The sequence below is a fragment of the Ips typographus genome, unplaced genomic scaffold (genome assembly GCF_016097725.1).
Source record: "Ips typographus isolate SLU unplaced genomic scaffold, UJ_Ityp_2.0 IpsContig44, whole genome shotgun sequence".
Classification (NCBI taxonomy): domain Eukaryota; kingdom Metazoa; phylum Arthropoda; class Insecta; order Coleoptera; family Curculionidae; genus Ips; species Ips typographus.
In genome coordinates, this window is record NW_028098575.1 from 91,328 (window position 1) to 161,247 (window position 69,920).

At 37.0% G+C, this 69,920-nt stretch overlaps 1 protein-coding gene and 1 long non-coding RNA gene across 2 annotated transcripts; one reads left to right on the forward strand and one right to left on the reverse strand.

The window, feature by feature from the left end:
* The first annotated feature begins 38,255 nt into the window (after window positions 1-38,255).
* On the forward strand, window positions 38,256-45,414 carry LOC145739785 (uncharacterized). Its single transcript, XR_014181212.1, has 2 exons — window positions 38,256-39,918; window positions 45,162-45,414. It is a non-coding gene; the product is annotated as an uncharacterized LOC145739785 (long non-coding RNA).
* A 14,335-nt stretch (window positions 45,415-59,749) lies between these two features.
* LOC145739779 (uncharacterized) lies at window positions 59,750-60,553 on the reverse strand. Its single transcript, XM_081995153.1, has 2 exons — window positions 60,246-60,553; window positions 59,750-60,128 (listed from the first exon to the last, which is right to left on the reverse strand). The coding sequence occupies exon 2, from the start codon at window positions 60,126-60,128 to the stop codon at window positions 59,787-59,789; it is 342 nt and encodes a 113-aa protein (XP_081851279.1). The 5' UTR covers window positions 60,246-60,553; the 3' UTR covers window positions 59,750-59,786.
* Window positions 60,554-69,920: the final 9,367 nt, after the last annotated feature.

Sequence of the window (69,920 nt, forward strand, 5' to 3'; positions counted from 1 at the left end):
ATTAGAAAATAGTATTGACAACCCATATGCCAGCTTTACCAAGAAGAGTTCCAAACATATTCTTTAGCTGAACTTGTCAGTATTGGGTTTTCCCTCAATATTTCCATTGCCGAAGATGATTGTCTTAAAATGCAAGAAGCCACAGTTAGTCAGTCATTATGTGAGAGTTGGTTTCAACAACGAATAGGACGAATAACAGCCTCAAATTTCAAAAAAGTCACCAGAACATCTTTGGATAAGCCATCTCTTTTTTTAATAAAACAGATATGCTATCCACTCAATTCCATTTTTAAAACAGCAGCCACTGAATGGGGAAAAAAACATGAAAAAGATGGGATATAAGCTTATGAAAATGAGCAAAAAATGTTTCATGATAACTTTGTAATCAAACCAGTTGGGTTCTGCATAAATTCAGAATATCCATATTTTGGAGCATCCCCAGATGCCATGGTTTGGAAGTCAAGTGTCCATTTCTGTTAAAAAACAATTATTGAAGACATGTGTAAAAAATCATCATTTTTTTTTAAAACAAAGTGAAAATGGAATTTTTTTAGATAAATCACATTCATGTTTTTATTAAATCCAACAACAGATGGCAATTACCAGAACACAATTTTGTGATTTTGTTGTTTGGAGTCCCTCAAATGCACTATTTGTGGAAAGAATTGACTTTGATCAAGAGTTTTGGTATTATAATTCTGAAAAAGTACTTTCATCTAAAAATAATTTTACCAGAACTTTTAGGGAAATTTTTTACTACAAATTCTAACAAGTCAATGTTGTATTGTTTTTGCAAATCTGCAGATGATGGTTCACCAATGATTTGTTGTGATAACGAAAACTGTGACATTAAATGGTTCCCTTTTAAACGTGTTAATTTAAAAGAAACTCCTGATGATTTATGGTTGTGCCCAAATTGTATTAGGATTTAAGGTCAGATCAATATATTACTATTGTTTGACTAATAAATAAAGTTGTAAACCTTTGTTTTTTTCACTATACAATTTATTTTATTATTAGATTTAGTATTACTAGTACTTATATGTACTAGTTTTTCATATAATAAATCACACTGTTTAAGAGTTAAGTTTCTATAATGTTCTAAATTTGTTACAAACATATTATGTAATATTATAAATAAGAAGATTTAACATTTACATAATAATATTGTCACACCCGTGTTAGTAGTTACGGTGCACACCCAGTAACCACCATAGTCAGCAAGGTTAGCGTAATGAGGTCGCTGACGAGTATAAAAGATGCACCGTAGCTCGGCTAAGGCACCGAACTCTGGGGCATCTCCAGAGGGAGGTCACTGGTCTCTAGGTCGGTCTTCGAGCATCAGTCCGAACTTTCTAGTACCTGGACGGCTCGATACCTTCTTGGAAGCCCATGCTGAAAAGACAAGTTCTTACGCATACCAAGAGGTGACCGTCCGAACTCTTGACCCTATCAGTACCTGAAGTAAGTCATTTGGGCGTGTCGGTCATAGGGGCTCCCTGCTCGTATCGAGCGGGTTTCGGTTGGCGACACTTCAAGAGGGCTTGCAGTGCCTTAAGTAAATCCTTTGGGCGTGTCGGACATAGGGGCACCCTGCTCGTATCGAGCGGGTTCCGCTTGGAGGCACATCAGAAGGCCTTACGCACATACACCCACACCCACACACTTACACACCCCCTCTTGGACAGTGTTCCATGTGCGTCCCGCCAGCGGCGGTGCTAGCGGCCATCTGGGGGTAAGAGCTAGCTCAATGTTAACAGAGTATTAAATAAAGACGACATACTTAAGCTACGATCTTGTTTCTCTTCCTACGCTACCCCCTAAACGTGACATGGTGGAGGCGCTCCGTTCAATCCCCGTCTATTAATCCTCACATTGATAGACACACCCTCGCAAATTGAAGCCAATTAAGTCACAAAAAAAAGATGAAGGAATAACAGAGAAGAAAGAAGAGAGGGAAAGACCAGAAGAAAGAAGAGAGACAAAGAGAGAGAAAGAAAGAGAGATCAGGAAGACGACTCAACCATGCCCACCCCCACAAGTTCAAGCACACCCCAGAAGAATCAAGACGAGTTTTGAAGGACCAGCCTGCAGGTCCGCAGTTGCTTGAACTGAGTAGGGCAATATCAAGAGCGGCCTGCAGGTTGCCCTAAACATTTTAGTGCATAGGAGCACATATTAGTTTTGTATTTTATTGGGTAAGATAAAACTAAATTTTTTGATGACTAGGTTTTATAAAATAAGTGTATGTATAGTTAATGCAATAACAATATCTCGATTTCTAGGCCAGTAACACCATTCCAGACCTAGACACTTTGCTGAGGTAGCAAAATCGCGCAAGTATCAGGTGTTTTGTTTATAATAAGGTCAGATGCGAATACATGTTATGTCTGTTTATGTTATTGGAGTCGGGCTTGTTTGCTAATTAATTGTTGACTTTAGGGGCCACCTAATTACCTCGTTGCGTCTATCGACAAATTGACCTGAAGCGAGAAGAAGAGGAGCAAGCCTAGGAGAAACCAGCATCTTCGGATGGGTTCCGCACCGTCGGTTCTACACCAGCGTGCACCCAGAGTCCTTCAGATGACGGGCTGAAGAAGGTTCTCCACATGGGCTTAGAAATGACGATGTATAGTAGTCCAAAGCAACGTGTGCCAAAAAGAGAGCACGCAATGGACCAAAGATGTCGAAGCTAAGCGATGGATTTCCGCTTAGACAATGTAGTGCCGAGAGAAGGTACTAGAAGATGGTGCCCGATGCAGGGGACAATTTACGCTTAAATGAGAAGGCAAGAAGATGGACGCAACAACAAGGTTGAAAGGTGACCCAATGAAAGGAATAATTGGTTTTTGAAGTAGAAGTAGTTAAGATATTTTTTCAATAAAGCTTTCCCCACACTTTTTTTAGCAAATAAGTAACATGTGTTAGTTTGAAGAAGTAATAATTGTTGGTTTGAATAAAGAACATTCCCACCTGCTTTATAAAGTAAGATTCGAGAATAAGTAAGTTGCTCTAGTAAACATAAGCTTTTAGTGTTCGGGGCGAACACTTGTTGGAAGGGGGAGATGTCACACCCGTGTTAGTAGTTACGGTGCACACCCAGTAACCACCATATTTATTTTTATTTATTTGATTTATTAATTCCAATCAATGTTTACAACAGAACAATGTAACATTATGGGATCGTCAATTTATAGGTATACTTATCTAACATGTATAATAATTAGAATAAACGACACCAACACAAAGTCCGTCACAAAAAAAACACTTAAAAATATCACAATATTAAAAACCATGTTTTTTTATCGGGCACAGGGCACAGGTATTGATAAAACCAGTTTCTCGATCTGGAAGCGGCCACTCACAGTTCATCGCTATCAAAAAATTCTGCTACTGTATAGTAGCACCTATTTATAAGGAAATCCTTCAACTTATTTTTAAAGTTTTTATTTACTGAGAAACCATCAAATAAACAGGTTATTTTCTGCAATTTATTCAAACATTTAATGCCCATATAGTTCGGATCAGTTTGCGAAATTGCCAATCTACATTTAGGAAGAATAAACTCACTCTTTGTCCTAGTGTTATGTCTGTGTATAGAACTTTTTTGCTGTAAATTATTGTTCTTTTCTATTATAAAGATAATCAACAAATATATACAGGGTGTCTCAGTTTTAAGTGCCCAAACTTTAATGTCGGATAGTACGTCGAAAAATAACAACACTTTGCTATATAAACCTATATCCAATAGGGCGTCGTTACTGATATACAGGGTGTTGACTGAGACAAAGAGCCATAAGAATTGTCACAGTCAAAACTTAACGTAAGCTTTCCCTAAAGTATCTCTGTCCAAAAGGCACTAAATAACTTTTAATTTGTTAAGTTTTATTTAATTTGTTTCCTAATTTAAGTTATGTGATAATAATAAATTTTTATACCATTATAACCTTTCCTTTTTTTACTCTGAAATGGTGCGTCAATCCGAAAAAACACAAGAGGACTTTTGTCTCCCAAATTAAACAGTCATCTCAAAAACAAATTTTAATTTCCAAAAAGGCAGTGGCGTAACATTTTTTTTATCCAAAGTACCTAGGCGTACGTCGGTAAGTACGACACTGGTTGCGTCACAGTTCAATTTTTTATTTCATTGAAGACGTTTTGAACAGGAGATATTCACACAAAAATTTCATTACAATATCTCCAACGGTTTTCGAGAAATTCTCAAATAAGCAATTTTTTTAAAAAACTTTAACACCCTGTATATCAGTAACGACGCCCTATTGGATATAGGTTTATATAGCAAAGTGTTGTTATTTTTCGACGTACTATCCGACATTAAAGTTTGGGCACTTAAAACTGAGACACCCTGTATACAAACAAGACAACGTCATTATTCTCAGGGTTCTGAATGCATTCCTACAAGATTCCATGGGACGCAGACCAACCATAGCTCTGATTATTCTTTTTTGTAAAATAAACACCGACCCGGCAGCACGAGAGTGACCCCAATATATCAAACCGTAAGATAAGCGAGACTGCACCAAGCCAAAATACAGCAATTTCAACACCTCCAGAGACACCGTTGTTTTAATATTTCTGATCATATAGCAGTATGAACTTAATTTAGAGTTAATCATGTCGCCATGCAATCCCCATGCAAGTTTCTGATCTACAGTGATGCCCAGAAATCTGACGCCATCGACGCTCTGTATCGACCTACCCTCTGTCCAGATTAAAGGGCTACAGTTTATCGATTTGTTCTTTGTGGTAAACTGAATTGCGTATGTTTTATCTGTGTTCAGCTTCAAACCATTCTTTTGACACCACGTCGCCATGGTAGAAGTCGCTAACTGACATTTTTCTATAAGATTTTGAAAACTATTAGCTGTTATTATGACACTACAGTCATCTGCATATATTATGGGAAAGCCAATTTCTCTTAATGAATCCGCCAAATCGTTTATATAGACGTTAAATAAAGTAGGAGATAATATAGAGGACCCCTGCGGTGTACCAACAGCCACCTCACAACTATCTGATCTCGAGCCGCAGACGTCCACCACCTGACTTCTCCGGGACAAATACGAATGCACCCATGAGCCAGCAGGACCCCTCACGCCCGCACATGCAAGCTTTCGAATGAGTAAGTCTCTGTCGAGAGTGTCAAAGGCACGCGACATGTCGAAAAATAATCCAGCAACTTCGTTTTTATTATTTAGTGCTTCATACACATTGCTCAAAGCCATGTCTATAGCCGTTTGAGTAGAATAGCCCGGGCGAAAACCATTTTGATGCCTAGAAATAATATTATACTTTTCTAAATACTTGGATAAACGAACATTAAAACAATACTCAAAAATTTTACTAAACTGACTTGCTAGTGCAACCGGTCTAAAATTTCTCACATCGCTATGGTCACCTTTGCCTTTATATATGGGTATCACCTTAGACGTTTTTAAGGCGTCAGGATAAATTCCCTGATCAAAGTTGAGGTTTATTAAACTCGATATTGGTTCAGCTAAAATGTCAGCAACTGCTATAATTACCGTCCCAGAGATGCCGTCAACTCCGCAAGACTTTTTTTTACATATTTTATTTATTGTCGTGTATATTTCTAATGGTGTAGTAGGAAAGAGGAAAAAGGAGCGCATACTTGATTTTAAAGAGCATTTTGTGATATCCGGCTTATTAGGAGCCATTGGTAAATTTACAAAAAAGTTGTTAAATGCTTCACTGACAGCCCGATGATCATTCAATATTTTTCCTGTCGTAGAGAATGGATCAATAATGCTTATAGCAGCTGTACTACTATATTTACCACGACTTTCGTTGATGATGTCCCAAGAGGTTTTGTTAATATTTTTTGAAGCTAATAATCGTCTGTTATTAAACGACCTTTTTTCTTCTCGCAGTCGCGCCCGATATATTTTTTTCAAAGCTAAGTATTTGTTGTTGTATGCTTGATTAGCTATTCGTTTGTTAATAGCTGCCATTTCTTTCACTAATTTTGAGAGCTCGATAGTCTCTCTGAAAAATCGCAGACTGATAAACCGTTAACAAAATGACCGAAAGTGATTTACAAACTGAAGACTGACAGACTGTCAAGTGATGCTGTCGTCTGCCAACGATGTCACTGTAGCGGGATAAGAGAGGAAATCAAACAAAGTAAACAAACGACTTTAATTAGTTGATTAAATTAACTTGAAGGTTTAAGCAAAATTAGAATGGATTATAATTGAAAGACTTGCTTTTTACATGCGCGACGAAGGGGAGCCTGAAGGGAAGAAAGTCACAAGGGGGAGGCTTCACAAGTTAAAAAAGGGAGAAACAGGGAAGAAAAGGGGCAGACGTGGTGGCAGGGTTAAAAATTCAGAGAACTGAAGAACGCAATGGCCGGGTGAAGAAGTTGGTCATTCAAGCAGATGTGTTGACTGTCAATGGAAGCATTATTAATTTCCAGAACCTCCAGAAGATTTCGAAGATTGCTCTTTTCACATAGATGTAATGCTTTGAACCCCTGTTCAATGTTAAAGGAGTGATTAGTAAGGGTGAGGTGTCGAGCAAAATTGGATTTGATAGTAGTGTTATCTAAGTTCGGGTTCTGCTGGAATTTATTAGCCTCTCTAGTGTGTTCATGGACTCTGGTTGAAAACTTTCTACTTGTTTGATCGATGTAGAGAGCTGTACACTGTGGGGTACAGCAAGACAACCGGTAAACTCCAGATCTCCGAAGTAAGGGAGTGGGATCTTTTAAATTGGAAAGGAACCGCCTGGAATTATGTTGAACTTTAAAACAAATTTTGATGTTGTGTGATTTAAAAATGTTTTTTAATTGTAATGAAAAAGTGCCATAAAAGGGTATGGAGAAAAAAGTGGTTTATTTATTTACGTCAGGTATAATTAGATCTTTGTTAATGTATTTGTTAAAATGGTTGTAATAAAGTTTGTTTATTAAAAAGGATGGAAAGTTATTATTCAAGGCTATTGTTTTATCCATGAAAGTTCAGTGTTAAAGTTATGTTGGGACATTGGAATGCTGAAAAGGCGATGGAAAAATGGGTTTAAGGATGCAATTTTCTGGTTGAAGGTGAAAAAAATTTCCGCCAATAGAGGGGAAAGGCATGATCCCATTGCGAGGCCTTTGGTTTGTGCATAAAACTTGTTATCAAACTGAAAGAAATTCTGATCAAGAACCAAAGCTACTAGAGACACCAAATCCTCCACCTGGAAAGGGTCAGTGTTCTCACAGCTGGACAGTAATCCCTGTACTAGGAAAATGCAGGAGGGATGCTTGGAAAAAGGTTCGACACATAGAAAGATACCATCATAGCGGTTGGAGGTATGAATAGATTTTTCAATTCACAACATAGTTCAGTGGAATTTTTAATTGAGTATCTGTTGTTGAAGTTGGTGATTTGAAGAATTGTGTCGAGCAACCAGTAGGAAAGACGGTGGCAGGGGGAACCACAAAAGGATAAGTACAGGTCTGATGGGGATGTTTTGTTTATGAATCTTAGGAAGACCTATACCTATACCCTGTGACGCTACAGGGACACCCCTAGAAATGACATTTTTGACGTGAGCAGAAAGAATTTGTAAATTTTTGACATTAGGTTGGAAGTTGAAATTATATTTGAGACCCTTATTTAATATGTCAAGGTCTGACAAGGTCAAATTGCAGTTAGAAAGGTTGAGTGTTCGGGGGTGGAAGTTGAACGTTGAATTTAAGTTGCGCTGAACCCCGAAAGCGCCGCAAAAAACGTTATTGTCAAAAATGGGGGGGAGGAGAAGAAGCGACGAAACCCCTGTCTTTTGACGGAGGGGAGAGGGAAGTATATATATGGAGTTGTATTTAAGGTAGGGGGGGTGGTGGTTCTTTTAATAATACACTTGTGCCTGCACTATTAATTAACTATTAAAAGAACTCAGACGTGTGAGCTTATCGTGAAGGGTTTTAAACTTCTTCTGTTCTTAGTCTTGTAAGGCTATCTACATTTGCATTCATTTTTCCTGGTCTATATTGAGCAGTAAAACTGTATTCCATTAGGAACATCCTCCATTTGGCCAGTCTGGAACTTGGATCCTTAATATTCAATAAATATTTCAGTGTCCGATGGTCTGTCATAATTGTAAAATAAGTTCCTGTTAAGTAGATTCGGTATTTCTTAACAGCGTACACTATAGCCAGGCATTCTTTTTCAATTGTCGAATACCGCTGTTCAGCAGTATTCAGCGTAGGGCTGGCGTAACATACAGGATGTTCAATTCCGTCATATTTTTGCGCTAAAATGGCGACGATTGCAGTTGCACTTGCGTCTATGTTCAAAATAAATTCAAGATTCATATCTTGGTACTTTAGAATAGGCGGCTTAATCAAAGCTTGTTTCAGAGCCATTTTTAATTTTTCTTGGTCAACTGGGTCAATGGGTGAATAACCTTGGCAAAATTTAGAACACGTACCTCTTTAACTGTCTTTGGCACAGGATAATTTTCAAAAATTCCAGTTTTCTCAGGCTGGGTAGTGTACCCACCGGCTTTTATAATGTGTCCCAAGTATTCGGCTTCCCGTTGTAAAAATCTACATTTAGTTGGTTGCCTCCTAGAATCGAGATTCTAAGAGCCTTGGCAAGAAAGTCCCTTAGAAATGGTAGTGCCAAAGCCTACCTCATCCCGCCCCACAGATTTATTACAAGGTTATAATAATCCTTGCCCACCCCCTGTAATTCGAGAGAGAAACAGTGTGATACGCCCTAACAATACTGCAGCAATGGCTAACATGACTTTACAGGTAGCTTTGGCTGAGCCAAAAAGTCCAGCCACCCCAAAGTTTACATCAATCAATCAGCCCTCGACGTCCACTGCTGAACATAGGCCTCCCTCATGGCTCTCCACCCCTGTCTGTCCTGGCTCGCTTGGATCCAGTTGTTTGCCATTCTCCTTAGGTCGTCGGTCCAACGTGTAGGCGGTCTTCCTCTGTTGCGCTTATCGGTACGTGGTCTCCATTCTAGCAACCTTTTTGTCCATCTGTCATTTCCCTGTCTGCCCACGTGTCCAGCCCAGCTCCACTTCAGTGAGGCTATACGCTGAATAATGTCCGACACTCCGGATCTTCTGCGCAGTTCTTGGTTTGTGATATGGTCCTTCAGGCTCAGCCCAAGCATTGCTCTTTCCATTTTGCGTTGTGTGACTCTGAGTTTCCTCGCCGATACTGTTGTTAAAGTCAGGGTCTCTGCGCCATAAGTGAGCACCGGCAGAACACACTGGTCGAATACTTTTCTTTTCTGGCAAGTAGGAATGTCACCCGTAAGGATATCTTTCAGCCTCCCATAGGCCGCCCATCCAAAGCCAATCCGTCTATGCAGTTCACATGTCTGGTTGTCCCTTGATATTCGGATTTCGTGACCTAAATATATGTATTTGTCAACTTGCTCAATTTCATTATTTCCGATGTTTATTGTCTCGCTCATGACAAGGTTTGTCATGATCTTGGTCTTAGTGAAATTCATTTTTAGACCAACTTCAGAACATGCTTCCTCTAACTCTCTTAGCATCTGTTTCGCCTCTCTTAGACAGTCTGTTGTTAGGACTATGTCATCTGCAAAGCGGAGATGGTTAAGTTTTTCACCATCGATGTTTATTCCTTTATTATCCCAGTTAAGTTTTTTAAAAGCATGTTCTAAGACAGTTATGAATAGTTTAGGAGACATGGTATCCCCCTGTCTCACCCCTCTGCCGATTTTTATGCGATTGGTGGCTTCGTGTAGTTTAATAGTCATGGTAGCATTTTTGTATATATTGTTACGATTTTCCCGTGGGTTCACACAAAGTCAGTTTAACTGAACAATTAATAAATTTATTAACACTTCAAAACACTCCGTACAATAATTAACACAGCTACTAAAAACACTTCCACAATTATTCCACTATTTAAACTTTACCGCGTTCCCAAATTCACTACTACTGCGGTCGAGACCGCGTCTTTTATATTCGCAAACCACGTTCTAGAAAGACCGCGAAACGCTTCGCGGGTTGCCTTGATCATTCAAGAATCTTCCAGGTAGCGTTTCCTAACTGTGGCCTACTTTAATACGCGCCCGGCCAGATATTACGGCGCACCGGTTTCATCCCGAAGCGAGAGCTCGTTAAGAAGTATCGAGCATAGTAGGCCCAGACCGTAACACTGCCCCCCTCTTAAAGCTGATCGTCCCGATCCGCTTCATCTAATCCCTGGTATTTCTTGAGTCTGTCCAGATGGACAATTTTCATCTTGCCTTTGGGGCTGCGTTGGACTCTGTACACGACGTCGTTCAACCTTTTTACCACATTGTAAGGTCCCTCCCAAACAGGTGTTAATTTCGGTGATTTGCCTTTCTTCCTCTGAGGGTTAAACAACCAAACTTTATCATCCTTCTGGAACCCTCCCGAATTGGCCCTCAGATCATAACGAGCTTTCATCTTGTCGCTAGTTAGATTCAAACTTTCCCTGACCAGATCATGGATGTTCAGTAATCTGTCTTGCAACTCGTCAACGTAGTTCTCAATGTTCGTGCTTTGGCCTGTTGGAGATCCGAACACCACATCACATGGAAGTCGCAGTTCTCGACCAAACAGAACTTTAGATGGTGACTGTCCCGTTGAGTTGTGGACTGCTGCTCTATAAGCCATCCAGAAGAGCGGAATATGCTGGTCCCAATCTTTCTGATGCTGATCAACAACCTTTGAGAGATGTTGCTCTATGGTCTTATTAAATCTCTCGACCATGCCATCCGACTGAGGATGAAGCGGCGTTGTTCGGGTCTTCCTAATGCCTAGCAGGTCACAGAGCCTCTGAAAGAGCTTGGACTCAAAGTTTCGTCCCTGATCAGAGTGTAACTCCAACGGCACACCAAATCTACTGAAGACATTTTCGACGAGAATATCAGCGACTGTGCTGGCTTCTTGATTTGGAATCGCAAACACCTCAGGCCATTTGCTAAAGTAATCCATGGCAACAAGAATGTACTTGTTGCCTCTGTTGGTCTCAGGAAAAGGCCCAGCAACGTCTATGGCTAAACGTTCGAACGGCAATCCTACGTTGTACTGCTTCATAGGTCCCCGGGATTTCGTCTGTGGTCCGTGGCTAGCTGCACAAATGGAACATTGTCGACACCATGATTTCACGTCTTGGCAGTAGTTCACCCAGTAAAAACGTTGCCGGATTTTGTCCAAAGTCTTATTTACTCCCAAATGAGCACCAGTCTTTCCATTGTGCATTTCTTCCAGTACGTGGTCGACCCTTCCTCTGGGAACTACCAGCTGCTTCCTTATCTCTTTTCCATCGGCACTCTCCCAAGCTCTTTTTAGCAAGCCGCCTTCAACCACAAGCGAGTCCCACTGAGCCCAAAGTGCTTTGAACGTCAGGCCTTTGCTAGAGATTTCTTGCCATGTTGGTCTTGGCTCGCTTTGTTCCTTTCTCAACAACAATGGGCCTATGTCGCTGTCTTCTAGTTGATCCTTCCTGATCTCATCGGGACTCCATTCATCATCGGTCTTCAGCTGAACCATTCTGATGGACACAACTCCCTCACGTTGTTCCGCTTTCTGGCAATGTTTGCATTCTTCGGCGCAAGGTCTTCTTGATAGAGCATCTGCGTTATTATGCAGCTTTCCGGGTCGATGCTTGATGTTGAAATTATACTGCTGGAGTTTTTCAAGCCATCTTGCTACTTGTCCTTCCGGTTGTTTCATTCCGAGGAGCCACTTGAGTGCCGCATGGTCAGTCCTTATCAAAAATTCCTGTCCGTACAAGTACTTGTGAAAGTGATCGACTGATTTTACTATTGCCAGTAGCTCTTTTCTCGTTACACAGTAGTTCCGTTCTGCTTTGGTAAGTTTCCTACTGAAGTATTCTATGACATGTTCTTCTCCGTTTTGGACTTGAGACAATACAGCTCCAATACCAGAATTACTGGCATCTGTGTCTAAAATGAACTTTCCTTTTGGTTGTGGATAACTGAGGATGGGACTGGAGCAAAGTGATGCCTTTAATCTTCTGAACGCCTGATCACATTGGGTATTCCAACAGTAGGGTGTTTTGTCCTCAGTAAGTTGATGTAGCGGAGCTGCGATGTTGGCAAATCCTTCCACAAACCGTCTGTAGTAGGTGGCAAGTCCTAGAAAGCTTCTGAGTTCGTGTTTATCCTTTGGTACTGGCCATTCTCTAATTGCTTGGATCTTCTTGTCGTCCGTCTGGATTCCGTCGACCGTCACCACATGCCCAAGGAATTCGACTTGCTTTTGGAAGAACCAACACTTTTTGGCGTTCAATCGAAGATGGGCACCACCTATTCTAGCAAATACTTCTTGCAAGTTGTCCAGATGTTCTTCAAAAGTTTTTCCCATCACCATGATATCGTCCAGATAAACCAAGCAAGTCTTCCAGTTAAGGCCACGAAGCACAATTTCCATTAGTCTTTCAAACGTAGCAGGAGCATTACAAAGTCCGAAGGGCATCACATTGAATTGGTACAGCCCATTTCCAGCAGAAAAAGCAGTCTTCTCCTTATCTTGCTCCTCAATGCCAACTTGCCAGTACCCACTCTTCAAATCTAAAGTAGAAAACCAACAGGATCCTGCCAAAGTCGTCAGTGTGTCGTCGATACGGGGAAGTGGATAGCTGTCCTTTTTGGTCACGTCATTCAGTTTTCGGTAATCTACACAAAATCTGCTTGATCCATCTTTCTTAGTGACCAGAACAACAGGTGATGACCAAGGGCTGCAGGATTCTTCTATAACTCCGTCGTCAAGCATCCTGTCCACTAATTCCTGCACTTCCTGTTGTTTGGCTATTGGTAGTCTCCTAGGTGGTTGTCGAATCGGTTGTGCATTGCCGGTGTTAATTCGATGTTTTACAATGGTAGTTTTTCCCATATTGTTCGGTGTTCCAAATATGCTACCATGGTCCAAAATCAGTTTCCGAGCCTTCTTCAGTTGTGGTGTTGACAGATGTTTCCAGGTCTTTTCAAGTTCATTTAAGAGCTTGTTTTCCCCCAACTGCTCCTCCTGTTCTGGTAACCCATCGCAATTGGTTATTTTGACTACAGGCTCGAATACCGCAATAATTTCGCCTTTGTTGATTTTTACGTCGTCTGAAAAAATGTTTGCAACTCTTATTGGGACTTCACTTCCTCCATTTACAAGTGATTTCCCAATGAGGCATCTTCCTGGTCGGTCCGGGTTTCGTACAAGTCCAACACAGCTCCCAGAATTCTGCTCCAAATGTCCAATGATTATTTGCTCGGAATTGCCGCTTATTTTTACTGTCTGAGATGCCAAAACATTAATGGGTGACTCGTAGCGGTGATTGGTTGACAGGATGAACTCTTCACTTCCAAACCTTAGGATATTTTGCTCGGGATTAAAAGAAAATCCATGTTGACGAATCAGGTCCATTCCCAGAATAAATTCATCTTCAATATCTGCTACTAGCACAGTGTGGTAAAACGTAATCCTTCCAAGGCAAATCTTGACTGTTATTTCTCCTAAAACTTTAGCCGATTCTCCAGTCACAGTGCGCAGGAGAATACTTCTTCGTAAAGGCTTCTTGACTTTTATCCACAAGGTTTGACCGGATTAAATATACTGCCGCACCGGTATCCAAAGTAAAAGTAACGTTCATCGCATCCACCTTTCCATCTACGTTCAGGCTTCCCATTGATCTACCCAGGCTTCTGATGGAGATAATTCTGGGGGCTTTGTTTTCGCTAGTCAACATTCGCCCCGTAATGTTGACTAGTGGGAGTTTTCCTGGTCCCTTCTGGATGGTTGTACGTCCCTCGTTGGAGAGCGGGACGGTATCCTTACTCGACAATCTCGTTTCATGTGTCCCGTACGTCCGCATCGATAACACTCCACTCTCGTGATCGGGCGTGATCGTTCTAACTGTGTGGAAAGACCATTTCCTAATGCTGCCACTTGTTGCACTATTTGGCCGAACATTGATTTAATTTCATTCATTGGTGTAGCAGCATGATCGGCTGGCGGTTCCCTCTCCTCTTGAATAGTCACGGCCCTGATCCTTGGCTTTAAGTCATTGCACGCAGCTTCAACTTCCAGCGCTCGAACTAGTAATTCGCTGCTGTTGCTTCCTTTGAACATCTTCAGCATTTTCTTTACTTCCAGATCTCGAATCCCATCTACAAAACACTGTGCCACAAGTTCTTCTTGGATTTCATCCGGGACGGCTGGGTAAGCCAGATGCACAAGGCGACGAATTTCGGCCTCAAACTCTTGTAAATTTTCACCAGTTTTCTGCAGTCTTGCCTTTAATTGTGTTTGGTACACTCCTTTCCTATGCTGATCCCCATAACGTCGTTCTAATGCAGCTACTAATGCGTCATAGTTGCTTTGTTGGGCGATAGGCAGAGTCTGTAACAGCTCCAATGCAGGTCCTCGTAATGCCACCACCAGTGCTACAGCCTTTTCCTCGTTACTCCATCTATTTGCATTTGCAGCGGCCTCAAATTGGAGTTGGTACGTTGCCCATGAAGTTTGACCGTCGTATGTGGGAGGCTTGATCTTGTTGAGCCCGTTTCCGGTGATCACTGTAGAGCTGGCTCCTCTGCTGTCAATTTTCTGCTCTAAGTCGCGTAGCTTTATCTCAACATCATTCTGAATTTTATTAATGTCGTCCAGAACATCATTAATGTCTTCCCGAACATCCTTTAATTTTTCCTCAACATCACACTCCATCTTTTTAAGACTATGGGTTACATACTCTTGGATTTCTGTTTTGGTCCCCGCTAGACCGTTCAATATTTCTACGTTACGTTTTTCTTGCATTTCTATATCTTGTTGTCTCATTCTTTCTTTTTCTTCTTTGTCTTGTTGTCGAATTCTTTCTTGTTCTTCCTTTTCTTGTTGTCGAATCCTTTCTTGTTCTTCCTTCTCTTGTTGTCGAATCCTTTCTTGTTCTTCCTTTTCTTGTTGTCGAATCCTTTCTTGTTCTTCCTTCTCTTGTTGTCGAATCCTTTCTTGTTCTTGTCGAATCCTTTCTTGTTCTTCCTTGTCTTGTTGTCGAATCCTTTCTTGTTCTTGTCGAATCCTTTCTTGTTCTTGTCGAATCCTTTCTTGTTCTTCTTTGTCTTGCTGTCGAATCTCTTCTTGTTTTCCAAGCATTGCCATAATAGCTGCAAATTGGGCCTCCATGTTTGCACTTTGACGTCTTGTTATTGGCATAAAATAAATTTAACACACCACTGTTCCGAAAATCTCTAGTCCGGTTCTGAACACAAGTCTCTAACCCGAAGTTTAGTTCCAATTCACGTCGCACTAACGTCTGATCGCACTTCTGACACCAATTGTTACGATTTTCCCGTGGGTTCACACAAAGTCAGTTTAACTGAACAATTAATAAATTTATTAACACTTCAAAACACTCCGTACAATAATTAACACAGCTACTAAAAACACTTCCACAATTATTCCACTATTTAAACTTTACCGCGTTCCCAAATTCACTACTACTGCGGTCGAGACCGCGTCTTTTATATTCGCAAACCACGTTCTAGAAAGACCGCGAAACGCTTCGCGGGTTGCCTTGATCATTCAAGAATCTTCCAGGTAGCGTTTCCTAACTGTGGCCTACTTTAATACGCGCCCGGCCAGATATTACGGCGCACCGGTTTCATCCCGAAGCGAGAGCTCGTTAAGAAGTATCGAGCATAGTAGGCCCAGACCGTAACACTGCCCCCCTCTTAAAGCTGATCGTCCCGATCCGCTTCATCTAATCCCTGGTATTTCTTGAGTCTGTCCAGATGGACAATTTTCATCTTGCCTTTGGGGCTGCGTTGGACTCTGTACACGACGTCGTTCAACATTTTTACCACATTGTAAGGTCCCTCCCAAACAGGTGTTAGTTTCGGTGATTTGCCTTTCTTCCTCTGAGGGCCAATTCGGGAGGGTTCCAGAAGGATGATAAAGTTTGGTTGTTTAACCCTCAGAGGAAGAAAGGCAAATCACCGAAATTAACACCTGTTTGGGAGGGACCTTACAATGTGGTAAAAAGGTTGAACGACGTCGTGTACAGAGTCCAACGCAGCCCCAAAGGCAAGATGAAAATTGTCCATCTGGACAGACTCAAGAAATACCAGGGATTAGATGAAGCGGATCGGGACGATCAGCTTTAAGAGGGGGGCAGTGTTACGGTCTGGGCCTACTATGCTCGATACTTCTTAACGAGCTCTCGCTTCGGGATGAAACCGGTGCGCCGTAATATCTGGCCGGGCGCGTATTAAAGTAGGCCACAGTTAGGAAACGCTACCTGGAAGATTCTTGAATGATCAAGGCAACCCGCGAAGCGTTTCGCGGTCTTTCTAGAACGTGGTTTGCGAATATAAAAGACGCGGTCTCGACCGCAGTAGTAGTGAATTTGGGAACGCGGTAAAGTTTAAATAGTGGAATAATTGTGGATTTGTAGTAGTGTTTTTAGTAGCTGTGTTAATTATTGTACGGAGTGTTTTGAAGTGTTAATAAATTTATTAATTGTTCAGTTAAACTGACTTTGTGTGAACCCACGGGAAAATCGTAACAATATTGTGAATAAGTGTTGCGTATCTATAGTCTATACGACAACTTGTTAGGGCGTCCATTATAGCTTTCAGTTCAATGGTGTCAAAAGCTTTATGGAAGTCTATAAACAGGAGGATTAGTGGTCTGTTGTATTCCACTGTTTACATGTCCACCTACATTTAACCCATCTATAGACTCTCCCATTATTTTTGTGAATAAATATGAAAAAGCAGCGATTGCAAACAGCTGGTCGGAAAACCACAAAATTTCCTACTTAGCAAATTTCTTGGAAGGCCCGGCTTAGACTTGGTTTGATGGTTATATTAACGAACCGGCGAACCAGGCAAAAACATGGACGAATATAAAAACAGACTTTTTAATAGAATTTTCTGGTGAACAGCCACTAAGAAATTAAAGTTTCGATTAAATACACGAAAACATCAAGACAATGAGGATGTTAAAAATATTATTTCGATTTACTTGCGTTGGCAACAGAAATTGACCCGACCATGTCTTTTGACACTTTTAGGGACCATTTTGAAAATGGTTTACATCCATCCTACTATGAAATGTATTACTTGCTGAGTTCAGGTAATAAAAATTTAAATGACTTAAAACAGCTAGTGTTAAAGCTGAGTGACATTAAAGAGAGAACCCTTGTGAATCAGATGACACGTGATACGGCACTGCTTTCCGTGTCCGATGCGTTAAATAATGAGAATCAAATAGTCAGGAGCGGACTAGGAATACAACAAATTTTCCACGCAGAGATGGCAATCCAAATAGAAATCGAGTCTATTTTCACGTTAAGGGTTGGTTGAGGGGGAAGAATAAACAGGATTCCACAAGTAACCCAGTTTTATTAAGTTATAGGGCAGAAGGAACACGGGGGGCGACGCTTTAACGGGGATGAATGAACCCTAGACTTAGGTCCGAGGGCATTCACCGAGCCGGTAAAGACGTGAAGAACCTAGCAAAGGGAGGTAAGTAGGAACGGCAACTTAAGCTGCTCGCCCACACTATTTCCTTTGCTAGGGCTGATCTAGGGTGTGGCACTTGGTCACCTACTGCTCCACGTTAAGTTTCACCATAGGCATACCCAGACTAACCCAGAGATCAGTCAGTGACTTCCCTCTGGGGAAGACCCCAGAGTTCGGTAATCTGTACGTGCTTTTGGTGCAGTATTTATACCCACATCATGACCCCAATTCGCCAATCTTGCTGAGACAAACATTGTACTGGGGGAGACCGGGGCAACTTAGGGTAACGGCACCTAGTGTAATCTTTATGTTACACGCCCCTCCCCTAGAAAGGGTTCGCCTCGAACACTAAAAGCGAAACTTATACATAAAGTCTACATATACTAATGTTAATCTTAAATGCTATAGGGTGTATAAAGGTGGTGGAACAAGTCCTTTATTTCTTCACCAGATTACAATATAATAGCTTAATATAGTCGTATTCTTAATGCTTGCGAGAGATAGGGGTGTACTTTAAAATATCACAAATATTACATTGGGTCACCTTTCAACCTTGCTGTTGCGTCTATCTTATTGCCTTCCTTTTAAGCAAAATTCCGTAAATTGCTCATTGTACCCTTCTTTGGCACCATCGTCTAAGTGGAAACGCTTCACCTAGGCTTCATCTCATCGTAGTGCCTTCTTTTGGCACTGTATTCTCTAAGCGGCAAACTTCATCGCTTAGCTTCATTTCTTCATATTCTGTACTTTTGCGTGCTCCTTTAGCACACCTATCCTTGGACATGTATATTTCTTCCTAATTAACGTGAGCCCATCTGGAGATGCTTCTTCAGCTCGACTTATTAAAGACTTCGGGTGCACACGGGTGTAAGTAGAACCGTCGTGGCGGGACCCATCTGAAGATGTCGGCTTCTCCAAGACATAAGGCTAGTTCGCTTTTCAACAAGGCTGTAGCAGTTTATCGATAGACGCAACAAGATTGCCAGGTTGACCCTAAAAAAAAATAAAACAAGATTCCAATCATTACTTTGTTTGCCATACATAAATAAAATCATTATGTAAACCAGTACACTTTGTTGTTGTAACCTAGAACTTCATAATTGCACGAATTTGCTAGGTCATCACATACCTACACTTAGGTCAGGGATCGCGACACTGGCCTAGAAATCAAGATATTGTAAATAAATAATTGCGCTAACTATACACCTATTCTATGAAACCTAATTAAGAAAATTTGCCTTTTACCATACCCAATATAATACCAAAATAATGTGCTGCTAATGCTGCTATAAAAATGTTGCCTTCTTAGAGCGTCCTACAGGCCCCTCTTGACATTGCCCTACTCAGTTCAAGCAACTGTGGACCTGCAGGCTAGCCCTTTTTCTTCCACAACCTATCATTGTGTTTTCGCTATGTTTCTTCCTTACCCTTCTGGCCCTTGTCTTATCTTATCTTCTTCCACTTGAGCTCCTGTACCTTATTCGAAGCGGGCTGCCAGATTTTGTGGACCTAGAAGTGTACCGTCTTCAATCATTCCCTTTTTCTTTGTGCCCTTGTTTAGCGTCTGCGAGGGTGTGTCTGCTAATGTGAGGATTAACAGACGGGGATCCAACGAGGCGCCTCCACCATGTCACGTTAAGGGTTGGTTGAGGGGGAAGAATACACAGGATTCCACAAGTAACCCACTTTTATTAAGTTATAGGGCAGAAGGAACACGGGGGGGCGACGCTTTAACGGGGATGAATGAACCCTAGACTTAGGTCCGAGGGCATTCACCGAGCCGGTAAAGACGTGAAGAACCTAGCAAAGGGAGGTAAGTAGGAACGGCAACTTAAGCTGCTCGCCCACACTATTTCCTTTGCTAGGGCTGATCTAGGGTGTGGCACTTGGTCACCTACTGCTCCACGTTAAGTTCCACAATAGGCATACCCAGACTAACCCAGAGATCAGTCAGTGACTTCCCTCTGGGGAAGACCCCAGAGTTCGGTAATCTATACGTGCTTTTGGTGCAGTATTTATACCCACATCATGACCCCAATTCGCCAATCTTGCTGACACAAACATTGTACTGGGGGAGACCGGGGCAACTTAGGGTAACGGCACCTAGTGTAATCTTTATGTTACACTATTATAATAGTAATAACACAAGGAGAAATTTCGTAGATAACAGGAATGTCGCCAGTAACGGTCCGAACAGGAATTTTGTCAATTATCGTGGAAATTTTACAAGAAATATGCCACCAAGGAACAATGCCGTTAATAATGATTCAAATAATGGCGGTCAACGGCCATATTACCAAAATCGGGATATACAAAGGAATAGAAATAATGAGTACAGAGGTCCAAACCATGGAAACAGAGCACCTTACCGAAATCAAGGTAATAGCTATTTACCTAATATAAGAACACACGATGGACGCATTAAATGCATTAATTTTATTTATTTATTTATTTATTTGATTTATTAATTCCACTCAATGTTTACAACAGAACAATGTTACATTATGGGATCGTCAATTTATAGGTATACTTATCTAACATGTATAATAATTAGAATAAACGACACCAACACAAAGTCCGTCACAAAAAAAAACACTTAAAAATATCACAATATTAAAAACCAGGTTTTTTTATCGGGCACAGGGCACAGGTATTGATAAAACCAGTTTCTCGATCTGGAAGCGGCCACTCACAGATCATCGCTATCAAAAATTCTGCTACTGTATAGTAGCACCTATTTATAAGGAAATCCTTCAACTTATTTTTAAAGTTTTTATTTACTGAGAAACCATCAAATAAACAGGTTATTTTCTGCAATTTATTCAAACATTTAATGCCCATATAGTTCGGATCAGTTTGCGAAATTGCCAATCTACATTTAGGAAGAATAAACTCACTCTTTGTCCTAGTGTTATGTCTGTGTATAGAACTTTTTTGCTGTAAATTATTGTTCTTTTCTATTATAAAGATAATCAACAAATATATATACAAACAAGACAACGTCATTATTCTCAGGTTTCTGAATGCATTCCTACAAGATTCCATGGGACGCAGACCAACCATAGCTCTGATTATTCTTTTTTGTAAAATAAACACCGACCCGGCAGCACGAGAGTGACCCAATATATCAAACCGTAAGATAAGCGAGACTGCACCAAGCCAAAATACAGCAATTTCAACACCTCCAGAGACACCGTTGTTTTAATATTTCTGATCATATAGCAGTATGAACTTAATTTAGAGTTAATCATGTCGCCATGCAATCCCCATGCAAGTATCTGATCTACAGTGATGCCCAGAAATCTGACGCCATCGACGCTCTGTATCGACCTACCCTCTGTCCAGATTAAAGGGCTACAGTTTATCGATTTGTTCTTTGTGGTAAACTGAATTGCGTATGTTTTATCTGTGTTCAGCTTCAAACCATTCTTTTGACACCACGTCGCCATGGTAGAAGTCGCTAACTGACATTTTTCTATAAGATTTTGAAAACTATTAGCTGTTATTATGACACTGCAGTCATCTGCATATATTATGGGAAAGCCAATTTCTCTTAATGAATCCGCCAAATCGTTTATATAGACGTTAAATAAAGTAGGAGATAGGCAGGACCCCTGCGGTGTACCAACAGCCACCTCACAACTATCTGATCTCGAGCCGCAGACGTCCACCACCTGACTTCTCCGGGACAAATACGAATGCACCCATGAGCCAGCAGGACCCCTCACGCCCGCACATGCAAGCTTTCGAATGAGTAAGTCTCTGTCGAGAGTGTCAAAGGCACGCGACATGTCGAAAAATAATCCAGCAACTTCGTTTTTATTATTTAGTGCTTCATACACATTGCTCAAAGCCATGTCTATAGCCGTTTGAGTAGAATAGCCCGGGCGAAAACCATTTTGATGCCTAGAAATAATATTATACTTTTCTAAATACTTGGATAAACGAACATTAAAACAATACTCAAAAATTTTACTAAACTGACTTGCTAGTGCAACCGGTCTAAAATTTCTCACATCGCTATGGTCACCTTTGCCTTTATATATGGTATCACCTTAGACGTTTTTAAGGCGTCAGGATAAATTCCCTGATCAAAGCTGAGGTTTATTAAACTCGATATTGGTTCAGCTAAAATGTCAGCAACTGCTATAATTACCGTCCCAGAGATGCCGTCAACTCCGCAAGACTTTTTTTTACATATTTTATTTATTGTCGTGTATATTTCTAATGGTGTAGTAGGAAAGACGAAAAAGGAGCGCATACTTGATTTTAAAGAGCATTTTGTGATATCCGGCTTATTAAGAGCCATTGGTAAATTTACAAAAAAGTTGTTAAATGCTTCACTGATAGCCCGATGATCATTCAATATTTTTCCTGTCGTAGAGAATGGATCAATAATGCTTATAGCAGCTGTACTACTATATTTACCACGACTTTCGTTGATGATGTCCCAAGAGGTTTTGTTAATATTTTTTGAAGCTAATAATCGCCTGTTATTAAACGACCTTTTTTCTTCTCGCAGTCGCGCCCGATACATTTTTTTCAAAGCTAAGTATTTGTTGTTGTATACTTGATTAGTAATTCGTTTGTTAATAGCTGCCATTTCTTTCGCTAATTTTGAGAGCTCGATAGTCTCTCTGGAAAATCGCAGACGTTTGTCCGTTTGGTTTCTGTTTTTAATAAATTTCTCTGGAAAACTATATGAGTATAAGTAATCAAATATTGAGAAAAAAGTGCAAAATTGAGCGTCGACGTCGCCAGACCCATCAGCTAGGCCCAGATCCACCCGCATTAACTCGTCTCGAAATGCTTGTAATGAACGTTGGTTTATTGGTCTTACCAGTTTCATTGGGGGTGAGCTGATATTCGTTACCACCTCGAGGTACGCAATTTGATACGTATGATCCGACAAATCATTATCTACCACAGCAACATCGCAACACTCCCAATCAGTAAATATATTGTCAATACATGACTCAGATGTATTTGTAACTCGTGTAGGAAGAAATATAGTCGGCCTAATACCGAACCCTGAGAATAAATTAGTTAGAGCAATACTACTACTATCTCTAGTTTAGGCAAAAAATTTATATTAAAATCTCCGCATATTATGTAACTGAATCTTTTATCATAAATGTGGTGCATCAGGTCAAGCAACCTGCAAAAAAATGTATCCATACCTGCGCCCGGCGATCTGTACAGAGAACAGACAAACAACTGAGTTTCATGTATCACAATTTTAACACACGCAACTTCTAATGTTTTTTCCTGGCAGAATTTGCTAACATCTACAGTAGTAACGTTGAGGCCTCTTCTTGCCAATATACATACTCCACCCCTGATGTACTCCTTCCGGCAGAAGGACCCGACAATGTGGTAGTTTTGAATATGAACACTTTCAATATGGTTGAGTTGCCAATGTTCTGACAAGCAACAGGTAGACATATGTTCATTTTTTAGGGTAATTTCGAAACTATTCAGTTTATCCGTCGTAAGTCCCTGCACATTAAAGTTCATTATTTTAAGCTTGTTTCTATTATGGTTTGGTTTAAAAAATTATCAGCGGAAACGTCGCTTAATTTTGTTTCACTTTGAGATCCGCGGTTTTTGGGAAAAAAGTATCGGTTTAGTAATGTTCCTCTGGGCCAGATGGCGCCGTCCATAATACTGTCCTTCCTATCAAATGGCACCCCTATCCGAAAAGATGCAACCCTGTCTCGATTTTTCAGTTCCAATTTAGTACAGCTTACTTTGCAAACTCTTGACAAATGATCCACAATTTGTTTTTCTGTAGTGGACTGGTTAAGCCTAGTTACATATTGTCACGTTTAATTTATGAGCCCTTCTGGGTTCACCAATTAAACTGACTCACGACGATAAACGTCGCGCCGGGGTCTCAGTTTTAGGGATGGAATCAAACACTGAGTTTTCCTCATATAACACTTAAATCTATTTAATACGGTATACACAAATGGATGCACAATACGGTTGTAAACATACAAAAAGTTAACAGTTTTACAATTGTACTTACATAGTCACAAGCTAAGAACTTAGCTTTTCTGGCGGCTGGCTTGGTCACTTCGCGTTTGAACAACTTTGGAGAACGGACTAATTAACTTGATCTTTTCCCGAGGAGAGTCGACATTTCGACTTCTCGGGTCAGCTGGTCGCACTACCGTTGATCGGTTCACACTTATCCTATACTGCTAAAATCGGCGTATTTTATACCCGATTGATCGGCTGACGCAGTTTGTTATTGTCGCTTGTTTTTCACATTTCTGTAAAGCAGGTGGTGGTGATTCATCACCGATACGGTGCACTCGGTGGATGACACACTCGGTGCATCGTGATGCGACCTTGCCTCGTGCGCTTAATATTTCGCAATCCTCGAATACTTTTATGTTTTTTAAGTTAATCAGTCCATCTTTTCAATTAACGGATTTTCCATTCGTGACAATATATCCAAGCGGTTTTTTCTACTGCTTGCAAAGAATTGGACGTTTCTTCTCCTTTTCCCAAACTATTCCCATTGTCAACATGAATATTTTGATTTTTCGCAGATATCTTCATGTTCTGTTTACTACTTTCATGAGTACCCGCCTTTGTTGTATTATTTATATTCACAATCTTAGAAGAACAACTAACAGATGGCGACACTTGTTTATCTTTCAGTATATTTTCGTCTTTGGGGTTATTTAGCTTATTTGCACCCTTAGCGGTAATTTGAGCAAAACTCCTCGTTGCACGCAAATCTAAACTCAACTGTGTTAGCTGCTCAGCCTGTCTATTCACGTCTCTCTCCAATGTGGCAAGTTTTTCTTCAATCTTCAGGAACAATGCTGTCAACATGGAAGTAGATTCTCCACATGTTTGGCAAAACCACCTCAAACTGGAATTTTCACTCAACATTTTACTTTCTGACCTTCCCAGATTAGCACAGTGTTTGTGTAACACTACACTACACAATCCACCACATTTAATTACGGCTTCGTTATGTTTTATATCTACAAAACATTTAGTACACTTTGCAGCGTTGTTCAATACATGCGCCATCTTGGAAAAGTCATAGTCAGCAAGGTTAGCGTAATGAGGTCGCTGACGAGTATAAAAGATGCACCGTAGCTCGGCTAAGGCACCGAACTCTGGGGCATCTCCAGAGGGAGGTCACTGGTCTCTAGGTCGGTCTTCGAGCATCAGTCCGAACTTTCTAGTGCCCGGACGGCTCGATACCTTCTTGGAAGCCCAGGCCGAAAAGGCAAGAGTTCTTACGCATACCAAGAGGTGACCGTCCGAACTCTTGACCCTATCAGTACCTGAAGTAAGTCCTTTGGGCGTGTCGATCATAGGGACTCCCTGCTCGTATCGAGCGGGTTTCGCTTGGCGACACTTCAAGAGGGCTTGCAGTGCCTTAAGTAAATCCTTTGGGCGTGTCGGACATAGGGGCACCCTGCTCGTATCGAGCGGGTTCCGCTTGGCGGCACATCAGAAGGCGCACATACACCCACACCCACACACCTACACACCCCCTCTTGGACAGTGTTCCATGTGCGTCCCGCCAGCGGCGGTGCTAGCGGCCCTCCTAATCTGGGGGTAAGAGCTAGCTCAATGTTAACAGAGTATTAAATAAAGACGACATACTTAAGCTACGATCTTGTTTCTCTTCCTACGCTACCCCCTAAACGTGACAATATAATATATAATATATAAAATGTTCATGCCTTTTACCTCATTATACCAACCTTGTTTCTGACCATTTCCACCACTTTATGTAGACTAGGGCGGTGTAGCAGCTCGACAGCCAGCGGACAAATTTTTTCTTTACCCCTTCACTATACCGCTGTTCGTAAGCTATATTAGTAGTTCGTATCTGGGAAGCTATTACTTGGCAGTCTCAAGGACGGACGTATATCTCTCCATACGTGACATTTAATTGCACCTGATACTTCCATTACTGCTAATATTGTCACGTTTAGGGGTGCGTAGTGAGGGATGGTAAAGAAACAACTTAGGTCACAGGCAAGCCTCGTTTATTATACAAATATACCAAACACTTAAGAGGGGTTATTCTTACCCCCAGAATAGAAGGGCCAACACGGCCATAATTGCCGTTGAGCGCATGGAAGTTCGGGAAGGGTGAGTTTAGTTTCAGCTACACCGTAAAGGGGCACGCAAGGTGTTCTTGTACGATGTGACCAAAGGACCAAGTAAATAACTGACAGGGTTAAGGGTTCTAACGGTCACTTCAAGTTGCGAGAGAACCCTTCTCTTTTCAGCCTGGGATCCTGAGAGGGTAGCGAGCCGACCCACCACTTCAAGTTAGGGAATGTTGCTCGCCGACCAACCCGGAGACCAGTGATTTTAGATGACCAGCCTTGTCGATTGACCCAGATTCCTACCAGACTTGCTAACAAACGATTATTCAGTGTATAGTACGATCGGTATGGTGAATGTAAATGTTGGAATCTGCGACAATATTACTGCCACGGACAATCGTAATATGGTTTTATTAATTTTTCTTAGTAAACACCCAGTGATTCCTCCAAAGACTCAATGCAGAGTGTAACTGAAAGAGCGGCCATGCAAACTTCCATCTAAGCACCTCATCAATGTCAATAGTACAGGTTGTAACACATTGTAAAGCTTAACAAAACGCCGCGAGACGGCGTGACGAAGAGAGAAGAGTTTTAGAAAGGAGAAAGGTACGCTGTGTGTGCACGCCAGTCTCTTTCTATGTCTATGTTAATTTTTTAAATCTTTCTTACTTTGTTTGATACAAAAAAACTCTCTGTATTCGAAGCATCAAGTGGTATATTTTTGTTGGTGCTGGGCAAGAAGTCACATACAACGGAATTACGTTGTAATAGCAATTTTGCTTTTACCACTCCGGTTGGAATTCGCAGTAGAAGGCGGCGCCTGAGTTATTTTATCCAACGCACGTTATCAGAGCTGGAGAAACGCCATCTGTCGACAATCAATGGTTTGAACTGAAGTTTAGGAACTGTGAAGCAGTACAGGGGGGTGAGTTGCCAATCCTATCACCTTACAACAGATTAATCTGTTTATTACAACTGCCTTTTGCTGCCGAAACAAAAAACTTAAACGGTACCCAAGTTGTTGATAGTTATTGTTGTTGGGAGTGTTAGTGGATTTCAACTGTTTTAGTTATGTTTAAAAAATATAGCTTTAATAAAGCGCTAGTGTTTTGACAAATTTAGCGTAAAAAAAAAAACAATAAACAAAACAAATGGACATTTAATTACATTTATAGTCTCTCTGGGTTCTCTTTGAAACCATTTAAACCATCGTTATTTATCTTTTATCTTTTATCTTTTAAGTACAAATGTGAAGCGCCTGGGTACCCATAGGCAAAGTTTACAGAATAAAATATAAGTTCGGTCACTCTCGCCAAAGCGCCGGTTTACCTTTTCCGCGCTCCTCGTCCCTCAGACCCCCGGTCCCAGCGCCCGAGCATACACAGTGGATTTTCGGCACGCGTAGTGTTAGTATCGTTTGGTATCGGCGTATCTAACTAGGTGGACCAAATAATTTGCGCAAAATGCCTGTAGAATTTTGTTCGGTGGAAAATTGTCTTACAAAACGCGGTACTGGGTTATCATTTTTTAGATGTCCCGTAGATGAAGTAAGGTATGTATTCAACCATATCTATCCATTTATTAAAATTTTTCAATTGTAAATACAACTAACTAACACTTGATTTTGTTTCGAAATATATGTTACATACGTACAAGTTTATATAATACAGAACCCATCATACATCATTATCGTTATATTCCGTACTTACGAAACCTTCCATATACTTCATACAGTTTTTCTTATGTATTTAATAATAAGAATTATTTGTAGGTGTCAAGTTTGGAAAACTCAATTGGGGTTTACTGTGAATCACAGATATGCGAATCTCAGCTCTGATTTATTACATAAACGAATTAAGATTTGTAGCCTTCATTTTACCGATGATAGTTTTATGTCGCCTCTGAAACAACGTCTTCAATCTAATGCTATTCCTACACTACACTTATGCAGGGCAAGCACAAGTAAGTTTTTCCAAGTTTAAATGTAATTTAAATAATATTCTTGTTTCTGTGGTTATTTTAGGTTCTGCTAGTGCCGGTACTACAAATAGAGACACGTCTTTCGTGAAATTACAGGATATATCATTACAAACTAAAAATCCTGCTCAAACCAACTCCTTAGTTCAGACGGATATATGTGTAAAGCAAGGTAAATATATAAAAACACAATTATGACATCTTATTATTGTAAACAGTTTTTATTATGACATGTTTTATTACTTTTCAGACCAATGTTGCCAGACAATACAAAGTATTTCTTCAAACACCCCACGAAAAACTGAATTACGAAAAACCGTAAAAACTTTGAGGGACGAAGTGAAAAAGTGTAGAAAAAAAATAGAGACTGGAATAACTTTAGATGATGTCATAAAATTCTTGGACGATAATTATCCAGCAGAATTTTGCACTCTTTTTCAGGCTCAGCTTACACTTTTGAATAAATCTCCTAAGGGCTCAAGGTATTCGGATGAATTTAAGAAGTTTGCTTTGGGATTATATCTTGTCGGTCCCAACCCATACAAAAAAATGTCAAAAATATGTCGTTTGCCTTCTCAATCAACTTTAAAACGTTTTATTAGGCATTGGGTTATAAAGCCAGGCTTTAATGAATTCATTTTTAAGTTATTTGAATTGAGAACTGGGATATTGGAAGAGAAGGCGAAAGACTGTGTCATATGTATAGACGAAATGTCTATTAAATCGCATTTATATTATGACATCTCCAAAGATAAATAATTGGTTTTCAAGAGGGTCTAAACACAACATCGCCATATATAGCAAGTAATGTCTTAGTGTTAATGGTTCGGGGCATTGCAAGTAGTTGGAAGCAACCTTTTGGTTACTTTTTTTACAAGACATCACCTACATCAGTAGAGCTTAAAGATATTTTATTTGAGTCTATCAGAAGATTAAGTGTTGTTGGACTTAATGTATTAGGAGTAGTTTCTGACCAGGGTTCTAATTTTTATAGCTTAGTTAGAAACCTATTGAAATTAAGTGAAGAAAATCCAGTGTTCAAGGTTGATGAAAAAGAGCTTGTGTATATTTTTGATGTACCCCATTTAATTAAATCTATGAGAAACAATTTCTATGCTTATAAATTTATTTTTAATGGAAAAGAAACCAGTAAAGTTTATTTGGAGAAAATGTACACAAGTGATAAAGAAAAAAATTACAGATTAGCACCTAAACTTTCAAATGACCATATTTTTCCCAACAATTTTCAAAAAATGAAAGTCAAATTAGCGACCCAGGTATTTAGTCACTCAGTTGCCGTGGCGCTATTACATATATAGATTTGGTATTCTTCCTAAAGAAGCAACACCTACTGCAGAGTTTATTGAGAATATTAATATTCTATTTGATTTGCTAAACTCTAACACTCTAGAAAACTACACAGCATTTATGGGTACAGAAAAACAAGTATCTTTTCTACATAAAATGGAAACTATTTTTAAAAACCTGAAAGTTGAAAACCATAATGGTAAAAATGTAACAAAACAATTAAAATTTATTTTTGGATGGAGATTGAGCATTAATGCTACTCTCATTCTTTTTAAAAAATTGCAAACTAAAAATTATAAGTATTTGTTTACTAGGAATCTAAACCAAGACTGCCTCGAAAATTTTTTGGACATATAAGAAATTGTTGTGGTCACGTGAAAAATCCAACTCCAATACAATTCTGTCGTGCGTTTAAAAAAATGTTCACTTTGCGTCAATTGGAACAAACCGAAGGTACGAACTGCATTGAAGATATTAATGAATTACTACTAAATGCTTCTCCTGTTATTCAACAAGTTAATATATTTCCACCCATTCCGCCCGTTACATGTACTTCAATTAAAGTTTTTACGAATGATTACAAAAACCTTAAAACACCGGAAGGTAATTCTTTAGTATATGTAACGGGATATTTTTTAAGAAAATGTTTGCTACAACATTCATGTGAAACATGCGAAGAATTCAGCCAACTAGATAACTTAGATGCCGAAGAAAAAACGTTTTGTCATCTAAAATCATATACTGAAACATCAGGTCTAACAATACCTTCTCGAGATATTGTAGAATTTGTTCGAGCTTTAGAAACTATATTTATAAGTAAATTTTCAGAGTTAGCTCTTGAGGAAAATGTTGGAAAAAAAATTAAACAGTTTCTTTCACATGTAACTTTTAATCACCCCTGTACAAATTTTCCTTTAACTTATTTTGTAAATTTATATATTAGGGTGCGCATTTATTTTACTTTAAAATTTGCCAATCAAGAAATCAAAACATGTAGATTAAGTAAAATTAATACAAAACTCTCAATCTTACAACATTTGTAAATTTTATATTAGTATGTAAGTTTTTTAATTTTAATCTAAGTTAATTATGTAGTGCGGTTTTTTTCTCCGGAATAAGTGTTTTAATTCATTAATTGCGCATGTTAGCAATCATAACATAACCTATATGTATCTATGTAACCTATATAATAATCATTAACCACATTCAGTTAATAAGAATTATTAAATTCGTTTAATGCTATACGAAAACATTCATTTTTTTCTTCCAATAATTTTTACCCCAGATATTCCAAAATTAACTCCACCTTCCCCTATAAAATTTTGGTGCGCATTATTACTCCGTCTTCCCCTGCGGTTTTCCAGACAGTAAGCACGTCCTTTTGACGCGTTTGCCGGCAGTCGGCACGCTTAAGATCGCCGAACTTCAAAGTGCCGACAAGGAGTGACCGAACTTATATTTTATTCTGTAAACTTTGCCATAGGGTAGTATTTTAAGAAACGGTTTTACCTTTACTAATGTTTAACTTTTTTTTTGATTCTTAGGTAATAAACATGTTTATGAAATGGCCTGACATAAATTAGCGTTTATTTTTATGTCTAATACTATACTATTTCAGGATATATTTAATGTTGTTATTTATTACCTGCTGATTTATTTATTTAACTTTGTTTTTAGTCACAAGTAAGTATTAGGATTATTTCTGGTACTAAACTTAACCCCCCCCCCCCCCCTGTCTGAGTTCAGGTTAATAATTCAAACTCAGTGGCATCCCTGAAAGTAAATTTGTCCCTTTTCAGCTCGCGCTTTCTTCTTCTCACACAGGTCCCCCACCCCCAAAAAGTCGCAGAGGCTGAACAGCGTGTCATAATGCCTCAATATCCACCTTTATGTTGTAAATTTTTAGAGTTACTTTTGAAGTACCAACTGGGTTAACAGTATAACCTCCTACTAAAGTTAATTGGATTCTCTCTGATGATAGAGACATGTTAGTTACAAGATTTAAATCAATTAAATTTCGTCCACATCCTGTGTCTAAAATTACATCAAATAAATTGTCCTCGTTATTTATTGAAGCTTTTATTGACAATAAATTGCTATCTTTACTGTTTGTCGAGTTTAGAGCAACTTCATCAACACTTGACTGAATTTTCACATTTACTAGGATTCTGATGTGTAGAAAAATTTGTATATATATATATATGCATTTCGACATATACACCTCCGACTCGCATAGTTTAACATTCGCACACGCCTCCACAACGGAGGCGAATTCGAAAAATCGGAGGCCAATACGAATCGACCTTAATAGTTTCTCAGCATGTCTTTCTGGCCTCCTGGAGGCCGTACGCAAAATTTATGTCGGAGGCCATTTTAGCAATACACATATACAGTTATACAATGCAGTTCACGAAAATTCCACCACGTGGCGTAGCAATCTCATACGTTTATACAAACGACACATGGCCTGTGCGGCATCAACTCCGCATAAAACACCGCTAACCCGACTCAAAAAAGCGGCAACACCGCGGCATTACTCACTGGAGGCCAGTTGATCGAGAGCATATACCAAATTTCGAAGTTGCATATAAGAGTGAGGGGGTTGGAGGCCAAACGATCGAGAGCACATAACCAATTTGAAGGCCACTTAACTTATATTAATATATACTGGGCGTCCTAACTAGTTTGCTATCTTATACAGAGTGTCGCACCAATATCGGCTTCATTAATTGAATGTGTGATCTTTTAAAAAGTTATGTCTCAAACTAAAGCTGAGTTGGCATACTCATTTAGAATATTTAGAGAAAGGCACTTTTATTCGTGTCGGAAGTAGAGATCAACTGGATGACTTAATTTTTTTAATTTTGTGCTATTCTGTCTATTATAAGTTTTCGATTTTGATTGATCTTGCGCTAACTCGGAAAATAACCAAAAATTTAAATATTTCCGACCTTCTTTTAAAACAGCAAAATTTCTAGTTATTTTGAACGACCTGAATCTCCAATTTTGGATTTTGGACGTTTAATAGCAAAGAGGGGTTCGAAAAACCGTTTCTTATAAGATGAGATGCACAGATTGATTTTCAATAAAAGTAATTCCTTTATTACTTACAGAATGCAGGGTAAGAAATATTGTACTAGACGTTTTTGCATACAACCTAGTTTATTTAATAGCTGGGAACATTTTAGAACTTTAGTTGTGTCATATACAATAATAGGCCTGAACGATATCTCAAAACACACGTTTAGAGATTTTTAAAATTTAATTAACAAACTTGCAAGCGTAATGTCTATTTTAATATTACATTTTATGGTGTTGCACCTTAGTTCGAACACTTCCACCATTAGAAGAATTGACTAGTAGGAGTGCAGTTTTTGAAAAGTAACTTATAAGAATAACCAACTTAAACTTATCGGGGGTAATTGCACGAGTGCATAAAAATTACCGATAATTTTGCATGAAAACTTGTTATCTTGAAAATGACCGAATGCAGTTTGCAAAGATAACAAGTTTGAACGCAGAATTATCAGGTCATTTTTAAAAGCACGAATGTAATTTTGGGGAATATTTCCCGAATAAAGGAAATGTGGTTTTGCTGCAACTATAGATTGCTCAATGGAGCTCAATGAGCAAGTTCCAAACCGTTTATTAATTTTCGTTGACATCGCGTTTGACATTGTTTGGTTATAAAAAGTCAAAAAACTGCGCAAAGACAACAATTAGTGTACTAGCAATAGGCTCTACAACAATGCAGTCGTTATAGATACGTACAGTGCAATTATCGAAATGCAATTATCACTTTAGAATGCAATTATCGCTGTCATTCTGGTGAAAATGCACTGCTCATATGGGTCATTTAACACATGAGGGAAATATTCTAACTAATTAGCTTTTACTAATTTAAAGTCTTAGTTCAAGCTCTCTAAGGGTTGTGAAAATTCTTGAATGGATTGCTATAAAAATTTAAGACATATTGTTTGAATACTATTTAGTAGCTAATATCAAAGAATAGCTATGTAACAAGAACAGACAGTTGAAAAGAGAAAGCGAATTAGAGAGAGATGGACTCTTCCTACCAAAGTTTAATTGACAAGCGACTGATATCGGCTTTGGCCGTTGAATATCAGGAGTTTTATTGGTTGTTTATTCAAGTTGTTGAAAAACGTTGCCGTATCTCAGACCACATCAAATATTTGTTTTGAAACATCGGTTTAAAGTTAATAATAGTTAATAAGGACTGATATTTTCCAATGATTAATAGGCGAACTTAAAACACTTTGACTCAAAAGTAGTAAACAATGATTATAAGAAATTAGTTTATATTATATTTGATTCTGGTAATTGGATGCCATTTTTATTTCAAAGAAAGAGACAACCGGCAACATGTTTCCTACCAAAGGGAACTCGAGGTCAGCCAAAAACATCACCCCAACATCAAAGGAATTATGTCCCTTTTCTATTTGTTAGGCATTTCACATTTTTTTTGCATGTTGAATTTGCATTAGCGCCATCCGATGCAACAACAAATTACAATAAGCTACAAATAAAAACGTTTTAAGACAAGTTAATATACAGTGTGCTGTATATAAAATAAGTGTCGGTTGAAACAGGCTTTCCCAGAAAATTGTGGTATAGAAAATATTTGCTTTAAAATTGAACACCCTGTATACTAAAGTAATCATTCTTATATGTGGTACTCTGAAGATAAAATGTAAACATTTAATAATAAATACAGTTTTAAATTATTATGTTTTTAAACAAATTGTATGCACTAATTTGCCATAGCCTTTTTTATCGACCTATGTAGCAGTTTTTTTTTTATAAAAGGTTCGACAACAAATTTATAACTTTTATTTATTTTGAAGTGTGTTTACCCCTTACATAAATATGCCCAGTTTGCTAAAAGATGGCATGCGTTTTAAGCAATAGACAACATGCTCTACTAAAAGATGACATGGCCATCTTGCCAATAGATGACACTCGCAAAGTTACATTGGTACTCAGTTTCTTCCAAACATAGCTAATTCTCTCTCTCTCTCTTCACACTGATTTCCGGCTGCCATACTCTAAATAGTTTCATTGGAAATAACTTGTTTTTGGACAAACTATACTGATTTACATTTTCTCAAATATTTTGACCCTTTGTCTGGGGGTTCATTTTAAAGTTTTTCAGACTTTTTATAGGTCGTCATCTATTGGTACTTTTACCTTATTACATTTTGTGAATAGTTTTATTTCTTTATAAGAAGGATTAGTTATATGCTGTATTAAATTTAAATTTAAAGCAGACATTTTATTCCAAACTTGGTTAAAACATTTTTTACCCGAAAAGGATCACAAAAGGCATTTTGACATGGTGCAAAAGGCATTTTAGACACGGTGCTCGCTAGATGTGTCATTCATTTAATAAATCGTTCTTACAAACAATAGAATTACTTAAATAAATGTAATATAAGGCATTTAAAAAAATGCAACTTTACCACATCTTAAATTTCTGCGGCACTCTGTAGTGTTGACCATGAATTCCACGGATTATAGTTATATGATGGTGTTTTTAGGCACAATGCCTGATATTAGACAGTTATTGGTAAGGTTACGTTTTTAAACTTTTTCTTCATATTGGCACACGAATATAATGTATTAGACTCAGTAAATAGTTTTTGTCTACAAGCATCAAATAATAATGCATTTTTTTACTTTGGTATTAAGAAAATTACATTTGTGCCAAGTTGATTTTTTTGTAACCAATCAGTTGACAGACTGAAAATACGAATATTTTAGTTTATAGACTGAACAAATTATGGGCAAGGCTTTTTTACGGTAACATTTAAGTGACTTGGTTGTCAAACAAAAATAACAGGCATTTTTAATATATAAGCGTTATAAGTTAGAACGTTCTTTAATTTGCCACCCTAAAAACTATAATTTGTTTCGGCCAAAAAACTAGAATTTAAAGTTTTAAACAAACAATAGCAAAATTTCCTTTTTGACCTATTGAAAAATTGAGGACACTGAAAAATTACCCAACTCAATAAACATTGTTAATGTAAGGAATAAATCACGTATATAAAATAATAACAATAGTAATTTTAAATTCTCAATGACTGGTATTATAATTAAAATGAGATAGTCTAGAAATGCAAGTCAAAGTGAACATAATAAATTAATAAACGATTTATAATTATATTGCAATGTTTGACAAAACTTGTTCAGCCATTTATTTGATCAATTTGCTTGAGTTAATGAATTATTAAAAAAGAAACAAAAATATTGATGTCATTATATTCAGTTATTGTCAGACATGTGTCTAATATTTGAATGAATCACGCAGAAACTATACGAGCAGTATATAATATAGAACACCAAAAACTGTCTAATGTGGCTCCTATAGCGATCGAAAAAGAACGAAAATACGGCTGGACTGAATATTAAAATAAGTTTCCTGTTCCAAGAAATCTATTTTTAGCTGTCAAGGCCAAATCAGTCGGCGAACCAGACAGATAAAATTGGCAACTGTGTCGGTGACGCCTGCGTCGGTTCCACATGGCGCTGTATATTGCGCGGAGGCCAGTAAACCGCAGCATCGTGGAGGCCGGTTACATTTAAACCCATACCGTATATACAACTTTTTTCCTGATAGTTTTTTCTTACCCCTCTGCTGTGACCATGAAAGACCTTGAATTATGAAGCGTAATCATGCAAAATACACTCCTGTAACTATGGCGGTTATAGTGGAGGCTTGGGCGCCTGTGTTATGTATGGAGGCGACTAAGATAGAAATGCATTATATAAACAATCTTTATTTTTCAAAATAAAAAACGGCTATCGACCGTTACGGTCTTTCTGCCTATGTATACATGGTTTTTTTTTTATATATGTACAGGTTATCTTATTTCTAATTATCTAACAAAAAAAAACAAAAAAAATAATAGTTTCAATTAAAATGTTCTAACAGGGTGAGAGCGGGGAAAAGGTAACGCGATTGTCTGGTCTGTCTTGTTATGCATAGTGGATTTACAATTGTCCAGTTGTTTGGGTTATTTTTCCACTTGGTTTGTAGTTGTATGAGTCTGTCAGATATTTTTGTACGTTCGTAGAGAAGTTGGTTAGATGGGTTGTGTAGTGGGTTTGCAGGATGTCGTATTTTTGTTATTAGTCTTAGAGCAATCTGTTCAGTAATTTGGGTATATTTTTTAGTCCTGTCCGTAGCGTTTGCTCTAAGTAAGTGTCCGTAGTCCAGGACGAAACATTTGTATTTTGTCCAAAATTGTAAATTTGTTGCTACCTCGATTACAATTTTTATATTTTGGTGAACAATTCTTTCTGGTATTACTGTTTGTTATACCTCGATTTTGATCAAACCTAGAATAATTTTGCTTTTCACATATTAGTGATTTATTAGACATATTTCGATAGTAGAAATTATTTTTGTTTAACTTGGGCCTTTTGTAAAAATTTTTTCTACAATAATTGTTGGACGGAAATTCACAATTTTTAGAATTGTTATTTGACCAAATACGATTAGCACCATATTTGTTAAATTTGTTTTTAATTTTTTTTATATTTATTCCTTACGAAATGTAAAATATACTTTGTCGATTCATTTGACTAAATAATACACGCTCTTTAATTTAATATCACTTATTTTCAAGGCTAGTGGGTCTAAATCACTAAAATGTTTATTATTACAGCTTAGCAAATAATACATTCTGAAACACGACGGATTTAAATCGTTGTGATAAACTCGTGTGCTATTTTATTGGACCTACTGTTGTCCAAGAGAAGGGTTCTTTAGTTCCAGTGCGTATTGCTAGATTCAGTGAAACTCGAAGAACAACAATAACAACAACTTTAATAACTCCGCCATCACTAATCGCACACAGTAACTTAACAGTAACGCGTACCGACTATATGCGAGTTCCCGCGCTGCGCGATCAGTCTTCTTTTTGACTGCCGCTTACTGCGATCAATCCCTCCTTATCTGCTCAGTATGTGTTATCTTACATCAGGTTTTTTGGGGTCGATTGCCTCCTAAAACCTTCAACAACATAAACCATTATCCTTTTGCTTGAACGTACGAAAATCACGTACTCACTTCTTAGACGTGCTTTTGAAGTGATTCCGTGACTCGACCAATAACCCAGCGAATCGGCTTATATCCTTGCCTGGGTCACTACCTTACACCGTTTTCGAAATAATCCCTAAAAGTTTCAAGAACATGTCCTTGTTAATTTCATTTGCCAAAGTAAGTAAGTGATAATAATAAGTTTTAATGTCTTCATTGTCCCCATGTTAACGCGTGTTTAATCTAAATTTCAGTTTACGACATGGCTGGTCACCTGCAAATTCTTTTAGAAAATCTGTTTGAATTATTGCCAAAGTATTAAAAAACATTTTTTGGATCATTTACATATTTTTGCTACCAAACTTGTGCTGGTCCGTCCAAATAATTAATTATTAAAATATGAAATCTTTGAAGAATAAGTCCAGTCTTGCGGGCTTTTCATATTTATTTAAAAATGTAATGGGGCAATCACTTAATGGATTAAACGTATGTGGACACGTAAATTTAGGGATTTCCGGGGCTTTTTGTTCGGCAAGTGCTGTAGTAGTAGTAGTAAGTAAATAAAACACAACCATAGGCCATCTTTTTGTATTTCTTGCACAGTCTTAAGCTGCGCACAGTTTGTCTACTGTGTCGACTCCTCCTTTTGGGTTATTGCAGTTCATAATTATTTCTAGTTTTCCCGTACTTTGATCTATATTGCTATAATGGTGCAGGCTGGACACAAGTAAAACATTTTAATCTGCTAATTTGATTTGTAGGAGCGTTGCGTATTGTCGGAAACCAAACATACAAAATTTTACTGGGCGTTTTTTGTCAGGACGAGCAAATTCTTCTGGAAGTTCTCTTTTGTTTTTGCGAATTGTATCTATCAGCGTTAGTTTATTGGAATATAGTGAATCTAATAATTCCATTCTGGTAAACCAGTTAAAAATTCACATAGTCTTTGCACTAAGGCGGTTGCAGAATTACTTACCGACATGAACTACCAAATTAGAGGTAAACATTTTGAGTTTACTAAAGCAAATATCTTTGTTCTACATTTGTTTCGCTTGTGGGGAATATATTGCCTAAATGAGCATCGTCCTCTAAAAGCCTCTAATTTTTCATCCACCGTAACGTAGTGAAAGTGTGAGTACGTTTTTTTGCAGTTTGTGACAAAAGCATCAAATACATATCTAATAGGTTGTCTATTTCTTGCTGCCATTCCTGGTTTCAGCATTATCACTCTTAGATGTTGAAGAATGATCTAGAATCTGTTTACTGACATTACCAGACGAAAAAGTTCTACGGCCGTTCCTTGCGTACTATATAATTTTCTTACATGCAAGCGACTTGATTTTAGTACTCCAGCCATATATTGTGAGAGCAGCATCTATTTCTCGAGAATAATTTGTAGCTGTTTTTCTAATATCTTGGTTTTAAATGTCAACAATTCACCATTCGATAGCCCATAAAAAAAAATAAGTTGACATATATTATGTATTTTTTGTAAAAAATGATTCCTACGAAAGATACAGTCTCCCAAATTTCAGTTTAAAAAAGTTTTTTTGGTCATAACTGTCGGACCGTTGGAGCAATTTTGATCAAATTTGGAACAAGCACTATTGAAATTAATACTCATTATGTAATGTTAATGACGTTTATCAAAATTATTCAGATGCGTAGATACAGGGAAATGATTTTGATTTCCCGCCTTACTTTCTACTGTCACTGGACATTTTTCAAAAATGGCAGTAATTTTTAAATTTATGGTTCAATTTGGAAAATAAAGTATTTCGTGTAACATTCTAATTTGAAACTTCGTCTACGAGATAATTGAGTTATTACGTTTTAAAACCTAAAAAAAAAACTGATATCTGGGCTGGAAAAAATTGGATAATTTATTTTATAATCAATGAACTGTCAGTTGTTCGTCCTTCAAAAAATAAGCCGATATACATGTTGTCATTTTTTAAAAGAACTCTTACCAGGAAGATACAGCTTTTCAAAGTTCAGCTTCAAAAATTGTGTTTTTTGTCATAATTTTGAGACCGTAGAACCAATTTAGATTAACTTTGGTTCAAGTACTTATAAAGCTGATACTCATTACTGGACGAAAGTAACTTTGGTCTAAGCTGTCCGTGTAGATACAAGAGAATTCGTTCACTTATTTTGAGCTACATTAATTTTTATACATCTGGACTTCGTTCAAAGGGATGATAAATGATTATAATGAAGGGTTTTCCGTAGGGAAAACTAAAAACATTACAAAAAACCCTTCATTTTGATTCAAAAAGGAATTTTGAATCAAAATTTTACAGCAGATACATCATCTCTCCTTTCTAAATAACTGTAATTTTTGTGAAATATCCAGTCATCGTAGAAAATAGAGTGGGAAAATTAATCTCCCTGTATCTACCCCACTTAACAAGTTTGACAAAATGTCATTCAAATCACATAATGAGCATTCATTTCTCAAGTATTTGTTCAAATTTTGATAAAAATTGTTTCAACGGTCTGACAGTTACAGCAAAAACGCGATTTTTTAAACTAAATTTTTAGGAAGCGTTTTGCAGCAAAATGACATAGTGTATGTCAACTTATTTTTTGATGGTACTATCGGATAGTGGATTATTGACATTTAAAACTGGACCACCCTGTATATGTAAAATTTATTCTGGTATAGCTAATTAATGCTAATGTGGAAGGGTAGACAGACGGTTTCAGGTTTTATCTGAGGAATGTTGTTAATATAAACAAATTTTGGTTCCAACAAATAGACCTGCTATATAGGCCTGCTTATTTTCAAGTCTACTGACAGTATGGTCGAAATGTTTAAAATATAACCCAACATAAATTATTAAAAAAAAAATAAAAATTAATATGGCGTCATACTTAGCTGCCTGCATGGTCAAAATTTTGTTGTCACTTTTATGTGTTTTTGTGTGCTGCTTTTTGTCAATAGGTAAGTCGATTTATAAAAACCTTTTTATTGTTTTTTTATTGAAATGTAGAACCTTCTAGCTATTGTTCACCCGTAATCTTGTGTTGGAAAAGTATTTAATTCAAATAAAGTCCGAAACGTTCACATTAAAGAAAAAAAAAATTGACTTGAATGCTGTTTCATTAGTGAATTGGTCTGAAAAGTTGACCAAAAACCAAGAAAACATAACGAAATATTACATATAATTGGTCAAAGAAATTCAAAACTTAAAAAAATTATTTTTTTGCTCTTTTTAACTAATTAGTTCTTTATTATACTACTTATAGCCTGTTCACGACCTTGGATCTACTCTATGGTTTGAATTTTGAATTTTTGCCCCCTGTATATTCTTATTAACGATTTTTATTTGAGGTTATAAGAAAATATTTCTTTTAATTTCATTGCCGTGTTGCCAACTAATAATGAGATGTTTGATAATGTATTCTACTTAGAGTTAAACAAGATATATAAATTAATATACATTAAATAACTTGTTTTATTTTGTTAAATCGGTTATTTCAAGGACAGTAAGCATTGGTGTTTTAATGATAGACATCTATTACTTAATAATTAATCCGTTCTAGAATTGTTCTTAAAATTGTTGGTATTATACATCAGCCAAATAATGATAATCCTTTATTTAAATGTGACAACGTTCAGTGCCCCTTTGAATAATAAACCAAAAAATGTCTTTCTCGGAGTTTAATAAAAAAATGTTGTCGTTTCATTATACAGAGAATATTCCATGGATAGGGTAGATATCCAAAAAGATTATGCACTGTGTTTTATTTTTCTATGCTAAAAATTTATCATACTAAAGAAATATTGAGACCGATAATAAAACACAACGTAGTACAGCATGTACATATATTTTACAGGTTTATTTTCATATTATCTTCCTAACCGCTTTTTAGGAGTTCTATACAATACAACATACATTCTCAGGCTTATACAGGGTGTATCAGGCTTAAAATAACTCCTCTCACTCTTTCCTTATAGTTCTTACGGTTTTTGAGACATTAGCTCAAATTTGAACTATATGTATTTTATAATGCCATGCATCATTGGATAAGACAACATTTTGCTAAACTCTACAGGGTGTTTATTTTTTGGGGTTTGGGGTTCACAAACCTTTACTTTAGAAACTTTTTTTCCAACAGTTACAAGTTAGTTACAAATTTATCAGAAAAACCACCCCAAATTCTCTACCAATTTGCATTATAAAATTCAGATGTTTTTTTCTGAAAATAAAAATTAAAAAAAAATTGTTTGAAAACGGTTACAAATACGGAAGCAATAAATGATACAAAAAGGTTTCTAAACCGAATAAGAATTTTGAATTTTTAAGAAAAAAACATTATTGGCTCACTAGAAAAAAATTTGAGGGGCTACAACTACAAGAAAATGAAAACTTCAACATTGTATTTCTTTAACGAATTATTTAACAGCTTTAACCTGAACTAAAAAAGTGTGACTTCATACAATATAATATTTTTCAATATTTTATGTATACTTTGTATCCTGCATATTTTATATCATCAGTTGCAGCAGTTTGCAACAAAATATATTAACTTTTAATGTTCCCTGTATATTTATTATAAAATTTTTGGCCATACCTACTAATGATTTCAGTCCATTTTAAACTTGATATAATATTTTTATCAAATATAATTATAATTCTTTAGGGCAACAAGTCTGAAGGCAAGATTTTCACACTGTTAGAGCAACTTTTTAAGGACTATTTTCCTGAGTATTTGGATTTAAATTCCCACGTTTCGGTTTTAAGATATTATCATCAACTTATTTTTCCTATGAACGAAATTTTGTATTTCATCTAGTTCAAAACAGCACGTTTTTTGCTTTGAAAGTATACAGGGTGATTCACGGTGATGGTTTATTAGAAGTATCTAGGAAACGATTCAACATTTTTTGCTGAAATTTTGAGTGTAGCCTAGGCTGAGTTCAAACTTTCGTTCCAAAATATTTTGGACTTTGCGATGTGGCCAGATCAGTCGGAAAGAACACCAACTTTTGATTTTCAAATAGAACACCCTGTTTCTAATCTCATTTTTGAATTCCTCTTAAGAAGGCTAGTAATTAATGTTAATACTTTCCTATACCTATCTTGCAACGTTTCTTAGATATTTCATAAAAAAATGTTGATTTTTCAGCAAAACCGTAGTCTATACATTAATTAGATTTTCAAGTCCTGAAAGGTGTGCTGATATTACCTTTTGTCCTCAGACAATACTACATGGTTGAAAAGCCCAGAGAGAGAAAATGAAAAAAACACAACCTACAGGGTGGTCAAGATTTACCTTTTAGTCGGACAGATAGGAAAACTGCCAAAAGTTCATTTCTTTAAATGGATCCATCGGTGTTTTATGGTTTGTATTAAAAGAACATTAACTTTTGAACAAATCCATGTATACACTTACACCTTACTTCAACCGTTTCTGACTTATTAACAGTTTTCCTTAAAGGGCGCATACAATCGTAATCCATACTGCTCTGAATACGGACACCTGCTTGGGGTTAATGGCTAGTTGTCGTTTCTATAACCACAACATGTTCTGACAGATATTTGTCAAATTAAACCTGGTTTAAACTGAGCACAAGCGGGTGTCCATATTCAGATTAGTATGGATCACGATTTTATATGCACTTTAAGGAAAAACTCTTAATAAATCAGCAACGGTTATGTATAAGAGTATACATAGATTTGTTACAAACCATAATACATTAGTGTATTCATTTAAAAAACGAACTTCTGGTAGTTTTTCTGTCCGACAAAGGTAAATATTGACTACCCTGTAGGTGTTTTAATTTTTATTCTCTGGGCTTTTCAACCATGTGGTATTGTCTGACTAAAGACAAAAGGTCACATAAGCAAACCTTTCAGAAGTTGAGAATTTAATTAATGTTTAGACTACCGTTTTGCTGACAAATCCACCATCAATGTCTTGAAATCAAACTTTCCAGTGTAGCCAACGTTGTTACTTTGTGAAGTTTGATTTCAAGACATTGATGATCCAACTCGCGAAACCTAACATCAACCGTTCAACAGATGATCGTAAACCACAAAACATTAACATTAATTACTAGTCTTCATGCGAGGAATTCAAAAATGAGATTAGAAACAGTGTGTTCCATTTGAAAATCAAAAGTTGGTATTCTTTCCGAATGATCTGGCAACGCCGCAAAGTTCAAAATATTTTAGATAGAGAGTTTGGACCTAACCTAGGCTACACGCCAAATTTCAACAAAAAATATTGAGTCGGTCTCTAGATACTTTTAATATACCATCAGCGTGAATCACCCTGTATAACATGTTAAGTAAAACTTTGTTTTTATATTAAAAAAAAATAAATAAAAAGCAATTTTTAAGGTAGCATTGACATGCAAATAGTACTTAATAAATGTCGTTTTGATAATCGTTGGAAAAAATGTGTGTAAAAATCTGGCAAGCCTTAATTATTTCGAAAAATATTCTACAATTTGAAAAACATTGTATTTAAAAATTTACGCTTTTTAAACGTTTTAGCATTATGTGATTAATGAATTTACAGGGTAAGTCACAAGATGGCAATGAATTGATGTTAAGTTTTTTCTTATGGAATGACTATGTTTCAAAGACATTTTCTGATTCGGTCTCTCATTCTGATCACATTTCATGAAGCATGTTGTATGGTTAACTTGTACAGTTTGGCACCTATTAATCATAAAAGAAAACTACAATTTCAAGTAATGATCAATTTTTTATTTGATTAACTGCTAAAAATGTGCCTGAATTAAAATAAAAATTTTCAATGACGTTTTGTAACCTGTCGCGTGGATTGCATTCATCCATAATTATTATTTTTAATCATCTAAATTTGACGGTTTTGTGGTAAAAAATAAAGTATTTTTCACGTGGCTCCATAGAAAATATTTTAGAAGCGTCAAATCTGGTGATCGAGATGGTAATTCATTTCAAGCAACCGAACAATACAAAATACAAGTTAACCATACAAAATGTCAAATATGCACAGTAACATCTAGGAAATAAAACGCTATTTACAGAGTGTGGTATTTACTGTATTTTTTAATAACTCTTAAAGTAACAATCAATTAATTAATCACCGGATGAGAACAAAATTTAAACTGGAAATTTGTCATCCGATTCATCTGTAATAAATTGTAAAGCTTAAAGTCCTTACACCTTTTCAATACTTTAGTAACATATGCTTGTAGTTATACAGGACCAATTTCTTTAAAAAAAATGTATTTAACTTCTTAACTGTAGATAATGAAAATGTTTAGTTCTGTAGAAAAAAAATCATTTATGTCCAAATAGATTCTCATATTTACCACCGCGCTTGGTAATGAACTGTTGTTCACATCGATAAAATCCCGGTTTTTACCGCGGTAAAAATCTTAATTTTCAGATCAGTGTTGTATGGGAAATATAACCAGTTACATTGTTACCCACGACGTTTCCGATCACACACTAAATGTAAAATATTTAGTTACGCATAAGCAAAAAACATCGTTTCGAAAGTGACCTTGTTGAAAAACCTCGATTAAAAAAAAACTACTTAAAAGCTACTAGAATTTAGGGATTTTGCGGCGGCAAGCAATTCTGTGTTCACCAACTAGATAGCGGCAGGTTAGTTCTCTTTCTTTGCAACGCACTAGACTAGAACTTACACCGTGGTTAAACCAATCTACCTCAAACATTGTTATAAAAAGTAGAATTTATAACCAAGGTATGCAATGATTAGATGATTTCATGCGTTTGTCCAGCAGAATATAACTCTACATCATATTTTTATTATTTTTTTTTCTGTATTTGAACTTATTCAGTGTTTCCTTAAGCAAACGCGCTCGCCATTATACATGACAGGAGAGAATGGTCTCAGATAATCGGGTCAAGCAAGACTACTGCTTTTTACCCTAAAAGCGCTCAACACCAGCTCAAAAATTATTATATCTATATTAACATGGCTGAAATGCTTTAATTTGTTTAATACCAGAGTTGAAGTTTATTTAAAACTGATGATGTATGTGCGTGGCCATCGATCTTTTGGTTACCATATCTATTGCAAACACAGGCCAAAAAAAGTTTTGTAAGACTTTATCAAATTTTAGATATTGAGACACTTTAATAAATATACATATTCTGTTCTTTCACAAATTACATTTACGTTGGTTGAGAATTGATAGTAAACTAGTTTTTATTTCAGGCACAAGTTTCTGTGTAAACAATTTCCAAATGTGGATCATGAAGCATAACAGTCAACCAAATGTCACCAACATCAACAATCCTGCAAGTAGTTCTGTCGGCAACCCGAATTAGCAATTGTGATCTATACCAAGTATAGGTACTATTGCCTTGAAAAAAGTTCAAGGCATCTGGTAAAAAATAAATAAATATATGGAATTTCATAGCCTGGAATTCTTAGTTATTTTAACAATAAACTAAAGATGGTCGGCTGAGTTGTGTGTAGTTTTATTTTCTATTTTGCTTTTCTATTACAGTTCTTGTACTGTATTGCCATATGCAGCATTTATTATGTGGGTTATTTATTCTTTTGTCAGCACCACAGTATTTGACCGAAGAGTTCGTATTTAATGTCAGTAATGTATATTAGGGAAAGTGTCATTCCTTTTAATGTCAATCTACGCATGGCGAACTGAGTAACTGTGCAGAAGTTGGCATTGGGAGTGAACAAAGACCAGCAATTAGCCATTCATATCTATCAAACATACTTACCGAATTTATTTATTCCTTACCAACCTCCACCTGTTCGGTATTCTTATTTTGTCCGGTTGTAGTGGCGCTTAAACTTAGAAGAAACTATGCAAAAACAATATTTTTCAAACTTAAAAACTTCCTATTAGATTGCAGTCTGCCGCTAGCACTTAGACTACGGGTAGTAAAGTGTTACATATGGCCCATCTTACTATATGGCACAGAAACGTGGTTTCTCAAAGCTGGAACCCAGAACCGCACCGAAGCGTTTGAAATATGGACCCACCGGAGACCTTTGCGCGTGCGGTGGACCGCAAATGCCACGAATGAAAAAATTTTAAGAACTGCAGACTACGAACTAGAAATACTTAACATGGTCAAAGAAAGAAAAGTTTCCTACCTCGGCCTTATCCTTAGAGGAGGCCAATATCACATTCCTACACTAATTCTTCAAGGAAAAATATAGAGGCATCGAGGTCCACGAAGAAAGCAAAACTCCTGGCTAAGAAACATACGAACATCAGCGACGCAGTAACCATATTTCGAAGAGCCGAGAACGGCACTCGGCACATTGTATGAAGAGTACAGACAATCAGGGCGCAAGAAGAATAAGAATTTGCGCAATTTGGTACGCGTATGTGACATAATGCGACAACCACGATACCAGATGGAGGACATACAAAATAGTTCAAATCACTTTTTTTACATTCCACGTCATCCTCCTGATCGGGGCCACTTTTAATTGGGGTTTGTAGCACCAGTGCACCAAGCAGGGTTTTTTTCTTCTGTTGAAGTAATCTAATCAAGCCTTGAGGATGTTACGTCGAATAGGAGCAATTTTAAAATTTGGCAGTAGGTTGTCTATATAGCAACTTTGAATTTTTAAATGTAAAAATTTTAAAAACCAAGAAGACACCTTATTGGGTTACCCAGATATTTAATAATAAGTAGAAAGAATAGAGTCAATATAAAAAAACTCGAGATATTTATTATTTTTTGACCAAAATAAAGTTGGCACTTTGATATTGCTAAGTGATTATAATGAATCAGATCCAACATTTAACTTCTGAGTGAGTTAGGAACAATAACCTTTTTACCTTTAAATCAAACAAACATTATTTATACTAACAATTTCGTCCCTATATGGACAATACTGCTGAAGATCATCGCTTAATAAATGTTTATTTTCTGGCCATTCCTTTTCACTACTTTCGACAGATTAAGTAATGTTTTATCTTTAAGGGTTGTTTCTTGAAATTTTTCTTTCAATATCTTTAGAAACTGTATTGTCCATTTCATTTCTTTCGTTCAAATAGTTTCGAGACAAATAGTCTGCATGTATTAATTCTGACCCTTTTTTATAGACAATTTCAATATCATAAACCTGAAATTTAACTAACATTTGTTGTGATCTTAATGGACAATTAACTAAGAGTTTATTGTAAATTGATGTGAAGGGTTTATGATCACTCTCGACTATGATACGTTTTCCAAAGATATATTGGTGAAATCTGGTACACCCAAAAACAACAGCCGCCAATTCTTTTTCTATTTGGGTATACCCTTTCTCAGTTTCAGAAAGTGCTCTTGAACTGTAAATTGTCCCGTCGGAGACCTGCTCCCAGGCCATTTTGTGATGCATCATCAGATATTACTATGGGTCTTTTAGGATTAAAATATTTTAGTACTGGAGTAGTGGTTAACAGTATTTTAATATTATTAAAAGTATGATTTGAATCCTAATAGTATTCACAGTCCTTAATGAACTGCCTTAGTACTGTCTTTAAAATTTTGTCATGAGACTCTTGGTCTTTTCCAAAAACCAGTAAATCATCAATGTAACCAATATTACTAGGTATATTTTCAAGGATTTGTTTAAAATTTATTTAAAAAATTTCAATTATAAAACTTATATATTTAACGCAATCTGGATCTACTGTTACATGATAGAAGGCATCTTTAAGATCGAGTCGTGTAAAATACTTTTTATCTCTAAGTTTCTCAATCTGATCATCTATAAGAGGCATTGGAAAAATATCACGCGAAATTAGTTTATTAAGGTCTCTAAAATTGACACACAATCTGACCTTACCTGAATTTTTCTTCACAAGTACAATAAGAGAGCTATATTGTGATGAACTTTTACGAATCATGTCTCTATTTAAAAGATCTTTTAGTATTTTGTCAAGTTTGTCACTGTATGATAACCTTCGAGGTAAGAAATAAAAGGAACATGGTTTGGATTAACAAGAATTATCATAGATAAATCAACAACTGGCTTGTTAGGCCGCTCTGCCTTGATATAATTTGGTACCAAACTTTGTTCGATTTAATTTTTAATATCAAATGAAACTTTATCATTAATGTCTAAATTCAAACTAACTTTTGTGTCTTCATACTCATCACAGGCAATCTTTAAAATTTCATTTACTAAAATTTACATAATTTGACTGTTGCAACTTTACTTCTGCCTGATCAATTGTAAGTTTAACCGCTGGATTACATAATACATCCCTTCTCAACAAACAGAAAGCAGTCATTGACAGCAGGAATAATACAAAAAAGTCACAGGTAATTTAATATCATTAAGCTCAATTTCAGTATCAAAGATTCCAAGAAGCTTCAGTTCACTATTATTCATTCCGTAAAACTTTGAATAGAAGGGCTTAATAACCTCAGGAGGTACACAATCAACCCGTAACAATGAAACTGGGCTTCCTAAATCTAAAAAGCCTTGAAACATGGAATAATTAATACTCATTTGTAAGTTTGAACTTCAGTCTAAGTGTCGCTCCTCTAGCTGGTATCGATACCGTCTTGTCTATCTGGTGTGTGGTGGAATCAGCAGGTGCTCTAGAAGGCGCTTCCTCACGTCTCTTCACTGGACAGTTTTGGTCTTGATTAAGGTTGGACCAACATTCAATACAAGATCCTGGCGCACGATTTGGCCTACGACATTCAGAGGCTTTGTGACCAGCTTGGCCGTTTGTCACACTAGGTTTTGGAGCATGATGTTGACTGGAACAAGTAGGTCTAGAGCTAGTGGAGGAGGAAGAACTTTCTCTATCCTTAAGAGTAACTGACTTTAGAGTTACCAACAACTCATTTAATGTGGCAAAACCTTTCATTCGTGCTTGGCACTGAAGATTAGCATCATTAAAACCATCCACAACATAATCATTACATTACATTACATCAACATTAAATAAAATATTTAATAATAATTAGAAAGAATAATGTGAATATAAAAAAAACTTGAGATAACATCAATGAAATTCAGGTAATTCAAAGTATCAACTGAGAAGGGTTGAGGTGCTTTTCTTAACTTTAATATTGCTCTCCCAATTGAATCGTTAACTTTCAGGATCCTTGTAAATTAGTCTTGTACATATTATAAACCTTTTCATAAAGTCTTGCAGATATTGGGCTTGATCTTGGGGAGGCAGTTTGGGAATGATTGGATTTACCCCTGTTACCGCGTCTGGAATCAATGAATAAAAGTCTGAAACCTTGTGTCTTGGAGGATTCTCTACATCGCTCTTTGGGGGTCGGGGCTATTGTGGTAAGGGGAGATCCTCTCCTCTTTGAAATAGGGTGCCCAACGGATATCTTTAGATATGTTTAGATAAACTTCAAAGATAGGACAAGTGCCTAGAAAGCTTAGCAGTATCTCTCCACCGGGTTTGAGTAAGGTAAACAGGTTCTGAAAAGCTTGCCTGTTGTAACACAGTTAAAGAATTAAAATATTGTATAAATTTATTAGAGGAGCCAACTTACCATTGATCTGGGATCCAGTGAAAACAATAAAAAGAGAAAATTCGATAAAAATTTACATTTTTTTTTTATTTTTTCATGCTCATTCACCCAACTAGTAACATTTCAAAAGGTGTTGTCAACCTTTAATTGTTTAATTACCCTCCCGCTATAATACTTAGCATTTCTTATGCGGGTGGTACCGTAGCTGACAGTCTTTATACCAGTCATTACTGACATACCTGACTCTTTTTCGCATGGTTCTTAACCGAATCACCAGGTGCAATCGCAGTTATTCTAGCAATTTCAAAGAAAAAATTTTGTAAAAAATGCCTTTAGCCGTCGACTTATTGGGCCGCACCCCAGCACGGAACAGTAAGGCGGCGGAAGGTGAGTCAACAATAGTTCATCATGTTCCTAACTGCACTGAATTGGGTCATCTGCATGGATCATATAAGTATAAATAATCCAAACAAAAAATATAAATAACCCAAAAATATTCTAAAAAAATTGTTTGGTTTTTGAGTTAAGCGTAAAAAAAACGATTTTTGTCTATTTTAATACTCCTATTTAATTTTGTTATTTGTGATTGTAACTAAATATAACTTCTACAAGTTAGTTAGTAGTAGTATTTTTTTAATAGAAGGTATAACCTTTTCTTACGCCGATAAATTGACAAATGGTTTAACTTTAAAATGAGCTGTCACAAATTGCCTTTTATTTTTAGAAAATTCTTTATTTTTACGCAAACAGATTTGTGGCCAAGATTATCGAAATTCAATTGTTTTGTTACTATTCACGTCAAATACACACATATATTAATTAGTAAGTTTAATCAATGTTTTAGGCTTTTGAAATGACATTTTAAAGTTTGATTTGTCGTCGTTGTGACTCGTTTAAAAAATATATTTAATAACTCAAAAAGCGTCTATAAAAAGTGTCAGTTTAAAGGTTGCAATTATTTGGCAAACATTTTGAGACATTCTTTGAGCTAGAAAATTTCTCACCCACAAATCATAAAACTTGATCTTTTAGCACTTGCCAAATAACGAATATCTTAGAAACTGTGAAGTTTAGACATACTAAACCTTAATACCATTATCTTTTATTTTCAACGTTGATTCTGAAAATAACTAACATATTTTATAAATAAAGGGTTTGATCACAATCTTCCATGTCCAATAATGTGAATCCCGAATAATGTGAGGCTTTGATATAGAAGTTGCTTTAAGATACATGCGTCATATTATTTCAGGGCTTAATAAGATATGAAAATATGAATAATATGGTCCAAAGTTGTTTCATTACGGCCATATAGTATGAATAAAATATTCCAATATTTTTATAGCTGAGAAAAAAAAATGGATCAACCATATTTTAAATCACAAGAAAGCAGTGCCGGAGCGTGATTTTTTTTTTTCATAAAAATTTTACCGAATAGTTCCAGGTACCTACAGTATTATGACTTAACGCTGTAGCAAAAAGTAACATACAAGTAATGCGATCTCCTTGTTTCCATTGGAGTTTTTTATGTAGAGGCTATATTATAGCAAAGCGAATATTCAGGAATTTGTTATGGGTTTTTTTAGTTTGGTTGGACTTATCTTAAACTAGTTTTACCTCCGATAAAAGTGATGCGCATTTCGACAGTGTTTGTTCGTATGGCTGTTTAGAATTTGTGGTATGTGTATGTGATTGGGTGTGTTGTTATTTTGGTCGATATTATTCATATACATGACAAAGCGACAGGTTCATCGTCTTTAACGTTATTAATATTATGAAGAACCAAGCTGCTCAGATTGGGATAACAGTTTTCAATTATTACTAAAGAATCAAATAAATTGACTTAAAGTTCTCCAAATGAATGTGCTCGAGTCTTTGACCAATTATTTTTAGAGGTTGTTTGAAGCTTTGTGAAAACCGAGACATTATACGAAGCAGGGACCCGGACCGAAATAAATTAGCGGTTCCGTTTTGGTTTCGGTCCAAAGCAAAATTATGAAAACAACAGTGTAAGTCCCTAAAGAAGAAATTGAATCGTAACACCATCTAAGTTGTTGAGCTTTTATTATGTTGCACAGATTTGGTTCGTCGTATGGCTCTCTTAGTTCTACAGTCGTTCTACTTCTGTACTGCTAAGTCTGTGAGTATTTTGTCTGGCCGTAAAATGCAAAAAAAACGCCTATATGAAAAAACAAAGCTGATGATAGGGGGGGATTCCAAATTTGAGTACGCCATCTTGTAGAGGAGAAAAAGTGGCAGTTATTGTCATTTGTCTCTTCAAATAAGTCCAGGAAAAATTGAAAACGTTTTTTCAAAATTTCGCTTTTGTTTGATTATGTGGACTGTATGTGGATTGATTTTTAATTTAGAAATACGGCTAATTAATTATAATGCAAAAGAGAAAAAAATTATGTTAAGACAAACGCGAAACCATACAGATTCGAATGGCTAAAGACTAAAGGCGCTTACCTGCTTTTCTTGCTGTTTTTCTTGGGGGGGCAGCTCCCGGTTTTTCTCAGGATTGTTGGAAAATCACTTATAAAAATGCAGTTTTTCGAATTTTGAAGGTTTAATTCGACAGCGATACAAAATGCAAAACGCTCGACACGCGTCCGAGATTGGAAGAGACAGATGCTTCTTAAAGCGTGCTCCTTTGCTGACACCCGACATGCGCCCCTTGGCAAGGGCCAAAATCTGAAACTGTATGGTTCTTACGAACATTACGGTATACTAAAAGTTGTTTAAACATTTTCCGCCCACGAAAACGAATGTTTTAAAATATGCAATTAAGAAGAAAAAACAAAAGTTAAAATAAATAATTGATGTATCCAATGAAGCATTTAAGTAGGTTAATTAATATACTATTCCCTTTTTATCGCGACATACACAAACAAAAAAATATATATACATTTAAGTAATTAAGCAGGAAGAAGACACAGTTTGCTGATAGGACGTTTATTCAAGCCTTGCTGGGTGCGGACGGTAGCTACTCTAACATAGCCATCAGCACCTGGGTGAGTTTCTTCGATTCGGCCCAGTAACCAGTGCAAGGGTGGTTTGGTTTTGTCCTTAATCAGCACTAGAGTATTGGGCTCAACAGTAACCAAAGGGTTAGTCCATTTAGATCGTTGCTGCAACGTATGCAAATATTCGGTTTTCCAACGCTTCGAAAAATCTTGATGAAGACGTTGCACTAATTGCCATCTGGACAAACAGTTTATCTTAAGGTGCGAAAGATCCGGACCTGGACAGGAGCTCAAGGGTTCTAAGGTAAGGAAGTGACCAAGTGTAAGTGGGGATAGATCGTTCGGATCAGAACTTTGAGGCGACAGTGGTCTTGAATTTAACACAGCTTCTATCTGAGTCAACAAGGTAGAGAGCTCTTCGTAAGTTATTACTTGGTCCCCTATCACTCTATACAAGTGTGTTTTTACGGAACGAACACCCGCTTCACTTAACCCATTCATGTGTGGGGCACCAGGAGGATTAAAATGCCACTTAATTTTCAGACTTTCAGCTGCAAGTTTTGAAAGTTCGTGCAACTAACTGATTACAAGCTCCAAGGAAATTAGTGCCACAAGCGCTCCAGATTTCCTGACACACTTCGAGCGACAAAGCGTCTCAAGGCAGCGATAAAAGCACTCGAAGTCATATCCGAGACTAGCTCAATGTGGATTGCTTTCGTGGCTCCACAAACAAAAATACAAACATAAGCCTTACTAGATTTCACACCTCGATATCTTCCCATCGTTACCCGCAGCGAACCGGCATAACCTAAGGTTACGTGAGAGAAACATTTTAGTTGTGAAATGCGAAAAAAATGTTTTAGACTTTAAGCGATAACATCGAAGGCATCTATGCAATACTCTTTGTATAGCTCTACGAGAAGAAAGTATCCAAAATTGCTGTCTAATTAGATATTCAACAGCATTTAATCCAGGGTGTAATATGGACGAATGATATTGTCACGAATGGAAAATCCATTGATTGAAAAGATGGACTGATTAACTTAAAAAACATCGAGGATTGCGAAATGTTAAGCGCACGAGGCAAGGTCGCATCACGTTGCACCGAGTGTGTCATCCTCCGAGTGCACCATATCGGTGATGAATGAAACCACCTGCTATGCAGAAATGTGAAAAACAAGCGACAATAACAAACTGCGTCAGCCGATCAATCGGGTATAAAATACGCCGATTTTAGCAGTGTAGGATAAGTGTGAACCGATCAACGGTAGTGTGACCAGCTGACCCGAGAAGTCGTAATGTCGACTCTCCTCGGGAAAAGATTAAGTTAATTAGTCAGTTCTCCAAAATTGTTTAAACGCAAAGTGACCAAGCCATTGCCCGGAAAAGCTAAGCCCTTAGCTATGATTATGTAAGTACAATTGTTAATTGTCAACCTTTTTGTATATTTTACAACCGTATTGTGCATCCATTTGTGTATTCCGTATTTAATAGATCTAAGTGTTATACAAGGAAAACTCAGTGTTTAATTCCATCCCTAAAACTGAGATCCCGGCGCGACGTTTATCGTCGTGAGTCAGTTTAATTGGTGAACCCAGTAGGGCTCATAAATTAAACGTGACATTTGGTGGAGGCGCCGGTCTGTTTTGGGATGGATAAAAAACAATAGTTGAGTTTTTTATTTATTTTTCTTTTCGGGGTATGATAAAGAGTCAGGAAAGTAATGTGTGGGCTATAAAAGAAATTTTAAGTATTATTTTCTTTTGGCTAGGGATAGTAACGTTGATTTATTTGGTGATTTTTTGGGGATTACCTGTGCTATTTAAGCGCTCATTTGATACTATTTTGGTTTAATATGGGTGGTACATCTTCAAAAGAGGAGGAAATTATTATTTCCCAAGCGGGAAACAGTGGAGGTGTATCAAATAGTTCAGGGAAAGATAATTCATGGTCGGCAAAGGAAATTTTAATTATTATTTTTCTGTGCATGGGGGTATTAATGCTTGCGTATTTTACCGTCAAAAAGATTATTAGTCTGATGAACAAGCAAATTCGCAAAGAAATTGCTAGGAATAATCAACTTGCTTAAAAAAAAAAATTTTAATTTAATCTTTTGAAAAATAATTTGAAAAAAAAAATAAATATAGCACATAAATGAATTTAAAAATTGTCCATGAGTGAGTCGAGTGACAAAGATCGAGTAAAAACTCGCAGTAGGGCTCAAAGTTTGTCGGAAAAAGAAAAATTCGTTTTACGTGAAGCTATCGCTAGGGGTCGAAACCCAGAGAAGGTGATAAAAGAGTTAAAAGATTTTAAACCCGAGCATCACAGTTCGACTGTGAGTTTCCCTGCTCCGACACAAACAGCCACTTCTTCACACAAACAGAAGCTTGACAAACCCAGTTCAGTTTGTTTGACAAGCAGTGAGGACGAAGAAAAAACTCTTGACAATACTGTCGTGGGCATTCAAGCTCAAACTTCCCAAGCCTCGGCTTCGACTTCTAAGCCCCAATCTACGGAAGTTTATTTCAAACCAAGAGCTTCGTTAAGTAGAACTCCGCCAAAACCACGTGAAACAGAGGATCCTTGGCAGGAAAGTCCCTTAGAAGTGGTAGAGCCACCAAAATCCCGCCCCTCAGAATTATTACAAAGTTCTAATAATTCTTGCCCACCCCCTGTGATCCGGGAAAGAAACCGTGCCATACGCCCTAACGATATTTTAATAATGGCTAACATGACATTACAGGCAGCTTTGGCTGAGCCAAAAACTCCGGCCACCCCAAAGTTTACATGCCCATCTACATTTAACCCTTCTATTGACTCTCCCAGTATTTTTATAAATAAATACGAAAAGGCAGCAATTGTGAATAGTTGGTCAGAAAATCATAAAATATCTTATTTGGCTAATTTTTTGGAAGGTCCAGCCCATACGTGGTTTAGTAATTATATTAGTGAGCCAGAGAATCAGATGAAAACATGGCTAAATATTAAATCAGATTTTTTGAAAGAGTTTTCAGGAGAACAGCCACTCCGAAAGTTAAAATTTAGATTAAACACCCGCAAACAGCAGGACGTCGAGGACATTAAAAAATACTATTATGATCTATTGACAATTGCAAATGAGATTGACCCAGAAATGACTTTTGACGCATTTAGGGATCATTTTGAAAATGGTTTACATCCATCTTACTATGAGATGTATTATCTGCTTAGTTCTAGCAATAGAAATTTTGACGATTTAAAGCAATTGGTCATTAAAATAAGCGATATAAAAGAGAGGACATTAGTGAATCAAATGACACAAAGTACAGCTTTATTGTCAGTATCTGCGGCAGTAAACAGTAACAATGGTAATAACCCAACAAACCGACAAAGGACCTGGAATGACACCAGGCCACGGACATTTTTTAATAGGAATTTTTCGACTACGGTTCAAAATCAAGCACGAAATACCTATGTTCCAAGGGTGAATAATTTTAGACCGAATCAAAATGGTCCGAGGGACAACTCATTCAATAGGGGGCGACAATTTGTAGGAAACAATTCGCAACAACCCCGGAACCAGGATACTTTTAACGGGAACAGAAATCAGAACTGGAGAAATAATAATAACAATAATTATTTGCCTCGAACGAGAACGCACGACGGCCGGGTTATTTGCATTGATTGCCGTAGGCCCGGTCATGTGTCTTGTAACTTCAATAATAGGCCTTTCCAAAGGAATGCACCTCAAGGCCGAAGAAACCCAAACGACAGAGGACAGTTTCAAAACTAAGAAGCCCGACCGAAAATGTCCAATTGTCATCTACGGGCACCAGTAGACAAACATTAATAGTACATATCACAGTTAACGGTAAAGATAACGTCCCTGTTTTACTTGATACAGGAGCTTGTAAAAATGTAGTCGACATAGATTATATCAGTAACATGAGACGATTACAAGACAATATACAACTGATAACCGCAGGAGGTTATCCGGTTCAACCTCTCGGCAATTCAGAGGTAATTATAAAAGTTAATGGCACAATTATTTCCGTTGAGGCACTAGTGGTACAAAATTTATCAAAAGCCTTAATTTTGGGACATAACTTTTTGGCTAGTAAAAAATCATTGATTGACTATAATACCAATACTGTGACATTATACCATGAACTTGACCCATTGATTTTACATTTTGGCAACAATGTCAACAACAACATAGGGAAAATAGAACAAATGGAAGATATTAATAAGGTATTTGCGAACGTCGAGATTGAGCCAACCGCGCGAAGTTTGAAGGTTGCACTTGAAACCGACTACAGGGTCGAGGTTGGTCGTGAGATAACGGTACGACTGAACTGTGCCTTATCTCCGCACGAGTTCACGAGGTACTGCTTTATCGAGAACGATAAATACCTACGACAAAAAGGGTTGATTTGTTCAAATATTTTTGTAAGAAATGGCAAATGGTACATCAAAATTAATAATATGAGGTTTAAAGAAGTGTTCATATTGAAAAATACCACAATCGGTTATTTACAGGAAAATATAGAAATGGATATAACAAAAATTCCAGTTCATTTTATTGATGAAACTGAGGATGATAAAGAGATGATTACCATGAATGACCATAACCTAAGCAATGTAACAAACCCGGAATTGTGTAACAAGTTGCGGACATTACTGTCAAAATATAGTGACGTTTTTTCAAAAACACCAAAATATATGGGAAAAACCGATGTCATTGAACATGAAATCGATGTCGGGAATGCTAAACCAATAAAACAGAAACCTTACAGAGTGGCACAAAAAGAAAGAGAGATAATAGATGAGCAGATAAGAGAAATGGAACAATACGACATAATAAGGCAAAGTAACTCGCCCTGGGCAAGTCCCGTCGTATTAGTAAAGAAAAAGTCAGGAGAGACACGATTTTGCGTGGATTATCGCAAGTTAAACAATGTGACGGTAAAAAATTCATGGTCAGGATCTAATATTGAGGATATTTTGACGTACTTAGGAAACGCCAAATATTTCTCATCGTTAGACATGTATTCAGGTTATTGGCAAGTCAAAGTAAAAGAAGAAAGTAAGCCACTTACTGCCTTTACAGCGCCAGGTCACGGATTATGGGAATTTAACGTAATGCCTTTTGGATTGTGCAATGCCCCGGCAACATTTCAACAGTTGGGAGATGTAGTGTTTAGAGATTTGAAATGGAAAGAAGTTTTAATTTACATGGATGACATTATAATTTTTTCTAAAACGATAGATGAACATTTAGAAAAATTACGTAAAGTTTTCAATAGACTCCGAAGTGCAGGCTTAACACTAAAACCTAAAAAATGTGAATATTTAAAGGAAAAAATTAATATTCTTGGTTATACAATTTCAAAAGACGGAATTTTTCCTGATAAATCGAAATTAGTTTCAATTGAAAATTTTCCAAAACCAAAGAATGTAAAAGGTGTACAAAGTTTTTTGGGACTTTGTAACTACTACCGGAAGTTTATAGAAAATTTTGCGAAAATTGCACGTCCTTTACATGATTTAACAAAGAAGCAAAATAAATTTGATTGGCAGGACATACATGACAAAGCATTTGAAACACTAAAACAAAAATTGATTAGTGAACCAGTTTTGGCACATTTTCAACCAAATAAAGGATGTGAATTGAGGGTAGATGCATGTAAAGATGGAATCGGAGCAATATTATTGCAGGAGGATCATGAAAATGCGTTACACCCAATAGCATATGCAAGTAGAAGCCTTAGTAAAGCTGAGAAAAATTATTCTATAACAGAACTTGAAGGGTTAGCAGCTATATGGGCGCTATCGTATTTCAGACATTTTATTTATGGAAAACCTATAAAAATAGTGACTGATCATCATGCGCTATGTTGGTTAAAAACCTTGAAAGAGACTACTGGACGTTTAGCGCGTTGGGCGTTAAAGTTATCTGAATTTGACTACACAGTACATCATAAATCAGGAATTGCTCACAGGGATGCAGACTGCGTAAGCAGATATCCTGTTTTGCCAGCAAATACGAAAGTACAAGAGATTGACGAAATACCAACCTTTTTATTGGATATGCGTAACATTGCAGAATTGCAAGCAAAAGATAAAAACATTTTGGAAATAATTCAGGCTATAAAACATCCTGAAGAAGCTACAATTGGTATACGCAAGCAAGCGAAAAATTTTAGGCTTGAATCAGAAGTTTTGTACCGTATAAACCCGCATGAAGTGGGCCGGACTAAACTTTTAGTGATACCGCAACAATTAATAGGGGAAATTTTGTACTCCCACCACTCAGAACCGCTGAGTGGCCATTTGGGATTGTCAAAAACCCTAGCGAAGATAAAACAAAGATACTATTGGCAAGGGTTGCAAAAGGACGTGGAACGTTTTGTAAAAGGATGCCCGGATTGTCAGGCCAGGAAAGGCCAACAAAATCAAAAGCCTATTGGTCTGTTACATCCTATTCCAGTTGGCACCCCATTTGAAAAAGTTGGGATAGATTTGTTAGGCCCGTTTCGCAGAAGTAGCAGCGGAAAAACCATGATAGTGGTAGCGACAGATTACGCCACAAGGTGGGCGGAGACTGACGCATTACCGAGCGGCAAAGCCGGACCTGTAGCGAAATTTATACTAGAGAGAATTATTACAAAACACGGTGCACCCAAGGAATTGTTAAGCGATAGAGGGAAAGTTTTTCAATCAGAATTGGTTACGGAATTGCTAAAAAAGATGGGGACAACAAGTCAGTTTACTACTGCATATCATCCCGCAACTAATGGCTTAACAGAAAGATTTAATAAAACTTTAGCCAATATGTTATCTATGTATACTAATACTGATCAATCAAATTGGGATGAATATCTTCCACATGTGACTTTTGCGTACAATTCTGCAAAACAAGATAGTACTAAATTCTCACCATTCATGCTGGTGTACGGTCGTGAACCTATTTTACCAACAGAAGCAAACTTGTTGCCACCCTTGGAAAGTAGTAATAGCGACCAAATTAGAGACATTGGTTTAGCAGTCAGAAATTTGGCAGTTGAAAATATAAAACGGCGTCAAGACATAGATAAATTACGTTATGATTGTAAACACCGCCATGTTGAATTTGAAGTAGGGGACCAAGTGAAAGTTTTCACCCCTATTAGGAAAGTAGGAAAAAGTGAAAAATTACTGCTTAGATGGTTTGGTCCTTATTACATAAATCGGAAAATGTCTGATGTGGACTATGAGATACGAAAGGGCATTTCGCCAAAATCTAAAACTGAAGTGGTCCATGTAAGCAGAATTTTACATTACCATGACCCATGGACACCAGAAGGAATACCGCAACAAAAATAATACAAGCATTTCGATTAATAATTTATTTTGGTTTTATTTTTTTTTTTTTAAAAGAAATAAAAGTTTATAGTCTTGGCGTGGCTGCCAATGGCTTCGACAGCCAAACGCGGCGCCACCGCTGTTGAGGCGTCGTTGACGCCTCCCTCCTGGTCTTCTGGGGATGCAGGAACCTCAGGAGGAGCCTCCACCTCCCCTGCCACTGGAGGGGGAGCCTCCGCCTCGCTGGCCGTAGAGGGACCAGCTTCCACTTCAGTAGAGGACCCCAGCTTGAGGCTGGCCGCACCCACGGTGCGTTTGGCCCGCTGGGCAGCCAGGAGGGCGGCCATCAGGCCGGCACCGCGGCCCCGGCCCCGGACCTTTTCAGGGGGGACGTCACTTCCAGGTTCCATCTGAAAGGGAAGATATTGTTAACATTGGATAGCGAAACAAAAAGAATTTTTCTTTGGAAGGAAAAATATATCGAGATGATGAATAAAAAAAAGAGGAAAGAAACCACTTATACTTACTTTCAAAAAACACGACACTACAAAAAGTCACACTGTAAAGTTCCGTGGTGGTCAGAGGACGAACTGTGGAGAATGTGATAAGAAAACCGTATAAATACAATTCAGATCCCTCTCCACCGAAAAGACAGGATGCTGAAATTAGCAAAATACTTCCAGACGATGAACTTGTCAAATGTTAAGGTTATCAGAGAAATGTTTTCCCAACAGCCAAATGGTGCACCATGCTTAAACCCATGGGATTCGCTGATTTGGCCAGTTCGGAATAATATCTTAATGAGACCAGACATTGTTCAGTGCAGACCGATTAATGCATAAAATGCAAAAATGCGATTAAGCATAATGTTGAAACAAAGTAACAATTATAATGTACGGCTCCACATATTGAGCTATGTACCTATTTTTACAGGGCCCAAGGATTTTATTCTGTTATCTGCGTCTGAATTTTTATTGCGCAAATTCTTAAAATTCAAGAACAGATATCACTTTAATTTTCCCTATGAGATAAAAAATGGTTACATGTAATATTGTTATTGTAATGTAGGTACCTACAAACGAATAAAGATAAGTAATGATGTTGTCGGTGTAATAATCACCTTGACCATATAGTTGTTTATGCATTTGGTAAAGAAAGCAACTAATTCGCGAGCGATAAGACAAATTTGATTCATCGCTACGCGCAGTTATGAATAATGACTAATTACTGGATTAGTTTAAATAAACCCGAATGGGACAACAATTTACAGTGTCATTTTAGAAATCGGTCGTGAAGTAACACTTAGGTAAAGTCAACCTATAAGTTTCGCGGAAGTGCCAAAAATGGAATGGATCGTGAATTTCTTGTTTTACATTAGGTGTGTTACCGAAATAAACACCAAACTGTATTTATACAAGTTGGCACTGTACCACTTGTGGGAACTGCAAGGAGAATTTGATCAAGTGGTACCAATACAATTATTGGGGATTACAAAATCTCTACTTGGCCTGTGGACTCAGATCATTCACACGGAGTATACCATACTGCTACTTAGCGAGAAAATACGTCAAGGGGGCACTCCGTTTTCGACATGTGATTGTGCAATTTGCATATCACCCCAACAACCTCAATATCGACCTGAGGATTTTTGGCGAGCATGGGAAAATGTATTTTTGCAAGGATGTCCTTGTGCTACATGTGTGTACGGGAGAACTCAATTTTTGAGTCAACCAGGTCATCCGCCATATCCACATGCTTTTGTAACGCCTGATATGACATATCAGTTTCGGGTACCAGTAGTGCCCCAAACGCAGGAAAGGGATGAAATATCAGAAGTCAATTCTGCTGGCACATCTTTTGGAGGTGCATTTGGATCTCCTGAATCGCACGCAAGTCAGGTCGACCGCAATCCGGCACTAGGCCCGAATCCGGAAAACCTGGCGCAGGTGCCAGAAGGGGGGTCCATTAATCAGCAACAGACTGAAGAAGTTTTTAGACACGCGGTAACACAGCCGTTTATCGCGCAATTAGAACCATTCGACAACACGGGGCCATATACGTATCAGCAGCTATGAGATATGCAACTTAATTTATGTTACCTTATTATTGTTTGTTTATTATGTATTGTTTTGTATTTTTAATGGCCATATATATACACATATGTTGATACAAACGTGATATACACAAGTGGATGATATATAAAAAAATATATATACAATAATTTTTTTTTTTGGAATGTATGATGTCATAGCGAGTATAATCTAGTCACATTGTCATGAAATTAATCCAATTATTTTTTAGCGCCATGAACTAATAGGTGTGATAAAAAATGTTTCGCTGAAGAGGCGAGTATTCCTGAGACGACGCTCCGACAATCTTGTTGGTTGATAACAAGCATACTAACATAAAAGTTCGACGTTGTTTACATGACTAATTGTGATTACGCGGTGAATACACGGGATTCCTTGCTTTACAGCATTTGGAAATGAATTTCACACGTTCCATTTTTTATTTTTTAATGGAAAATGGATCGTACCTACTAACAAATAAATAAAGGTTACAAATGATGCTCAAATTAATTTTGTTATCAGACATAATATTGTATATTAAGCCTTAAGTAACACATACTAACCTTTTGTCTTATATTTCATGTAACACTGAGGGCTATGTAAGAAAGAGGCGAACTATGATGAGCCATTATTGTTGTTGGAACTCCCGATGGGCCTGTACATTAATACGAAGGTCCAAGCTAGCCGAATCATCGATTCATTGATCGACCCACACCACAAATATTTATGGAACAGTGATCACAATGGTGTTCAGTGATGTGAAATGCGAAGTGTGGCTCATAGGACTAAGCCTCTATTGAACTTTTCTCAGTGTTGCGATATTTTTTTTTGTTCTGCCATTGCCGGAACCGAATATTAGGTTTCTTGTTAGAGTAAGTACTAACTTATTATTAAGACATGATTGTAAGCTTAACTGAGTACCATGAAAATACTCACATATGTAAACCTACTAACCATTTATCATAATACCTTGGTATGTACGCATGTACATTTTTGAATTTATGTTAACGATATGTTTTTTTTCTATTGTTTAAAGTTTTTATTATTATTCATATAAAACTGGGGACCAGTTTTTCTGGGGCGGAGGCATATGTCACGAATGGAAAATCCATTGATTGAAAAGATGGACTGATTAACTTAAAAAACATCGAGGATTGCGAAATGTTAAGCGCACGAGGCAAGGTCGCATCACGTTGCACCGAGTGTGTCATCCTCCGAGTGCACCATATCGGTGATGAATCACCACCACCTGCTATGCAGAAATGTGAAAAACAAGCGACAATAACAAACTGCGTCAGCCGATCAATCGGGTATAAAATACGCCGATTTTAGCAGTGTAGGATAAGTGTGAACCGATCAACGGTAGTGTGACCAGCTGACCCGAGAAGTCGTAATGTCGACTCTCCTCGGGAAAAGATTAAGTTAATTAGTCAGTTCTCCAAAATTGTTTAAACGCAAAGTGACCAAGCCATTGCCCGGAAAAGCTAAGCCCTTAGCTATGATTATGTAAGTACAATTGTTAATTGTCAACCTTTTTGTATATTTTACAACCGTATTGTGCATCCATTTGTGTATTCCGTATTTAATAGATCTAAGTGTTATACAAGGAAAACTCAGTGTTTAATTCCATCCCTAAAACTGAGATCCCGGCGCGACGTTTATCGTCGTGAGTCAGTTTAATTGGTGAACCCAGTAGGGCTCATAAATTAAACGTGACAATATTGCGCAATGAGGAGGTCGGTCAGGCGACAATGAGAAGTTAAAAGTAACGGATGTGTTGCTTCAAACGAAAGCAAGGAATTTCTCAAACGTCCGCCCACTCTGAAAAAACCATCCTTGTCGATAAATTGAGTCAATTTGCGAAAGGGTTTAGGCAGAAGTTCGTTTCTGTTAATTTGACCAATTGACAACCGGAAAAATAATGCTCCTGTGTTCTCCTTACCAAAGTTAATAGAGCTTTGTGCATTTCTAGAGCGGTAAAAGGACCGCAAAGATTATTATTTTTATTCTTACTGTTAGGAATGAACCTTAGTACATAGCAAACAATCCGATGACCTTTTTCTAAAGAAGACTTGTTACTCAACAGTAAATCTAGGAAATTTTGTTCAACAACAACTGTTAGGGCCGAAGGTTTCTCTTCCTTTTGGACATCATGGCTCTCAAAAAATTATCACAAGAATTCATGGATCGCAAGTTCCATTTTGACATAGACCAAATAATCCAAGGTGGACCCCGAAACCATATATCATGTACAATTAATTGTTGAGGGGTCAATCCCCGGCTAGCACAGTCAACAGGATTTTTGTCAGTGTTCACGTAAAACCAGGGCACCTGGGGAATTACCTGCTGAACGTGACTTACCCGGTTGGCAACAAAGGTTTTCCACTTGTGAGGTGATGATGATAGCCAGGTCAAGACTACTTCCGAATCGGAGAATGCGTACATTTTATCCACCGATATCAGCGATGTATACGATTTAACCTTTCTGCCGAACCATTTTGCTGAGGTGAGAATTCCACACTTTATCAAAAAATTGTTAAAATTTGTTCCATAAAATTCTCTCCCATTATCTGTTCTCAAAATCTTGATTTTTTGGTTACTTTGGTTTTCCATAAGATTTTTGAAAGCTTTAAAATTATCTAGGACCTGATCTTTGGAATTTAAAAAATACAAAAAAGCCATATTGCTGAAATCATCTAAAAAACTCAAGAAATATCTTGCGCCTCCCAATGACTTTTCCTACATCGGACCACATATGTCTGCATGTACAATTTGCAATAAATCATTGGCCCTTGATCCACAATTTGAAAAAGGTAATCTGCTATGCTTATTTTCATTGCACACATTACAATTGCTTTTACTGGACTGAATCTCTCCAATACATTAATCCCCTCTACAGCTCCATCCCTCATTTTGCAATGATCTTTTTGGTTCAAGCGTCCCATCTGTCTATGCCAAATAGAACCACGCAAACTGGTACATATCCATTGTTTCAATGTTTACTTTGTACATATTATTGCACAATTTTGCTGTACCAACCAATTTATGATTTGAATTAAATATATTGCAACCATGAGCAATAAAATAAACTTGGTTTCTATTTTTAATTAATAAACCTACAGATAAAAGGTTTGTTGCAATATCAGGTACATAAAACACATCCCTTACAAGAATCTGCTATGTTGATTTACCAACCTTAGTGGTGATTTTTACGTTGCCTTTGCACAAAACTGGAACTGCGTTTTGATTTGCCACAAAAATTCTTTAAGCTCTCGCATCCCCATTTGATGCCTGGTTTATTACAATTTCCTCCTTGGAATTAGCTTTTCCCATTGTTCATAGCGGTGCCGACGTCATGTAGGAACGCTAGAGGGCTGGCAGGGTCGCCATGTAATACTTTTATATTTAGTCCGCTTCCTCTAGTCAGGACTCCCGAATAGAAAGACAACACTTTACTTCGATAACCTAGTTTATTCTGTCCTAGTCATGTTTTACAATACATTCACCTGGCCCGCGCTTACTGCTGCCTCAGCGAGTTACAATTATTGCTATGTAACACTAATAACTAATAACCACAATATACAGGGTGTCTGCCACATACTGCACCATGGGCCCAGCCTCAGGGACTGATGTGGTTCCTTTGCCTTTTTGGCCTCAGATGACACGCCATCTACCATTAAATAGAGCGCTAGTTTTCCATAATTTACCATGCTACCAGGTACAAGTTGGATTCTTTGTCACACTCAAAACATTTACTTTTCTATTACATTGTTAAGTCTTACTTCGAATTTTGTCATATCTACTACACACTACAGTCACAAAAACATGTATAGCCAAAAAGTTGTTTAATAAATCGGTCATACGCAGTTTACAATGCGTGGACTCATTGTGCTCTCTCCCAATAATAAAATATTATGATAAGACGGTTTTTTTTTTGGATTTTCTGCGTTTAAAGCTGCCTTTCCCGCTACGCTTTTTTCTGCGGCAGCGCTTCATTTTGTCTTTTTTCGCATGCTGTTGTTGGTCTGTTATTTTAGGCTTAAACTGCAACTTTGTTAAGACCGCGTCAAAAAACGTTTTTAAAAAAGGTCTTACAATTATATAGCTCCTTCGATGACAATTTTTGTTTGAGGCCATCCGCAGTATTTGCTCCAAAAAACCCGAATTTAAAATGGTTTAAAAAAGAGTTTTTCGTCATAACTCCAGGTCTGCATCTACTTCTACGCTTTTTGGACCTTCTTGAGGATCGACGTCTAGAACCGCAGCGTTGGCGTCTTATTGAAGGCCTTTCAAACAATAATAACAAATAAATATGAATTTTCAATAGGTTAAATAACCGTCGACTTCATCTTGACCGTGATCTACTCTACTCTACTACTGTAGTAGGTAGGTAGGTAAAAAGCTTTATTGTCCAAGATGTTACCAATGTTCAGTCTGATTGCCCAAGGGTTAAAAACAATGAAATAATATAAAAGACAGTAATGAAAGATACAAGTACAAATTAGAACTATCGAATTGTAAAAAATTAAGAAATATGATTCAATTAAACAAACAAAAAATAAATAAAATACAGAAACGAGTCAAGCATAAGCACGTATTTAAAATGTTTCAACCTACTACATAATCATGTGAAAATGAAAATAAAAAAAAATGTTGTCTAAATATTTAAAAATATAGTAGGCAAGCTTAAAAAAAATCATCAACTTTGTAAAGAGCTTTTGCAGCCAGACGACTTCGTAAGCGCAATTCAGAACTCTCTTAGATTAACCATGCGTTTAAAATTATGATCTAGGTGATTGTATATTTTTATACCCTTGTATATGAGAGAATCCCTTACAAGACTAGAATGCGGAATGGAAAGCGGTATACTGTTCTCATGACGAGTTGCGGGTATTCGATTGGGTTGCAGAAATTTATTTAGAGTAGCCTTTAGGCTAGATTGCGCAAAAGTTATACCCAATTTCTTTAAAAAAAATTCACATGTAATTATTTATGAATAATGGCCTTTTATTATCATTATTATTATTATTATTATGGTTACTATTATCATAGTATAGCCAGTATACAGTAGGGACACTTGCGTCGGCATCGAAACGTGACCATTCCTTGCCCCGCGCCCATGTCAGGCCAGTTTCAGGCGGAGCCCAGTACACGGTGAATCGGCGACGTGCCGCTGCGTTTCGTAGCGTATATTTAACCTATTGATATCGGGTGGCTTTGTTTTGTGTTTGTCATAACTTTTAACTAATTCTAAGATTTTAATTATAAATAATAATGCCTGGTGACTATTGTTCAGTACCAATTTGTCATTCCCATCGTGGAAAAGAAAACATTCCGTTTTTCCTGTTTCCCAAAGATGAATTGAGGTAATATATAATAATGTCATATTTTGAAAATGGTGTAACACATTATGTATTTCTATAGATGCGAACAGTGGAAAATAAAACTGGGGTTTACCGGAAATCACCCGTTTTCAAAACTTACACCAGAACAATGTCACACAAGGTTAATTGTGTGTTCTTTACATTTTTCGACAAAAAGTTTCACGAATTCACTACATAATCGCTTACTTAATAGAGCGATTCCAACTTTATTAGTTTCCGGACAATCTGCAGCAATAGATGCTAATTTACTTCCCAACATAAGTAGTGAACAAAGGGCACATAACAATATGTGCGACTTGGGAATTCAAACCAACATAGTGCTCTATGAAGATCAATCTACCCAAACACAAATCACGATAAAATTAGGTAATGAACAACTTTTTATATGAAATTTATTTAGCTTTTAATTTTTTTCAAATAGAGTAGTTTATCGCCGTAGCTATACAGGGTGTCTCTTTCGCATCTTAAAAACCCTTGGGTAGTAGATTTGAAAGTAATAGGTTACAAAAAATACATTACATTTTTAAAAAATCAATTTTTATTTGACCACCCTGTATCTCGAAAAATGAGCAATTTCGGACTAAGGTAAGTTGCTTTAAATCGGCTTATTTTGATGTCAGGAATATGTCATAGAATTTTGTACAGACCTTTTAGAGACACGTTGTATAAAATGAAAGGAAATATTTTTTGGCATTCAAACATTTTTTTTTAGATATGGCTAGTCAAACGGCTGATTTTATATCGGCTTCAACTCCCAGAAAAATGAAGCGAAGAAAGTCCATCCAGGAATTACAAAAACTTGCAGATGAGAATATTAGGCGATTAGACGAGAAAATTACTATGAGTGATGTAGAAACATTTATAGATGAAAATTATTCTGAGGAATCATCAAAGTTTCTAAAAAGTCAATTTTGTCTTTTAAATAAGACTTCTAAAGGTTTTAGATACACAGACAACTTCAAGCAATTTTCTTTGAGCGTGTATTTCCTGGGGCCTACAGCTTATAAACAATTTTCGAAAGTATACCGTTTACCAACTGTAAGAACTCTAAATCGTTTTACACGACCGTGGCAAATTAACCCTGGATTTAACGACTTTGTTTTCAAAATAATGCAATTACGAGTTGAACACTTTGACAGTAATGCTAAAAATTGTATTGTATGCTTAGATGAAATATCGTTAAAATGTAACCTATTTTATGACATTTCAAAAGATACAATTATTGGTTTTGAAGAAGGCGTGGATTATAGACAGGCAAATCTTGTTGGATCTGCTTTGGTTTTAATGGTGAGAGGTATATCAAGTCAATGGAAACAACCAGTAGCCTACTTTCTATATAAAACATCTCCTAAATCACAAGAAGTTAAAAATATATTATTTGAAACCATACGAAAATTAAACTCTACAGGTCTTAATGTTTTAGGAGTCGTTTCTGATCAACGATCAAATTTCTATAATCTTGTTAAAACAGTATTAAATTTAACTCCAGATAACCCATGCTTTTCAGTTGACAACAAAGAAATAGTTTATATTTTTGATGTACCTCACTTATTAAAATCAACAAGAAACAATTTTTTTCAACATAAATTTCTTTCAAGCGCTGGAGTAACTAGTAAACAATATCTTCAAAAAATATATGACATTGATGAAACAAAAAATATTCGGTTAATGCCTAAACTGACTAACGCACATATTTTCCCAAGCGCGTTTCAGAAAATGAAAGTGAAATTAGCCGCTCAGGTATTTAGTTGGTCAGTTACTACAGCTATGTCAGCTTATATAGATTTTAATATTTTGCCAGAATCTGCTACCGCCACTGGGAATTTTATTAAAAATATGAATAGTTTGTTTGACATTTTAAATTCGGCGTCGCTTCTAAATATTGCTGTTTTCAAAGGTACTGAAGAACAAGTTTTATTTTTAAATCAAATGGCAGAACACTTTAAAACGTTGAGAGTTGAAAATGTCCAAGGCAAAAACATTACAAAACAAATGAAATTCCTTTTTGGACGGCTTTGTGGAAATTAAAAAAATCCGACGTCAATTCAATTTTGTAGAGCTTTCAAAAAACTGTTTTCATTAAAATATTTCCACCAAAGCGATGGGTTTAATTGCATGAAAGATATTAATGAAACATTGTTTTCAAGCAGGAATTTAGCAAATCTGAGTCAAATAAAGTACCACTTCCAGTATTTGTCAATGATTATAAGAATCTAACTTCACTTGAAGGAAATGCCCTAATATATGTAACGGGTTATCTGTTAAAAAAGACTTATATTAAACACCAATGCGATTTTTGTATGAATTTGAGTGACACTGATAGTTTGGGAGAGCCGGAGACTTTATTTTTACAATTAAAGGCATTTAACTCTGAAAAGCACAAATTTGGAGGACTAGTTGTCCCACCAAAAAGCATTGTAGAATTTGTTGCGGCCTTAGAAAGTATATTTGTACAAAATTTTGAAAAACTTGCTGCTCAGCCATTTGTTGGATATAAATTAAAATCACAATTTCTTCAAGTACCGTTTAAACATCCATGTGATCAATTTCCTTTGGAATATTTTATTGCATTGTATACAAGAGTACGAATTTACTTCACATTGAAGTTTGCTAATCGGAATATTAATATTTGCAAGATGAACAAAAAAAAAATGCAAAACTTATGATTTTGCAACATTTGTAAATATTTAACCTAATAATTAGTTATATTTTTAAATTAAACTTCTGTTATGTTATAACTGATTTAGTT

What these genes read in the sequence shown, in the direction of transcription:
- LOC145739779 (XM_081995153.1), bottom strand. Translation starts at nt 60,128, where the DNA reads ATGGAACCTGGAAGTGACGTCCCCCCTGAAAAGGTCCGGGGCCGGGGC.